Below are 50,516 nucleotides of genomic sequence, written 5' to 3' on the forward strand. Positions count from 1 at the left end.
CGACGGCCATCATTGGCGACAATTACACGTCATTCAACATGCTGGGCGACGGACATCATCGGGGACAATTACACGTAATTAAATATGCTGGGCGAGGGACATCATCGGGGACAATTACACGTCATTAAATATGCTGGGCGAGGGACATCGTCGGGGACAATTACACGTCATTAAACATGCTGGGCGAGGGACATCATCGGGGACAATTACACGTCATTAAATATGCTGGGCACGGGACATCATCGGGGACACTTACATGTCATTAAATATGCTGGGCGACGGACATCGTCGGGGACAATTTACACGTCATTAAACATGCTGGGCGACGGACATCATCCGGGACAATTTCACGTCATTAAATATGCTGGGCGAGGGACATCGTCGGGGACAATTACATGTCATTAAATATGCTGGGCGAGGGACATCGTCGGGGACAATTTCACGTCATTAAACATGCTGGGCGACGGACATCATCGGGGACAATTACACGTAATTAAACATGCTGGGCGAGGGACATCGTCAGGGACAATTACATGTCATTAAATATGCTGGGCGAGGGACATCGTCAGGGACAATTACATGTCATTAAATATGCTGGGCGACGGACATCATCGGGGACAATTTCACGTCATTAAATATGCTGGGCGAGGGACATCGTCGGGGACAATTACATATCATTAAATATGCTGGGCGACGGACATCATCAGGGACAATTACACGTCATTAAATATGCTGGGGCGACGGACATCATCGGGGACAATTATTCGTCATTAAACATGCTGGGCGAGGGACATCGTCGGGGACAATTACACGTAATTAAACATGCTGGGCGAGGGACATCGTCGGGGACAATTACACGTAATTAAACATGCTGGGCGAGGGACATCGTCGGGGACAATTACATGTCATTAAATATGCTGGGCGAGGGACATCGTCGGGGACAATTACACGTCATTAAACATGCTGGGCGAGGGACATCATCGGGGACAATTACACGTAATTAAACATGCTGGGGCGACGGACATCATCAGGGGACAATTTCACGTCATTAAATATGCTGGGGCGACGGACATCATCAGGGACAATTACACGTAATTAAACATGCTGGGGCGACGGACATCATCGGGGACAATTTCACGTCATCAAATATGCTGGGGCGACGGACATCATCAGGGACAATTACACGTAATTAAACATGCTGGGGCGACGGACATCATCAGGGGACAATTTCACGTCATTAAATATGCTGGGGCGACGGACATCATCAGGGACAATTATATGCCATTAAATATGCTGGGCGGGGGACATCATCGGGACAATTATACGTCATTAAACATGCTGGGGCGACAGACATCATCGGGGACAATTTCACGTCATTAAATATGCTGGGGCGACGGACATCGTCGGGCACTGCTTCACGTCATTAAACATGCTGGGCGACGGACATCATCGGGGACAATTACACGTCATTAAATATGCTGGGCGACGGACATCATCGGGGACAATTACACGTAATTAAATATGCTGGGCGACGGACTTCATCAGGGACAATTATACGTCATTAAATATGCTGGGGCGACGGACATCATCGGGGACAATTACACGTAATTAAACATGCTGGGCATGGGACATCATCGGGGACGGACAATTATACGTCATTAAACATGCTGGGCGACGGACATCATCAGGGACAATTTCACGTCATTAAATATACTGGGGCGACGGACATCATCAGGGACAATTACACGTCATGAAATATGCTGGGCGACGGACATCATCGGGCACTGCTTCACGTCATTAAACATGCTGGGGCGACAGACATCATCGGGGACAATTACACGTAATTAAACATGCTGGGGCGACGGACATCATCAGGGACAATTACACGTAATTAAATATGCTGGGGCGACGGACATCATCGGGGACAATTACACGTAATTAAATATGCTGGGGCGACGGACATCATCGGGCACTGCTTCACGTCATTAAACATGCTGGGGCGACGGACATCATCAGGGACAATTTCACGTCATTAAACATGCTGGGGCGACGGACATCATCGGGGACAATTACACGTCATTAAACATGCTGGGGCAACGGCCATCATTGGCGACAATTAAACGTAATTCAACATGCTGGGCGACGGACATCATCGGGGACAATTACACGTAATTAAATATGCTGGGCGAGGGACATCATCCGGGACACTTACATGTCATTAAATATGCTGGGCGAGGGACATCGTCGGGGACAATTTCACGTCATTAAACATGCTGGGCGACGGACATCATCGGGGACAATTTCACGTCATTAAATATGCTGGGCGAGGGACATCGTCGGGGACACTTACATGTCATTAAATATGCTGGGCGAGGGACATCGTCGGGGACAATTTCACGTCATTAAACATGCTGGGCGACGGACATCATCCGGGACAATTTCACGTCATTAAATATGCTGGGCGAGGGACATCGTCGGGGACAATTACATGTCATTAAATATGCTGGGCGAGGGACATCATCGGGCACTGCTTCACGTCATTAAACATGCTGGGGCGACGGACATCATCAGGGACAATTACACGTCATTAAATATGCTGGGGCGACGGACATCATCGGGGACAATTATTCGTCATTAAACATGCTGGGCGAGGGACATCGTCGGGGACAATTACACGTAATTAAATATGCTGGGTGAGGGACATCGTCGGGGACAATTACACGTAATTAAACATGCTGGGCGAGGGACATCGTCGGGGACAATTACATGTCATTAAATATGCTGGGCGAGGGACATCGTCGGGGACAATTTCACGTCATTAAACATGCTGGGCGACGGACATCATCCGGGACAATTTCACGTCATTAAACATGCTGGGCGAGGGACATCGTCGGGGACAATTACACGTAATTAAACATGCTGGGCGAGGGACATCGTCGGGGACAATTACATGTCATTAAATATGCTGGGCGAGGGACATCGTCAGGGGCAATTTCACGTCATTAAACATGCTGGGCGAGGGACATCGTCGGGGACAATTACATGTCATTAAATATGCTGGGCGAGGGACATCGTCGGGCACTGCTTCACGTCATATGCTGCGATCACGCAAGTCATTACCCATGACGAAGTTTTTGAGAACCCCGGACTAGATGTTAATAAACGATAAGGTGAAGTTAATGTTTCATTCCCAAAGAAGCGATATACAGTTAGTGTGGAACTCACAATCGTGTTGGTTTCTCTGGATAATGGGTCAGACATCTAGATTCTAGCGCGATAACAAACCAGGGAGGTTCATATTTCGAAATGCTGTCAACGACTAAAGGGAAGTAACTCGTTGTTCTTGCATTTGTCATGTTTTCACTGACATTGTCTGGTAACATTCGAACCAGTAGTAGTTTACTTTGACAAAAATAACATTTTATTATATTCTCTCTTAGAAACCGACCAAGCTACATCAATAAATATTAAAGCGAAGTCATTATTAAAAAAAAATGAATTCGAGGAACTTTGGATACTCGTCCATTCTTTGGGAGTTCCAAGTTGCAATACTTTATATATATATATTAATTGATTAATAATGATATCACTATTGATATTGTTATTGACACCATACCCTTTCATTTCTGAAACAAGCGTTTTTAGAACCGATGACTGATGTTAAGTGAGCCACGAAACTTGTACCGGGTCTCAAACACTTAAAGCTTCAGCGATAAAACCTAACACTGGGACACCGTCGGATCAGAGGATTTGATCAACTCAGGCGCGGATCCAGGATTTTCGAAAAGAAGGGGGGGGGGGGGGGGGGGGGGGGGGGAGGTCCAGTAATTTAGTGAAAATGCGAGCGACGTAGGCGCGAGCCGATTTTTTTTTTTTTTTTTTGCCGCCAAGGCCCCCAGCGGGTCCAGGGCAGCGCCCTGGTATGGGGTTCCAGGGGGCGAAGCCCCTGGCGGAAAATGAATATAGCACATTTGCAATCATTCGGGATCAGGCGCGGAACCAGGATTTTCGAAAGGGGGGTCCAGTAATATAGTGATAATGCGAGCGCCGTAGGCGCGAGTCGATTTTGTTTTTCCATTTTTATGGCTATAAAAAATGTTCCTCCTCCGAACCCCCCCCCCCTCCGCTAGTGCAACGTACATATTTAAAATTATAAATAACATTTATATGACAATCGTGTTGCGTCCAATATGTTTTAGGTGACCACATAGTCAGTTAGAGATACGATAACTTGTCCAGCTTCCGATTACATGTAATAGACAATTGGAATTATTTGCCGCGACATGGTATTGATGCAGCTGACGTAAAACAAGTTAAAATTTTATTGGATAATTCATGACATATCCGGCACACGTCAATTGAATCGTATTGCGACGCAACTTTCTCTACGGGTGTGTGCCATAACACTGTCGTAAATGATAAATTATTGTATACTATTATTTGATATGGACAAAGAAGCTTTTAGCCTGCGTTCATTAATTATGCATCGTATTAAATCGTAATGCGACGTAACTTTCTCTGCGGCGGGTGTGTGCAATACACACTGTCGTACTCTAACAGAAACCAAAGAGTAATTATGCATTAGACCTCAAAATAGCTGATCAGACTACCAGAGTCTAGTTATTCAAGTTTACTCTCAAATTACTAGGATTCAACAGCAGGGTAGCACTAAATAGCCCCAAATACAATACAATACAATTCTTTTAAGTAAGATTTTACAACGGGGAACTAGTATTAAGAGTATTAAGAGTGTGCTTGCCTTTGGAGTTCAGATACTGTGGCCAACCTGTACATGTATTTTATTTTTGCTTCTTTGTCTGTTTTTACTTTATTTACTTAGCAGCAGCATATTTTCCTAACCAAACTTTTAACAGTATGATTATAGCCATAGTAATTCTATTTCAACCGACTTCATTGTCTCTTATTTTAATTTACACTATATTAGTGTATATTATGTCAATTTTTACCCTTTGCTATATTAGCATTGTATGTACATTAGACTATCATAGTGCTTTAACCTGATCCGTTATTAATACTTGTGTGATATGCAGGCGTTCAATATTATTTCTATATTATGAAACTTATGAAATTTATATTAGAATCTTTTATAACACTATACTTATTCTGTGATAATCAACTACTTAATATGCTGCTTTGTTTGTTGTTTCTTGTATGCTTGCTTGTAACTCGTTTGTTCCTTTGCTTTTATATGCCTTCTGTGATTTGTGTATTGCTATATTCTTAATTTAGCTGTTTGTAATTCCGTATCGTTTCTTCTGCGATTCCTGTATGCTACATGTATATCTTAACTAGATAATATTGCATTTCCTAGTACTATGTTTATACTTGTTATTTTATCACATGTTTGTCGCAAGAATATCGCTACAGCGCTAATTTTTACTGTTTTAAATATGCGACGTTAGATAAAAAAAATCTTGTATCTTGTTGTATCTTTTATAAGACATATACTCATTATCATCTCTGGGCGTATCATGATATTGGCACCAGGTCGCCCAGGCATAACTGAGTCAAATAGTATAGTCGAGTTACGTCCCTTTAGCCATTAAACAACTGTCACACTGTCGGGGAAATATTACACTAATTAGCCAGGTGAACACAATGAAAATCGATTCAGATATTACAAAGACTAAGAAAAAAAAAACGTCATCGTGATACCGAGTGGCGACACACTAACTTACATTATAGTATCTCATGTGTCTCAACAAATAATTCATCGCGTGCACCCTAACTATTTCTTAAAAGGTTACCTCCCTTTATATCAAATGATAAAATAAAACCTGGTATAACTTCGGGATAATACTGCTGTTAATTAAATAATATAATTTTGATTAATAAAACATTTTCATTATATTGCCCACGATATAAACATTGTTTTTTTTTATATATCATTTTGTTACTTATAAAATGTCGGACATGCGCAATCCGAAACCGGCAAAATACACGAGGTTTTCAAGATGGCGGCTGAAAAAGGCGACCACGAGTCGCGAAGACATAGAAAATCTGACTCTCACAGTCATGATGGTTCCCGAAACGAAGAAGAAGAAGAGCCTGATTTCAGTGACCCAGAAGATTTTGTAGACGACTTAACTAGTGATGGTTAGAATCTTCTGAGATTACTAAATACAGTCAATATGGTTGTCGAGTAAAACCCGGCAGTAACCCCATTTCAGGCTGAACATCTTTTGTTTTAATATATTGTTCGTGCTGGTTTATGCTAGCATATAGAATATTGACATGTTAGCTTAAAATGCGATCATGATCGAAAAAGAGATTTCATTATACGAATCGATAGATAAGATGCGATATGTTAGAACTTTGGCAGCTGTCATCCACCTGTCCCACAATACCAGATGTTTTATTGCTAATTATGTGTCCAACTCGGGTCAGAAAAGGACATACAGCATTTATGATTAGGGACAATATGACATAAATAGAGGCCCAGTGTAAAAGACATGGCACCAGTATGCCTTTTTGACGTTGCACCGTAAACCAAGACATTTGGTGAAAATGACATTCAGGCCTTGCCTCAAATAAAGGCAAAGTGTGAATAGGAAATATCAACCAGAACATCACACTTGATCCTTCAGTAAATAGTGTATATAGTGATATGCTATGTGATTATGTTACTGGCCTTTTTTCTGAATATGTACCACAAATGTGTATTTGATAGCATGGTACTACCACAATTGTGAATTCCACACACTGGCTATTTTTAACATCTCATTTAGCATTAGTGATCCAGCTACTATTTAGAAATTTTCTGCTTATTGACAGAAAACCAGATGTTCTGACAGTACCTTTTGCTAGCCAAAGCATACATGCCATATTTTTGGGAGACCAATAAGGGAGATTGATGATTATTTTAAGGGAATTTTGCCTAAAATAAGGGAGATTTGTGCGCGACATAAATATCAACATTTTTACTCAATTTTTTAGCAATTAACTAATTTTGAAAGTGATAAAGAATATTTGTATTTATTTTAGATATTAATCATATTGTATATGCAAACAACAAAAAGTTGTATAAGGTAAAAAATGCAATAAGTATACATTCAGATTCTGATGATATGAATTTTTTTTCCGATTTTTTTTATGCAACACAAAAAGTTTCACAGCTTTATGCATATTGCATAACAGCATTTGAAAAGGGTATATTATAATTACATGTAGCTAAAGATTAAGACAAGCAAGTTATTCATTTATCAGTTTGGATTTTCTTAAAAATAGAAAGCTTGATCCACTCTGAGGGAACACATCAGTTGTAAAAATCACCATGAAATGTCCTGTGGGATACCTTATGTTGGACCATTTAGATATAAAAATATTCCAAGTGTGCAAGTGTATACATGAAATTATGAGAACGGAAGATGTTAATGTTAGGAGACTGCAGTAAATCTTATCACGTTCATTCTAGATTTTGTATATTGTCTCTGTCATGGACTGTACAGTCATTGTAAACACCATGATTGACCACTTTGTAACGACCAACAGATGTGCTAATTTTGATAGTTTTCTAAAAGAAAATATCGGATTTCATCTTGCTATCACTGATCAACGATACACATGGTAAATGAAAAACACGTGTGATTTTGCGTCTGACCAGACTGAGACTCTGTATCAATTATCATCATCAAAGTATGGTCCTAAAAGAAAACAAACCATGATTCAAGTCTGTTAGCTAAGGGGGTTAAAGTTGTTTGTAAACGACTTGCCTTTATTTCATGGTGATAGATATTCTAGCGCAAACATTACACTAGCCAGAGCTTCGTGTGAAAGCCGTGTCAAACAGGCGCCATTTTGATTGAGTGATCACGTGAACAGATGGATCACGTGATCGCTAAATTTAGCCAAATCTCTCGAGAAAAAGACTGAATTGTAAACAAAAATGGCGTCGGCAAAAATACCGGAGGGAATTACAAAATACGGGAATTTTGGCTCTCCTGCCGGGAGGAAATAAATGACTTGAAAATAAGGGAGATTTTGTCTCACGCCGGGAGGTATGGCATGTATGCCAAAGGCTCATAATTTCATATTTACCCTTGGCAGATTTAGCCTTGCTCTAAGCTTTCAATCAAATGATTGTGCCCTGAATTTTCCTGGCATCTAATTAAATGGCATCTTGCATACAGGTTGTAAACACAGGAACTTGCATTAATTGGCTTAAGTTTCTAATTCACAGTCCATATGTATCGTACATAATAAGTTATATTACACATATTATGGACCATAGGTTGGAACTTTGTGCCAAGTTCCTGTGAGTGTAGCAGTCTCTTTGTACATATCACTTCAACGCTAACATGGTTTCCACTCATTTATTCCATATATATAAAGTGGGGAGACTATATAGGTTTCTTCTCCGTCCACTGTCTTGTATGTATGTTTGTAACTCCAAAGTTTGTCAGCGCTCTAGCAGCTTCATTCCTTTTTGTTGTTAGGGAACATGTACATGCACACGGTGGACCCGCGATAATCCGGACGCCGATAGTCTGGAAAACTCGCAGTCCGGACGGAAATACATGGGACCGGATTTCCGTAATGTTATTTGTACTCACCAGTTCGGAAATTCGGATTCCGATTCCGGAACCCTATTTTGGGAATGGAACGTACTTTTCATTAGTAAATTTCCCACAATAATTCGGACGATTTTTTCACCACGTGAATGGTGAAAAAAATGTCGGGGCAAGTCCCCCGTATCGACAGCTGTACAGACTATCGCTTGACACTGTGCGTACTGTGTAGTCATAGCGACCCTGCCAGGTCATAGCCCCGGGTGTTTTCCTGTGTTGCAATGTAGCTCTTGTTTTTATAACGGTACATTGCTTTTCTTTACAACCTAAATGCTACAGTTTTAAAGGATTTTAAGCACAGTATAGACTGGTCTTGCTTTTACCAACTTGACGTACCATATCTATTATAGTTATTTTACATATGGCAACTTTAAAAGGAACACATATTGCTATTTCGTAGTTAGCAAGAATTCTTGCCCTAACATACAGTACGTGATACGATAATTAATCAATCTCAAATACATGTAATAAATTTATGATCGGTAATTAACATCTTTAACACTTTGAACACACTTTGAACACTTTAGCAATACCCAGCATGCTTATTTTTTTAGGCTAAGTTGAGTACTGTAAATTTCGTGTGGGATCTATTTTCGTGTTAATTCGCGAGGAGAGTGAAACACGAATTCAAATCCCTCGTGAGTATTTATATAAGAATGACAAGAATAAGTGGCGTCCATTTTGAATCTACCGTAATCTTTAGTTGGTGAACAGACATCGCCGTTAAAGTAATAGAATGATACATTATATACAGTCAAACCTGTCATATGTGACCTTCCAAGGGAGTCAATAAAAAAGGTCACATATGACAGGTGGTCTCTTAATCCAGGTTCAAAGAAAATGACCAGAAAAGGAAAGTTCATAATTATTCTGCCACATATGTAAAATTTATCAGCTACAATTAGTACATATATGAAAAGGAATTACCTCAGTCATCAATTAAGATTGTGAATATAATCAAATCTGTAAGAGATCTCTTGAGGGAAACGAAAGAAAAAAAGAAAAAAAAAAAAGAAAAATCACTATTCACTTAATGAAATAAAATGCTTATAATAATGGACAATATATAAAAATATCCCCATTTCTAGATATGTAGAACAATATTTTTTTTTTTTAATTTAATTCAGTTTCTTTTATTTTCATTAATATATTCTTTTAGCATGTTACAATAATTTTTTTTTTTTTTTTTAAATACAAAAAATAATCAAATCATTTGATTATTTCCAGTGCCGGATACATTTACAAAAAAAAAAAAAAAAAAATCCTGAATTCCTGGTCCGGACTTCCGTCCGGATTATTAGTCACGTAACTGCATTTCCCTCATAACGATGGGAGACGTTTTTAACTGGCAAATATCTGTCCTAATGTCTCAAAAAGAACATAAATTTCAGTTAAACAGTAAGTTGACTGTTTATTCACTCTTTTTCATACTTCCCAAGCAAATGTTTGTATTTTTATCTATCAAAATTTCGTGAAAATCGTCTGAATGGCGAGGACGTTTTTTCGCCATATCCCATCTCCTTCTTTCATTCTTTAGAAGTAAAGTACAGTTTCGTTCGTTTTTGGGTGTTATCAGGGCAAAGATAATAAATTCAATACATTTTTTGAGACAGAATAAGACATTTCATGCATTTCTGAAGTATTATTTAATCTTTAAAAGCAGACAAGTTCGTCCGGTTTCTTCTTGATTATGACTTCTGCTTCCGTTTTAAAACTTGGAAAGTCGCTGAAAAAAGTCGCTTTTCAGCATGTGGGACACGGAAATGATGGTCGTTAGTCGCGTCTGACAGGTAGTCACTTAATTCAGGTCACTAGTATAGTAAATAACGTTGGGAGGAAAAAATACGGTCGCATATGAAAGGAAGTCGTTTAATTCAGGTGGTCGCTAAGGCAGGTTTGACTGTACTTATATATCAGATTGTAATTTCATATCACAAAACATTACATAAGAACGGACGTGAAAGCTTTATTTACATTGAAAACAACTCACTTCACTCTCCACATGGAAATATTGCCGACGTTATTCGCGAATTTAAAGTCATTTTGAGATCAGAATTCGCGAAATTATGTATTCACGAATAAGTCGAATGAGGTGAGCTCGCGAAATTAAGTACTCGCGAAATATAAGCTATTTACAGTATTTTCAGAAAGTTTTCTGTAAACCAAATCACACTTACATATGGTAACTTATAATAACAGGGAGTTGTTGAATGGTTACATTGTAATTTGTAAAGGAGCACATTTTAGAGCCATTTAAGAACATTTTGTGCAGAAAACTAGAGACTTATGACACATATTTATTTTACATTAATAATTTTTACAGAGGTCCTGGTTGATCTGATGCGCTCAAAGCCAAAGGAGACTGACGGCATCGACAGTGTCATTGTTGTGGATAATGTCCCAGTGGTTGGAGTAGAGCGACAAGAAAAGCTGAAAAATGTCATCAGTAAACTATTCACAAAGTTTGGCAAAATTGTTATGGAGTATTATCCACTGGATAGTGATAAAACTAAAGGGTAAATAACCGAGAACATTTTTCTGTAATACAGTAGTTTGCATGCAATTTTCCATTTCTTAATGACACAAAATATAATTATGGGAGGAGGAGTAATTTATTTGATAAACAATTTGGCAAATGTGAATTAATATACTTTTTCATGTCTTTAATTTTTATTTCTTCACTGAGTAATAAAGTTTGCTAATACATTGTATGGCAGTATTTATCCTGAATTTGTCTACGTCTATTTATTAAAATTGATTATTTTGTTGCAGATATATTTTTCTGGAGTACACCTCTCCCATGCATGCTATGGAAGCTGTCAAAACTGCAAATGGTTATAAATTAGACAAGCAACACACCTTTTCTGTCAACTTGTTCTCAGACTTTGTGAAGTAAGTCATATGAATTTTGTTTATATTATTGTAATAAGATCTGTTGAAAGAAACAAATTTCAAAGAAAAATAGATGTCAATTTTCGCATTTCTTTAAATCTTGAAGTCTAATTACAAATAGATACAAATAGATATATGGGCAAGGATCAGATAAATGGAAAAGTTACGGGCGTCACACATGAGATATCACCAATTCATTAAAATGACATGTATACAATATCTGAAGAGTTGTTTTCTTTCATTTATAGTTATAGATACATCAGAAATAATATGCTGATTTAAAATGCTGATACATTGATAAAACATTCAGATTTGTTTAAAATGTCAACATAACTTGAGTGGATTGTAAGAGCAATCAGACCCAAGTGTGTCAAAGTTCCGTTTTACAATTTTGTCACTGAAGATATGGGGGAAATTTGTTCAAACAAATTGAAATAAGATATCAAATTAGATAAAAAGACAATATAGAACAAAGAATAGCGTGTTTAAAGGTATAAAAACGAAAGCCGAAATTTTATGTGACGGACGTCACACGCACGGTCAACAAATTGTCTTCACAAATCTGGTAAATTAAGTGTGGTATTCAACATAAGTAAAAGGTACATTAATGAAAAACACCACAACTAAAATAGTATTAAAAATAAAGTGTTGTTTTAAAATGATATCTAACTATGTTATGCAATAATTTAATACATTATAATTCCAACGTCAAGTTCGGTCAATTTCGTTACGGCCGTTCGTGATCAATATTTTAACGATCCCGGATATTTTTGTGAGACTCGTACTGCCGTTTCCTTCTTTAGATGCCTAATGTGTGTATTACGTCATCAGAAGTTGTAGGTGTTGGAAGATGGCTGCCGCATGGGTAAGTACACTTAATCGGTCCATGCTTTTCCTTTAGTTACGGGCGACACATAAATTTATAATGACGAAATCATGACAGCAGGATAATATTATAGTCCCATTTGCTATCCAATACGCTTTAAATGCATATTAAGCCAGACAACTTGGTTCATGCTGCAGATATCTCTCGAGTAAATGGATGATTTGTCGATTGCGCTGGTCGGTCGTAACATTTTGACAATTCCATAGCGAATGGACGTAATGGGTTGACAACCAATCTTGACACATGCAAGTCAATCGTTACAGGCGTTCAAAATACCATCGAAAAAAAGATATTTCCGTAAATGGAGAACTTTTTGTTTCGTGGATATTTCACTATTTACAAAACTGAAAAAAGTTAACAAACACAATTATTTTTATGTAGCCTCCGCGTATCAGAACTCGTAAAGAAATGAACGGACGTCACACCTTGACCACCTTATAGCCGTGCGGATGTAACATTTTGACTATACATTGTATGCACATTTTGACAATTGTTACAGACGAACTCTAAATAGTTGAAATACTTATTTTCATAGCATAACTGTCTTAACAATGCAGCTGAAATCAATTGAACAGTGTTGATAATAATAGCTTCAAATGGTAGGAGTTGTTAAACAACATTTTGTTTTGATAATATTACAATTTGTGTAATTTATGAACGCCTGTAACAGATTGACATTTTTAAGTGATGGACATAACATTATTGACAAAACAGAGGGATCATTATCAATGATGCAATGTAATGATTAATGAAACGTTCTGATATTTATTGCATTACCTTTTTTTAAATATGTAACCACCAATCTACATGTATGTAATTGTATGATTTTTGCATTAAGTCATAATTTTCAAATAATTAGATGATAACTTTATATAGTTAATAATACAAAATAAAAGTGTAATATTGCATGACACCCATCATCCTATGAATCCATATTCACCATGTTTTGCTGGAAATTCATATAGAACTATATAGAACTAACTTTAGGAAATTTTATAAATAATTTGAGTATCAAATAAAATGCAGAAAAAAAAATCAATATTTGTTTGAGCACTCTTTTCATTCAGAACTTCCGCACAAGACTCAAAGTTGTCGAGTCGAAAGATAATCATATTATAACAAAGACAACATTGACGGATGCAGAGAGGGCACGCAAGTATGTATAGTTGAAGTACTAGAAATGTTGTTTGAGTTTCCTAATTACTTCAAAGTTCAAATCAAGAAAAAAAAATCTAAGAATAAATACTTAAAATGGAGTTCATTTTATTTAAAAAAATGTCTAGCTTCCAAGTTAATTATATTTTGCTGTACACATGTATCTTGTTTTCTTTGAATTTTGCACAAAAGTGGTGCCCCTGTTTGCCCAAGACTATGCATTTGTCCCTTAGCTAGATTCTATGACAAAACACATTGAATATTGTTTGAATTTTTCACAGGTACAGAGAGAGAAAAAAGAATGATGATGGCTACAAAAAAAAAGAAAGGGAGAGGAAAAAAAAGGCACGTGATCTCAGAACGCCTAAGCAAATTGAAGAAGATAATGCCAAGTCAAAGGAGAGACAAAAGAGGTACATGTCAATGTCTGTTGTAAACAGAAAATTTGTGAAATAAATTAATGTGTTATTTATTTCAGTTCTAGAAGCTAACTGCAGACAGTCATGCTTATCACAATTGCTAAAAAATAAATAATCCAGCAAATTGTCGTCAATTGTTCAATATCTTTTTACATAAATATAAAGTTACGAAGTACTGCAAAGTAAATTAACTTGGAATAAATAGATATAACGAGTATGGGTGAACACTGCAGAAACAATATGACTTTTTAAGAATGTTTACTGCCTATTTCAGGTATAGAGAAAGATTAAAAGCCAGAGGAATGCAACCTAAGAAAGTGGACAGAGGTTCAAAAGTCCTTACCAGAAAGGAAAGAGAGAAAAAGAGGGAATATTGGCGCATAAAAAAACAAGAGTCTAGAAATAACCAATCTTCTCAAAAGAAAAGAAGAGTGAAAGAAAAAGATCGAAAGTACAGAAGACTGAGGATGGAGAAAATCAATGCAAAAATAGAAAGGAAGAAAGTATCTAAACTCCAAGAAGGTAACATCAATCCTGACCTTCTGAATAAATCATCAAGTTTGTTAAAACAGATCTTTCAGGACAAAAATGTGAAGAAACAATTTTTCCATAAATTTTCATTTTTAAAGAAGTATGGACTCAACAGACAGATATCAAAATACACAGGAATAAGTGAGTCATACATCAGTAAGAGATCAAAATGCACAGGGGATCTTCCAAGAAAGAAACGGAAAGATGCAATAGATACAGAAGTGCAGGAAACCATACAACATTTTTGCCATAGACCAGGTGTTTCGACCAATTTGCCAACAGCAAAAAGAGTCAAAAGGGACTTGATAGAAAGAAGGGTTTTGGACAAACCTATGAAAACATTGTTCAAAGACTTTCAAGAAAACCACCCAAACATCAAACTAAGGGTTTTAAATCGGGGATTAAAAAAGGGGGGAGCATGGGGGAAAATTTTGGGGGGGCCCCCGGGGGAAAAAGGGGTTTTGGCTTAAAAGGGGTTTTGGAAAAATGGGGTTTTTAAGGTTTAGAAAACAAAATAAAAGGGGCCCAAAAAGGGGAAAAAGGGAAAAAAGGGGGAAAAAAAAATTGGATTTTATCTTAAATAGAAAAAAGAAGGGGCAAAGAAAATTTTTGGGGGAAAAAAAAAAGGGGCCCCTTTTCCAAAAGGGTTCCCTTTTAAAAAAATTTGGGGGGGGTTTTCTTTTTTAAGCAAACCGGGGGGAAAAACACTTTTTTTTAAAAAGGGGGGGGAAAAAGGGTGGGCCATTAAAACCGTGTGTTTTAAAGTTTTTGGGAAAATTTTTGGGGTTTAAAACAACCCCAAAAAATTAAAAATTGGGTAAAAGTTTAAAATTTTAAAAAAAACCCAGGGGAAAAATTTTTTGGGGTTTTTCCCAAAAAAAAACATTGGCACTCGTAAGCTTCAATGTGTGAAGACTGTTGAACAAAAGAAAATAGCAACTAGAAATCTGAGCTGCTTTTGTGGAGGATGTGTGGTTGGCCAGTATGAGAAGTGCAGCAATTCAGAATATGTCCAGGAGTGGACTACTCAGGCGTTAGAGGCAACACAAGAAATGGGAAATGGCAGAGGAGTACGGATGCGTGGGGGAGAAAGAGGGAGACCCAGAGGTGGGAGAGGATTGCGGATGCGTGGGGGAGAAAGAGGGAGACCCAGAGGTGGCAGAGGATTGCGGATGCGTGGGGGAGATAGAGGGAGACCCAGAGGTGGCAGAGGATTGCGGATGCGTGGGGGAGATAGAGGGAGATCGAGACCCAGAGGTGGCAGAGGGGTGCAGATACATGGAGGCAGTAGACATAGGGACCAATATGGTGTGTATAATATACATGTACATGCATGTATAGGGATCATTTTGGGTTATCAATATACAATTTGAAGGGGTCATATATATCTTTAACTTAAGAACTTTTCTGAAACAGTTCATTCAGGAAAAGGGCCAATGACCCCTTCAAAATGAACCCTGCATATTGAGTATTTAAAAACAAACAATATCAAAATATATTATATAAACAAGAACAAAAGTGGGACATTCTCTCATTTTATTACAAGAACAATGTAAAATTCTACGTAAACACGTTCAAACAAAGTTTAATAGCAAGCAAATCAAAACAGATTATTTGATCAAATGCATTTTTAAAAAATTAAAAGTTTTGAAAACAAAATAATTCAATTATATGTTTTATCCCTTTTTTCACAGAAGGCAGCAGTGATGAGAGTTCAGACCATGACTGGAATACTAGCTCTTCAGAGTTGAGTTCAGATGTTGAAGAGGACCAGTCTGATGATGCCTCGGTAATTATATATATATCTATAAGCATTACAGAAAGACTCGCAAGACTTGTTAGTTAACAACTTAATATTCAAATTTCTGTTTACACAATTATGAATGTTATATGTGTTCTATTCTATACTCTTTGCTAATTGATATCTATCTACATTGTAAATGTTGGTTTGCTTTTATATCCCAGGTAATGCAGGACCAGCTTCACACACTTCAGCATCTCCAGGAACTATCTTCTATCATCCAAGAAAAGCATTTGACTGATGAAAATCATATTTCATCCAGGTATAATAATTATTTAATTTATTCACAAGAAAAAACATTAACAAAATTAATGTAGTATATATAATGCCATTGAATCCATACATCAATGATGTCCCTCAATTTCAATTGAATGTGAGAGATTATTTATGATCAACCATAGCAATATTCAAATGTACAACACAGTATAATATATATATATATATATATATGTATATATGTATGTATTGAACGAACATCAAACTAAAAAGTGATTTATTATGTTTCAGCTCTGAAGAGTCTTTGGAGATATCTGGAATGTCTGGGATTATGGATTTCCTTGCATTAGAGGTATTAAAAGTTTGAAAATATAATTATATATAAATATGAGAATGTCTACTGTAATTGAAAATTTTATGAATTTAATTTTTGTTGACAGTCAGTTTACACTTCTAGATGGAGAGGATATTAAATATTTCCTTTATTTTACCTTAGGAAGCAGATGATGAGCTCTCGGTATCACCGATATTTCCGTACTTATTTGATACGCTCACACAAGATCAGCCTGAGGTCCCTCTCACACAGGACCAGCCAGATGTCCTTCTCACACAGGACCAGCCAGATGTCCTTCTCACAAAGGACCAGCCTGAGGTTCCTCTCACACAGGACCAGCCAGATGTCCTTCTCACAAAGGATGAGCCTGAGGTTCCTCTCACACAGGACCAACGTGATGTTCCTCTCACACAGGACCAGCCAGATGTCCTCACAAAGGACCAGCCAGATGTCCTCACAAAGGACCAGCCTGAGGTTCCTCTCACACATGACCAGCCAGATGTCCTCACAAAGGACCAGCCTGAGGTTCCTCTCACACAGGACCAACGTGATGTTCCTCTCACACAGGACCAGCCAGATGTCCTCACAAAGGACCAGCCAGATGTCCTCACAAAGGACCAGCCTGAGATTCCTCTCACACATGACCAGCCAGATGTCCTCACAAAGGACCAGCCTGAGGTTCCTCTCACACAGGACCAACGTGAGGTTCCTCTCGCACAGGACCAGCCAGATGTCCTCACAAAGGACCAGCCTGAGGTTCCTCTCACACATGACCAGCCAGATGTCCTTCTCATACAGGACCAGCCTGAGGTTCCTCTCACACAGGACCAGCCTGAGGTTCCTCTCACACAGGACCACCCTGAGGTCCTCACACAGGACCAACCTGAGGTCCTTCTCACACAGGACCAGCCTGAGGTTCCTCTCACACAGGACCAGCCAGATGTCCTTCTCACACAGGACCAGCCTGAGGTTCCTCTCACACAGGACCAGCCTGAGGTTCCTCTCACACAGGACCAGCCAGATATCCCTCTCACAAAGGACCAGCTTGAGGTACCAGAGCAGTCTCCAGGGGTCAAAGCTGCAGTCAGGTAATGTCAATTTCCAGATTATTTCTGCTGCACTCTTGATCAATTAATGCATGTGCATGCCACTGAATGCTGGTGAAAGATTGTCAGTTTATAGCGGATGCACTGAGTGACAGTATAACATTACAAGTACAATTTCTTGTATTCATGAATCAACTGTCTCTGTATAATATCATTCCTGTTCCAAGTTATCCATATCCCTGCATTCTATTCATAATAGCTTTACCCCAGGGATTTATGTCTCTATCAAGCATGGCACTTCCATGTATCCTGCTGTTGTAAGTGAAGTATTGGTAAACTTTTGTTTATGTTTTGATGGCTTGTGTTTTTTCATATCATATAGCAGCGTGTTAAAAGTATAAACACTTTAAATCTTTCAAAATTATTTTTCCCTATATTTTTACCAAAGGACTGATGGGTATGATATCAATTTCTTAATCTTACTAGCAGGTTTTTGACAAAATACCAATAATATAGATCTACATATTAAATTTTTAATTATGTCAAGACAAGAACTGTTAAGTGTTTAATTTTCGCTATATTCCCGATCTTTATGAAGTGCGCGAATATAAATCCCCAAGCAAAATGTTTAGTACTTACATGTTGTACAATGGACACTGTACACTTAATAACAATGAATCGCAAATTCAAAACACCGGAAATATATTTGGATCTTAAAAACCACGAAATTTAAGCACTTCACAGTAACCAATTAGAAAAAGGTCTTAACGGTTTTTTCTTGAGGCACGCTTCTATATTTTGTTATGTTACAAAGTTCCTTTGTTATCTTTTAAATAGCAATATTTCCTGAAATCTTAAGTATCAGAAGGAAGTATTGCTAAGAGAAAGTTGTACATTAGATTTAAAGGAGTGGTTGATGAGATGGTCCATCGATCTGCTGTGTTCATTTCATTCAAATTGTAATGTTTGATCTCCATACATACATGTACAAAAATATATGAACTTAGAATGGCAATCTGAATTTTTTTTTCAAAGTTCTAAAAAATATCAATGATTTTTTTTACTGTCCACATGCACATATCAAGGAATGTATTGAAGCTTGTTTTGTTCTCTAAAATATGTCTATGTATGGTACTATAAGACTGTTTAATAAGAGTATGTATTGTCTGAATAATCAATAATTAAAACAAATTAACTCAATAGAGATCAGTAATTAATGAACATAATTATTATTAAATGTTATACGTGTATGTAGGAATGATATATATGTTTGTCAATGTTCTCTGATTTCAGGTTGAGAATTGGCCCCTTGTCCATTTCTTTACGGAGAAAATGGGGAAAGAAAAACTATGGGTGCAGAACACTATATCAAACAGTGTTCTGCCATCTGATGTTGAAAAAACCCTTTCAGCACCTTCACTGGAGATGGTTGGGTCAAGGTTCTATTATAAGTTTGAAGGTAGGTACATGTACTTTAAGCCAAAACTGTTTGTGAGAGATTCTGTAATGAATATATATTTCATTATACAATATTTGCAATGCAACTTAATTAATGTAAAATATTTCTTCTTTTTCAGACCTTTGTTTCCAATGCTGCAACAGCTGATGATGTCTATGTCTTTAGTCATTATTAAAGTTGAAAATTTACACTTAACTTACGTTTTTGTTATTTTTCTGTTTCTTGAATTAAAACAAACTTTCATCCAAACCTTAAATTCATTAAATGTAATGTAAATTATCAAAAAACAAGGTCTGTATATATTGAAAAACAAATTGTCTAAGATTGGTCTTCATTTTGAATGCAGTGTTGTCAAACTGTTACGTCCAACCAAAGTGTCAGTTTATCAACATGTCAATCCGTCAAAAGTTACATCCATACATAGAAACAATAAATAAATCAATACATATTTGATTATATATTATTGAAACAATAGAGATTCTTCTTTCAAGTAACAAGTTTTCAAATTTTTAGAATTAACTACAAGGTATGCTTATTATTTTTTCTAACATTCAAACCAATTATTAAAAATAGCCGTTGATATCGTTACATCCATCACGCTGACAAAAAAGGGTTATAATGTTTTAATAAAAGATAGAAATCCTGCAGGAATTAATGGCTAGATAAAATTTGGTATGCTTCTTCAGATAAAGTGAAAATATTTGTTTAAAAATGCCATAACTAGCAAAAAATCTCGATCTTAATTGTCAATGTTACATCCATCACTTTTTCCCTTTTCAACTTTGAAGCATTTTCTTTTCAAAATGATACAGTAAGCTATCTTTTACTGGTGACAAACAAAAAGAAGAGGTTTTAAGCTTTAACCAAAGCCTAAAATGGCAGAGTTTTGATAACTTTTAAAAAGTTGTGCGTGATGCCCGTAACTTTTCCATTTATCTGATCCTTGCCCATATGGATTTCACAGAGGACTGTTTCTAAAGGTAGTTTTTTAATTTAAGAATGAATATTTGATAAATATTAACATGAAAACTGCTGTATTTTAGATATGGAGATATAGCGGAGGAATGGTTAGCCCCCAAAAGACAGCCTTTCAAAGATGTGGTAGGTATTATCTAGTATTATTGCTCACTAGCCTACATCTACATAGAAAGTTTTCAGTATTTTAGAAATATTTCCCCTCATTATGTATATAACATAATAATATGTATATAACACAGGGGTGTACAATTCTGAAAATTTTCCACTAGCCCAAGGGCTAGTAGCTTATTTTTTCCACTAGCCCTGATGAAAATTCTACTAGCCCTGCACTTTTGAAATTTTTCAATACATGTATTCTATTTAAATACTGTTTTCCAAAATTTACCTTTTCCTCAACAAAAAATTCATCAGAATCTTGCCAAATTTAACAAAAAATTCAACAATTTTAATATTGTTCAGAATGTTATATGGTCTCTGTGTGAAGATAGTCGTAACTATTGCGAATTAAATTAACTGTACAGTAAAAGAAGTTTACACACTTCAAAATAATTAAGAGTATACAAAATATGGATTTTATTTTACTGGTTGTAGATAACAGAGTTACATACATGTACCTATACAATGACATGTCAATATTGTATTTTGAATAGTTAAACTGAAATATACTTCAATCTTAATTATATGAGAGGGAATAATTAATTTCAAAAATTTAAAGCTGCTAGTTTAAATAAACCAACACATTACCAACTCAATCACTACTATAAAATAGTTCTGGTTTCATGTCATAGTGAACTTGAAGTGTAATTCACTCTAATCCAATACTTTCTAGATATTTTTGTTCTCCATCTCATTTCCTGAGGGAAAAACTTATAGCTAGCAAATTGTATTGGATTGGAACTAAAGGTGCCAATATCAATGAAATCAATATCATTTTAGCTTTTAATTATAATCGTAGGAAATTATTACCATGACAATTCAAGTAAAGTCCAAATTTTAATTTATAACAATGTTAAGTCGAGTTTTTCAGGTGAAAATGTTGTGAACATTTATCAATCTGTCAAATATATTTATATCTACAAGATTCCCCTACTTTATAGAAAACCAACAGCTTAACAAATTTGGTATGATCACGCCTGGTTTCTGAATAACATCTATCAAAACAGACCTGTACATATAGCAGCACCAACGATCTTGTTTTAATTTCAACAGCAAGATTAACTCAGCTGATAATAAGATCCATGTATCCTAATAATAAATGTGATATGATCACTAACTGTCACTTCATAATTAAATTCCCTATCTTAATTATCTCTGCAACTATGCGGACATGTCGGCAAACCGTGTTTGCATCTGGATCACTCGTGCGCTTGAATGCTATCAATGGCATACCTAAGCATTTGATAGACCTAGATAAAGATATTATTTACGTTGGAGAAATGTGTTGAACTGATGTCAACCACCTGTGGTTGAAAAGTCTTGTTAACTTGACCAGTTACCATGTTTACAACTGTCAGAACTGTATACAGAAACAAACTGGCTTTTTATGTAGATTTATTAACGAAAATTTATGACAAGAAATTTTCACTAGCCCACGGGTTAGTCAGTGCCATTGAGCAGCTAGCCCTGACCTGAAAACTACTAGCCCCGGGCGTCGGGCTAGTGGAATTGTATACCCCTGTAACATAATAACTTTTTGCAAAACCAACTATTTCAGTATTTAAAGAATTAGACACTTAACCATGCATCTATACAATATATGGTAGATACTGTTCCTCGCTATCCAGTATCTAAGTAATATTTGGTCATGGCCTTACAAAGATGTGGTAGATACTGTTCCTCGCTATCCAGTATCTAAGTAATATTTGGTTATGGCCTGACAAAGATGTGGTAGATACTGTTGCTTACTATCCAGTATCTAAGTAATATTTGGTTATGGCCTTACAAAGATGTGGTAGATACTGTTGCTTACTATCCAGAGTAATATTTGGTTATGGCCTGACAAAGATGTGGTAGATACTGTTGTACGTGAAGTGCTGACATAGATTACTGCTGAAATATGTACATTTCCAGTATACAAATTGAGAAAATTATTACAGTGTAATTGGTGTTTGAAGGTAATTGCCCAGTAATTAAAAACCACGAAAGGTAGAAGACTGATGATTAGAAGATTCCACTTTTACCAGATTTGTAAACAGACACTTCCCTGCTTATTCTCCTAAACATGTACACTTGTGAAGGTTTTGGTATTACCCGAGACTTGTGTGTTACAGGGTAACTTGCGATACTTTCTCCAAGAGCCAGACTGTGTTGACCAATACAGTGTGATTTACGAGGGTGGAGAACGAACAGCTATATTTAAAAACTCGTCCAGGGAGCCAACAGTTATAGAAGAGCGAGCGGTAAGTGATAACTTATACATGGTTCAGACATTTATACCTTTGATAAATTGTAAGAGACAATGGCACTATTTGGAATGGAGTTGCAAACAAAGTCAGTGTTTCTTTATATTGGCTTTGCTATCGAAGTTTAATCTTGAAATATTGTTTGATGGACAGCATGCATCCTTAAGTTCTTGTAGCTGTATTTTTTAACCCTCCAACAATATAGTGCTATTACAAAATAGGCTCTGCCTAGCAAATAGCTTTCAGTTTTCTAAACTCTTTGTATTTCCTGTGTTTAACATCAAAGTGTACGACTGGGAATGTCCTGTTATAATACATTCTAGACAGGCAGATTGATTGTTGTTTCCATCTTTGCTCTTGACATTCCTTTGTTGCAAGCATTCAATATTCATTCTTAAAGTTTGGTGTACTTGTATTTAAATCTTTTAGAAGTGTTTGCCTTACCCATGATTCTTCAATTTTTGTGCTATAGAGATGGACAGAAACTTATGTTCGCTGGTCTCCTCAAGGAAACTTCTTGGCCACCTTCCACGGCAAAGGAAATGCTCTGTGGGGAGGTGAAAAATTTGATCAGATCATGAGGTTTAGTCACACTGGTGTTCAGCTCATTGATTTCTCTCCATGTGAAAGGTGAGTCAGCATTGCTCTCAAATGAATAGTGTAGAGGAAATATAAGATAATATTAGTTCTTAGTTTATGGTATTGTCAGTGATGAAAATTTCAACTTTCCTCTTATCGTGTTGTCATATTTGAATCCAAGTTGAACAGATGTTGGTACAGGGGAAGTTGCATGCAGAACCCAATTTCTTTTCAATACATTCCACAGGAATGAAATTTAAGAAATGAAATGGAAATTTGAATAGTTAGTGATAATTATACGACTAGATAGATACTAAAGGGAATACTGTATACAAGGAAATTTTCGCCCCAGGAAACTTTGGCCAATGAAAAAAGCAGTTTTTGACACATTTAGGATTTTCCTTGTCTTTATGCAATGTGTTTACATGCAGAAAGTAATGAAACATTCTCTACATTGTTAAGTTTGGCCCCTCTGTATATTTTGATAAACATCAATAAATTTTATTTGTTTGGCTTGGCAAAATATTCTACTCCGTTGAGAGTATTTGCAAGTGATTGATAGTTTTTGTAATAAACACTTATAATTAACATCTATTTTACTAGTAGATATGTGTTGATTTTGCTGTAGAATGTGGTACTTTCCTGCTTTTGACTTTGCATGCATAAGATTGATATTGCTTGGCATGTAGAGGCACCTGGTCAGCATTCTAAAAAGTATTTCATCATGCACAGTTGACAAACATATTTTGTGTGGATAACGGGTCACATATGATATTTGGTTGTATATAGTGTTAAAGGATTTTTGTTTAGTTCAATTCTTCAAAACCATTTTGTTGATATCTGTAAAAATGTCTATTATCTGTTTGTTGTGTAGGTATTTAGTCACCTTCAGTCCAGTACCAAGTAACCCAGAGGATCCGACAGCCATTATCATCTGGGACATCCGTACAGGGCAGAAGAAACGAGGATTTAACTGCGAGACACAGTCCACCTGGCCCATTTTCAAGTAAGTAGTAAAATTCAAATTCTACCTGTCAAAATTGATGAGGGTACTGAATACTGACTATTATAGTATGGCATTGAACAAAATAAACTTTTGTTATTTCAGAAATGTACTCTCCTGTTTTTCAACTGATCTCTTTTGAAATTGAACAGACTTAATGATAATCACAATACGGAGTAATCACAATACAGAGTAATCACAATACTGAGTAATCACAATACGGAGTATTGTTTGCTGATACACATTTTGAATCAACATCTCAAAGATATTGTCAGAGCTTTGTTACAATGTTTTTGTTCTGTTTGTAGGACAGGTTTTCAAATGCTCAAAACGAATAATTAAGAGATTTTATTTTAGTTAGTGATGGATTTATGTTAGTGATGGAAATTCTTTGTGATTTCAACAGTGATATCAGATATAATTGCTTAGTGTCAATGATCGATTTTCCATTATTAATCGTTTAGCCTACCGTTACATAATCCTATAAAAGTATTACCTTTTTTTCACTCCGAGATTGAATATGCCTATATTCCTTCGAAGCAGAGTTTGTGGCCATTTTGATTTTATACTAGCTTTACTAAGTAAAGAGAGTAATTTTGTGTCTCTATTTTTTATCATACCACTTCACGTGATCTTTATTGATAAGCAGTTATCATATATATTTCTTTTTGCAAGTAATTATGTTTAAATAGCATGATTGGGAGGAAGATACAGTTAAGAGTAAAAGAGTAAAATGACATTGAACTTCCGTTCTCTGAAAATGAAAGTAGAATTTGCACTTCCTGTTTTGAAAACAATCATCAATGTTGACATCTCATAATCAATCACTGGGAATTAGTTGCCTTTCCGGTTAGATATTGATTATAGCCGATATTCGGGAAAACACTAATTTTAGTCAAAAACATTTTCAGATGGAGTCATGATGGAAGCTATTTTGCCAGAATCAGCCGAGATACCTTAAGTGTATATGAGACACCAGTAAGTATGCATTTGATGAAGCAGTTTACGTTCTTTGACCATCAGAATTGTTCACTATAATACAACCACAGTTTTATGATATGCATATCACCTATATACAATTTATCAAGAAATATTGACAAATGAATTTAAGGCAGTTGTATTTACGGTTTCGAAAAACATTATTAAATACAGGTTCCATTCCTCTGTCTGTCAACAATTCAAAACAATTCAAGTTTACAGACATCTGATTAAAATATTGACTCATATCTCTGCCTGTCAACAGCTTTAAACAATTCCATGTTTTAGGACAAGTTTCATCAAAGGGTCTGCAGTACAGTCAAAATCAGTATTAATAATGATTGTTTGTGTGAATGTTCTTGTAGAATTTAACCAGCAAGCTGTGAATAAAGTTTGTTTAGAAGGGTCTGTTTGGGCTATCACTGAAACTTTTGGCCTATCATGCAACTATCTATGGTTAGTGTATTTTGAAAAATATCTAAACTGAGAACTTTTCCATTTTGTAGTCCTTTGGTCTATTGGAGAAGAAAAGTCTAAAGATCTGCGGAATTCGGTGAGCAAAAAATCTGAATATCTTGGAAACAAGCTAGTAGTTATTGCTAGAAAAACTGATAGATGGATGTCCACGGGAAGAGAACATTTTTATTGACAATTAACCTATCATTCCTTTTGTAATTGAATACAGGAAACTTCCTATTTAATAATAGATGACATTATGACAAAAAATCTTAATAACTAGAAATATCAGTTTAGCATATTATTTGCTCAAACAATAGGAGACAATTAGGTCAAATTTTACACAATTTTACTGAACATCACAATATTATATGGTATTGTCTAACTTGACAGTGATTTTACCTGGTCACCAACTGACAATATAATTGCCTACTGGGTGCCAGAGGAACAGAATGTTCCGGCCCGTGTGACACTTATCCAGATACCAAACAGGAAGGAGCTCTGTGTGAAAAACTTATTCAATGTAGCCGACTGTAAAATGCACTGGCAGAAAAATGGTGACTATCTCTGTGTGAAGGTAGACCGTTACTCCAAGGCCAAGAAAGTAGATGAGAAAGATCAGTACAAGTACAGCGTAAGTATTGTCTGTAAAATTGTCTTGTTGAATCTTGTTTATGACCATATCAGATTCACATTGCTTGTAGATTTAAATCTTCCCTGCTTGCCTTGATAGTAATGGGCATATCAGTTACAGCTCATGGTCACTATTTCTAGGTCATGATCTAACCCAAAAGATAAGATATTCAAACGTTGTATGTTGTGATTAAAAACAGGGGAAGCAGACATATTAAATATCTTGTGGCATATAGCTCTAGTTCATTAAAATTGGCTCTTTTGTCTGGAACAGTTTTTAGCCCACCATCATCAGATGGTGGGCTATTCAAATCGCCCTGCGTCCGTGGTCCGTCGTCCCTCCGTCCCTCCGTCCGTCCGTAAACAATTCTTGTTATTGCTATTTCTCAGAAAGAATTGAAGGGATCTTTCTCAAATTTCATATGTAGGTTTCCCTTGGTGCCTAGTTATGCATATCGCATTTTGAGACCTATTGGAAAACAACATGGCCGACAGGCAGCCATCTTGGATTTTGACAATTGAAGTTTGTTATCGCTATTTCTGAGAAAGCAATGAAGGGATCTTTCTCAAATTTCATATGTAGGTTCCCCTCGATGCCTAGTTATGCATATCGCATTTTGAGACCAATCGGAAAACAACATGGGCGACAGGCAGCCATCTTGGATTTTGACAATTGAAGTTTGTTATCGCTATTTCTGAGAAAGCAATGAAGGGATCTTTCTCAAATTTCATATGTAGGTTCCCCTCGATGCCTAGTTATGCATATTGCATTTTGAGACCAATCGGAAAACAACATGGCCGACAGGCAGCCACCTTGGATTTTGACAATGGAAGTTTGTTATAGCTATTTATCAGAAATTGCTGAAGGGATCTTTCTGAAATTTCATTTGTAGGTTGCCCTCTGTGCCTAGTTATGCATATTGCATTTTGAGACCAGTCAGAAAACAACCTGGCTGACAGGCAGCCATCTTGGATTTTGACAATTGAAGTTTGTTATCGCTATTTTACAGAAGGTACTGAAGGGATCTTTCTCAAATTTCATATATAGGTTCCCCTTGATCCCTGGTGTTGCATTTTGGGACCAATCCGAAAACAACATGGCCGACAGACAGCCATTATCGCTAAATCTTAAATTTTATATATAGGTTCCCCTTGTTTGAAAAGTACCTGAGGGCTGTTTCTGAATTTACACAGATTAGTAAGACTTAGAGGAAGGGAAAAGTAGGGAAAAGATCCATCTGACATGGAACCTATAAAGATCATTCAATGGTGGGCGCCAAGATCCCTCTGGGATCTCTTGTTCTTGTTGAGGCTCATCATCCTTTTATCAGAATCTTTAGGAATTGCATCTTGACAGTAAAATAAATATCAGCTGTCAACGAAAGATATTTTTGCCTGAAGTTAAGTTTTCTTCGATGACAACTTGTTCACGGTTTATGTATACGTGCATTAAGGAACTCATTATTATCTTACACAGGGTATGTATTACAACTTTGAATTGTTCCGAATCCGAGAAAAACAGATTCCAGTGGACAAAATAGAAGTGAAAGGTAGGTCTCATTCAATTTTTTTCAATTCTCATGTAATACTGGCCTGGAAAACAGAATTATATCAAAGCTTATGTCTTACCATTATACAAAAAGATCAGTCAAAGCCCTCTTGTCATTGTGAAAACAGAACCTGTGACTAGGACTATGTATTTACACTGTATTTCTTCTAATTTGTGTTGTTGAAACAGGCATGAAACAGATTCAAAGTTTCCAATTTTATAGATAGCTACTGTGATTTCAAAGTCAGTTCCTATCTATTTCTTCTATGACTTCTATTCAGGTACTTGTATAGGAATACTGTGTTGTAATACATGAAAACATCAGTTCTAATGTCGCTGTTATACAATGGATTGGCAGGAGTAGTGTAAATGTATCTTATCCAGTTGGGGTTGTGTTTTAACATGCAGTAATATTGTTAGAATATATAATATTGATGCATAACTTTTTTACAGAAAATGTGATGGCTTTTGCTTGGGAGCCTACTGGAAATAAATTTGCATTCATCCACGGTGAAAGTTCCAGGATATCTGTGTCATTCTATGTGATACGTACACATGGGAAGGTGGAACTATTGAGTAAGTAGAACAAATTGTCAGTGTAGGGTACATTGCCCTAGTTAAGCTTGATCATAACCTGTGATGACATATTAGACACGACATATTTTCTGTAGTAACATAACTGATGTTGATGCAGTACATTTCAGTATTTTCATTCAGATGTATTTCTTCATAGTATTCAGTATATGATGGCTGTTCCAAAATAATTCATGATGTAGGAATGGAAGGCACTTCTTCTTCAGAGACCCCACCAACACATTAAATATCAAAGCATATTAAGTATAAGGCCAAACAAAATTAATGTCTTGTTTCTCAGGCACATTTTTCCAAAAAAGGATGAGGGAGGGAGGCTTTTTTTTTTTTTTTTACTACCTAAAAATGTGATGAGGGAGGGACTTTTTTTTAATTTTTTTCTCTCAGTCACATAATGATACATATACATAAATCATGTGATTTGAAATTGTGTCAAATGTTAAATGCATAAAATGAATAAAGAAATCTTAATTTTAAACTATTGTCTTTATTTTCTGGTATTAAACTTGCAATTTAAATTGAAAAACAATTGAAATACAATTTTATGTTCAATGTTCACCAGATGTACACAAGTGATCAGGAACTCCCTATGTTTTAAGATTTGGTTCTTACATAATGTCCAAACAGTTTTGTTGCTTCGTTTACCTTCAAAGACATCGATCATTACTTTATCAAAAACATCAGCTTTCCGTTTGCCGATCGCGGCTGACACATCATGATCCGTGAATTTTGGCGGAAACGACCAGTCGTCGGGACCAAGCGATCCATCGCGCAGACCCTTGTAAAGTTCGCCAAACGAACAAGTGTCGCTATAATTCGATATGATTGTCCAGGGTAAAATAACACTGCCAGAAAAAGATATTTGAATGGAAATCATTGCTACCATGTGCAATCGAAAAATCAAGCTTCTAAAAGATAAACAAACGTTTCAATGATCTGATTTAGGAGATTCTAAAACACGGATCGGGCAAGTTCCGGATATTGCGGCAACCAACGTCGGGATTTTTTTCCGGAATTTATTTTTCGCCGCGGACGTTTTTATTTTTTTGATTTCAATAAAAAGTGAGTGGTGCGGGGGGTTCATATTGGATGCGGGCGGCCTGAGAAACAAGAAATTAATTTTATTTGGCCTAAGGAATGCTAGACAAGGAGGGAGTTACCCCACCACCCATTAAATTCTAATATAAGTGCCTTCATCCCTCCCACACAGATAATTCTGGAATGGCTTGAAGTTATACCTATGTGCTGTGCTGTCCTGTCTATCGACTATCAATTGAGAATGGTTGATTCTAGAGAATAGACTGTGGAATGTGCACGTTATAATATTTACACTGAGAACACTGAACTGTGAATTTGAATTGATCAAATCATGTTTAAATGATACTATAAGATTTGTACACCAAGGAATTTTTCCTGAAGAATGTCTATGTCTATGTATTCTACTGTAGAAACCTTGGAGAGACGAACAGCCAACCACTTGTTCTGGAGTCCATCAGGCCAGTTCATAGTCTTAGCTGGTTTGCGCAAGTAAGTACACTTGTTAGGTCACTGGTATTATTCTTGGGCTAAGATATTTTACTTTTTGTTACCAAATTTTCATGTAGATCTCAAGTAATTGAATTCTTGCACGTTTGTTCTGTGGAATCCTGAAATTATCATGGCATGCAGATCTCAAATATTAAAGTTAATCCTTTCACATTAAAATTGTTTCAGTCCTTAATAGTGGCTGAAAAAGATATCTGCAGAAAATAACCTCAAAAACCAGTATATTTTTTAATCATCATAACAGAACTCTGGTAAACCCCCTATAGTGTATGTGACTTTCACATTTGTCTCTGCCAGGTCAGAATTGTAGGAATTGTAGTTTATATGATGTTTAAATTTTGAAAACCTACTCACGGCACCGAGTATTGAACCCCAAAAGATTTACATGCACCAGGGTAGATCTTTACATTGATTTCTTCTTCTGCTTGACAGTATGAATGGAGTGTTGGAGTTTGTGGATGCATCTGATGTGACCGTAATGGCTCAGACGGAACACTTTATGGCAACAGACGTGGAGTGGGACCCCACAGGTCGATATGTAGTGTCTGCTGTCAGCTGGTGGGGACACAAGGTATACCACCAGCAAGTTTTTTTCTCGCACTTATGAGTTGAAGACTAGGTTGTTAATGTTCTAACAGCACTCTGGACAAAAATATTGGTTCAGAGTAGATTTAATAGTAAAGCAATATAGTTTGCATGTAACTGGTATGCAGCATATTTGTCGAATTGACAGTAGATAACATTTACATCTTACACAATGAATCCATTTTAAAATGAACAATTTTGTGGAGTTGGTAAATGATTGGTGTACAAGTTGTAGTGTAGTTTTGTCAGTTATGTTGCTACTTAAATCAGTTGCAGAATTACAAAAAAATATGATTTCCCAATTTACACTTTTCTTTGCAAAAAGGTTTTAACTAAGAAATGTTGCTGTGCTGAAATTGTTTCTGCTTGCTGCTCAGTAATGTTATTTTTGTTACCTTTGGAAATTTTGTTGTCAAAACATTTAAATTTTCTGTTTTGCAGGTTGACAATGCTTTTTGGATCTGGTCGTTCCAAGGCCGTTTGTTACAGAAGCAGCCATTAGACAGGTTCTGTCAATTGCTATGGAGACCTAGGCCTTCTTCACTTTTATCCAGTGATTCTGTAAAGGTGGGATGTTGTTTTAATGTTCTCATTTGATATACAGTAAAACTCGGATAAGTCGAAGTCGACGGGACCAAGCAAAATATTCGACTTATCCGATGGTTCGACTTATCCGTGTTTGTATACGGAGACAAAACCCGACTATCATCGGTTGTATGCAGAACAAGTGCTTGCATGATAACATAGTCGAAAATAAGCAATACATAATAACAAAGAAATTAATTAATTGTACATGATAACAATTATTCCTTTATCTAATAAACAATATTGTGCACAGTTACAGATAAAAACAAAGTTCATGCGTAAAATAGTCTTTGACATAGACACACGATTTACACACGGGAGTCGCAAATGACAGCATAATATTCTATGAAAACGTTGCATATATTATAAGAATATAAATGTATATATTGTACTCATATTATTTATCTTTAAATCCGTTTATATTGTTCTCCAATTTAACAATATTAAACAATAAACAGTCCGGGAAAATTGATCGACCGTACGCGTGCTGATTTTGTATCAAAGGTGAAGGCCGCGGTCAGTGTTTTATCGGCTGCATAATCATGCATTGCCACAATCTTTTGAACAGAGTAAAAACATCCCGCATATCATTGTTACTATTGCATCGTCGTATTCAGAATTTAGGCATATATAGATAAATCAATGACAGACAGGTATTTTTCTTTGCATTTTTCGATGGAAGATATGTAATTTATCGTTTATTTTTTCCTTATTTTTTTCGGCGGCCTTGTGCATCAAAACAGTAAACAGAACACATATTGGTTTGTAGACTAAAACGTGCACATTTTATTCTTAGTTATGTATACCTGAACGTTTTACTTCACCTGAGCACCTGTATAAACAATGGGATGATGCGTAACCGACAGCCGGAAACTAATAATAGGCTCTGTTTACACCGTTACGGGTGATCGGTCACACTCGGTCAATCAGACGAGGCCAGCAAATTTTACCTGAGACAGCATGACACCTCGATGTTCGACACAAAAATGGAAATTTTGGTATAGTTTAGAAGGGAGGGACCACAAAATATATTCGACACAACCGCAGTATTCGATTCAACAGTGTTCGAGTCATCCGTGCTTAATTTACTAAGATAAAGAAGGGAAAAAATCGGGACCGAACGAAACGTTCGACTCATCCGATGTATTCGATTCAACCGTGTTCGACACAAGTGAGTTTTACTGTAGCTTATTTTAGTGTTCTTGGCGGTCAGATCATGTACTATTTGTGATACTTTTCAAAATATTTTCTTCAGCTTATGATGTGGAAATTGAGTCTGTCTCATGTGCGTACCTGTCCAAACTCAAGCTCCTGAAGTCTAACTGTGTTGCATATTCACTGTGTAATTACTTTTCCTTCAGGCCATCAAGAAAAACATGAAGAAGTACACCGAGCAGTTTGAGATGATTGACAGACTTCGACAATCCAACGTTTCAACTGTAAGTTATTCATTGTCTTTTTGTCATTGTATTTTGATTGACTCCACTGATGATGATAGCTGTTGGTTTTCTTGTGATTTGAATAAATATCCAACAGATATAAAATACTATTGCAATAAAATACATTGAAAGAATGATTTCAGAGCCACATTTTATCTTGTGCCCACTATGCATACAATTTCTGTAATTCTGGATTCCTCTACTGGGATAGATATTTTACTGAAATAACTAATACATTTCCTCATCTGTTGTATTTCTGAAAGTAAAAAAGTGCAATTGCTGCATTGTTCATATAAGAAGTGTAAAAAGTAACTTTTGATCTGTAGGGAGGGGAATTGACAGATTTATTAATCTGAACTATCGATGGGAGTTTTAAAAGGAATATATATTTTTTTGCTCACCTGTCTGAAGGGTGAGTGAGGTTATGCTGTTGTGCAGCAAACATCAAATTGTCTGTCAAGTGTCAACTTTTCCCTTTCAATAAATTCTTCTCAATAACCACGTGATCTAGAGATATTGGGCCAGAAGTATGCTGGGATGAAGGACTACAAAATTCATTTCAATGAATAAACCTATGGTCCCTCGGTAGCCATGATCACTAATGTGCTGACAGTCGTCAGTGCAGTCATTTGTGAGCTTAAGACCACTCTCCCCTAGAAAGTGGGTTCGAGCCGTGCTGGCGGCAGGCAGGGGATGATGTCTGTTGGGTTTGTTGTTTCCCCCCTGGTGGCACGTTAGCTTCCCCCTGTGTGGGTTTTCCTCTAACAGTCAAAATAATATTCGTTCCCTCAGCGGCACCGTAAGAAAAGCTCCCTTGTTTATTATGTTAACGACGATGCATAAATGTTATTTTCAGTTCTTTTTTTTTTGGGGGGGGGGGGGGGGTATTGTTATTTTTTTCCTTTTTTTTTTTTCTAGCTTTCCTTTATATTTGAAGTAGTATTAAATCAGTATTGCATCCAAATGACCTAGATCAACTTCAAGTTACATTACATTACATTATAGAGCGATACTGGCCAATTGGGCTTATTGTTTGGGGGATGTTTGTAAAAGAAGAAAAAAGAAAACTGCTAGCGAATGAAAGTGGGAAAATTGTAATTTACATTGTAGGAACTGCTAGAGAAACGCCGTGCATTGATGGCAGAATATGAGAGATTCCGTGACAATAAAACAGAGGAGTATGAAGAGATGAGAGACAGGAGGATAGAGCTGCGTAACGGTAAAGAGAACTTTTCTGAAACTTGCTATCCTATAATAAAATTGTGTAAGATATTATTAAGATGCTAATGATGTTAATTCCATAATAATACTTTCACACTAATTAAAGTACATCTTACCAGAAATACATTGCTTGCTTTTTAGACATCAATTGACTTTTCCATGCTGCAGTTACTTGAGTCAATGCATGAATATTAAAACTTCTTAATTAAAAGCAGTGAATTTTTGGAAACAAATGCCAATAATACTTCAATGGACTGATGTTTCAATTTTGTGCACCATTTTCATTTCAGGCATTGATTCAGATGAGTGCTATGGTGAGGAATACGATGAAGAGACAGTTGAATTTTTGTTATCTGTCGAGGAGACCATCATTGACGAGTAGACAGTTGGCTGTATCCACTAGCCACCAGCATACATCACCGAAGGGCGTGACTCTAGACAGACTCAGTCTCATATATTTACCACCAGCAGCCATCTTGAAAACTGATTCTGACTAGAGGGCAAGCTTGCAATTTCATGCATTACTGTTAACTACAGTGGACAATAAATATCTCCTGTTACAATGAACTACCAATTCATAGTTGGAGAGATTAACTCTGAGGAAGACAACAGTAATTTTCCCTCAAAAAGTAGCTATATAAATACCATGAATGAATTATTAAGTTATTGCATGACCTGTCAGCAGGTTCATTGTGTCATAGTGCTGCTGTGTTACATAGTCCTTCAACCATTGTGTAGCTACAGCTTCTTATCTCTGTCTGTACTATTTGGCCATTATTCAGGACAGTTCCCTGTTGCTTACAGGATAGCGCTATACTTTGTTAGTCTGTTTTGTTTTTCACGGGTGTGCATTCATGTGCACCAGTCTATCCAGGGGAAACCAAGGGGAATTTGTAAATCAAATAAAATTTTCTTTGTGATATTTAAAAAGTGCTTTGATCTTTTATTTAGATACGTCCATCTTTGACCGATCTGCATATTTGCTTATTACACATTAGCTGTGCTGCAGGCCTCATATTTGTTAAAACTAAAATAAATAAATTGGTTCCAGATTTTATGTTTACGGATTTTCCGACAGTGTGTTTACAGACTTAATATGTAGGTTCCCCATGTTATCAAATGATTCAGAGGAAGAGGGAAAAAAAGTGAAGAAAAGATCAGTCTTTAATAGGACTGAAAGATCATTATACCCCCCGCAACGAAGTTAGGGGGGGGGGGGGGGGGGGGGGGGTATACTGGAATCAGGTTGTCTGTCCGTCCGTAGACACAACGATGTACCGGCTACTCCTCCTAAACTACTGATCCGATTTCAACGAAACTTCATGACAATAATCCTTATACATTGTAGATGTGCGTAATCTATATCACGTCGTAATTTTTTGGTTACCATGGTAACCAGGGCACAAAACTTAGTTTTTTGGGCGAGTTTGTAGATGCAACGATGTACCGGCTACTCCTCCTAAACTACTTATCCGATTTCAACGAAACTTCATGACAATAACCCTTATACATTGTAGGTGTGCGTTATCTATATCATGTCGTAATTTTTTGGTTAACATGGTAACCAGGGCACAAAACTTAGTTTTTTGGGCAAGTGTGACGCAACGATGTACCGGCTACTTCTCCTAAACTACTTATCTGATTTCAACGAAACTTCATGACAATAATCCTTATACATTGCAGATGTGCGTAATATAAATCACGTCGTAATTTTTTGGTAATAATGGTAACCAGGGCACAAAACTTATTTTTTTGGGCGAGTTTGTAGACGCAACGATGTACCAGTACTCATCCTAAACTACTGCTTCGATTTCAAAAAACCTTAATGACAATTACCCTTATATATTCTTAGATGTGCAAAACCTATACCACATTAAAGTTTTGTAGTTACCATGGACGATTTCGAAAGACTTAAATGGTCATTATGCATTATGATGCAAGGCTGATTACGTAAGTTAACGTATTATTATTAATTGTCAGCTGTTTATTACATTTATATGATGTCAAAGCTTGTGTATAAGGACCCGGTTAGCTAGTTTTGTCCAGTTATGCATTTCCTCAGTTTTCACAAAATTTGTGTATAGTTTAAAGACCATATGGTGTTGTGATTTCCCCAAGTAGTCCTTTTAAACAAATTATGCCACTTTAACCCTTTTTAACAGAGTTATGCCCCTTTTTCATACAAAATGTGTCATAATTTTGTCCGGCTATGCATTCACTTAGTTTTTGATGGATTTTCTTGAAACTTTATACAGAGTTGAAGAATAGCATAAAAGTTGTGTCTCCAGTAACAGCTTCTTCCGAAAAAATCCTTTTTACAGAGTTAGCCCCCTTTATGTAAAAAATGGTTACTAGCTTGTCCGACTGCATTTGCTTTGTTTTCAATGGATTTTACTAAAATTTGGTATGTAGTTAGAGGACCCTATGAGGTTTAGCTCTATGCAAAGATTTTGCCGAATTACCAGTTCTAATAGGGTTATGGCCCTTTTTCTTTAAAAACGAGCAAAATTTTGTTCGGCTATGCATTCACTTAGTTCTTACCCAAACAGAACATGTTTGATTTGGTTTTAGTACCATAAATAGGCAGCTTCATAAAGTATCCAAACCAATCATGTAAAAGCGGGGGGTATACTTGTCACCCCCTCGGTGACAGCTCTAGTTTGATATGGGGTATGACGATATCCTTTAATGGCATTTTGTTTCCGCCACGATAATATTTGGACGAGTTTGATGGAACCGATTCAACCGTAACAAAGTTATTGTTCTTTACAGTTTTGTTATCATTTGATCTTCTGAGCATAACTTGAGTGAATATGAATGGATATTAATGAAATTTGGTATGCTGTGAGCTTCATATTAAGACCAATCTATTGGGCCAGTAACATGCTGGGATGAAGGTCACAGGTATGTTAAATCTTATTAGGAGTGGATATCTGGCATAATATCTGACTTTTATTTAATTTTCTAACAGTCCAAGGAAAACAGGTACTCAAGTATTCAACAGCAGAAATTGACAGCAATTACTTTTGAAAAAATAGTAGAATAAGATTTTTTTGAAGGAAACAATACTTTATATTATGACTAATGCTTTCTAAATTTCAAAGTCCAAAAATATAGGAAGAAATCTCCCGACAAAAGTCCAATACTAAATGGACAAACGGCAGTAACTGTTTGAAAATCATTGAATCAATTTTTTTTTTCGAGGAAACACCAACATATGCTTATAAAGCCTACCAAGTTCCAAAACATTGGCTAGAAAATTTAAAGAGATCACTGGACAAGTAGAATACTGATATAAAGGGCAATTACTTTTGTAAAAACTGTCGAATCAGAATTCTTCTTTAAAGGAGACAACTTATTATCAGGGTCATAATATCTTCCAAATTTCAAAGAGATCAGTCAAAAAATGAAAGGTAAAGTTTGATGGACTTACAACACTCTACCATAATACTCCTGTCAAATTTGACAGGCGTATAAAACTAAAACAAGAGGCCCAGAGGACCTGTATTGCTCACCTGGTTTCATGAGATATGAAACAAGAACTATGCTTAAGTATATTTGTCACTGGTATTGCTATGTCAATATATCATAAGCATTTTATATGGGTACATGAACATTGGTTTTATCGTAATCTAAAAATGTCAATTTAGCCAAATTGATTCCTTTTGGCTCAGCCCCACCAATTGTACAATTTTTAATCTCTACCCCAAGGGGATGCTACCAGGCAAATATGAGCGATATCCATTACTTAGTTTCAGAGAAGAAGCTGTTTATATCAATTTAGGCAAATTGACCCCTTCTGGCCCACCCCTCAACCCCCAGGTTGTTCAAATAAATTATCTCGACCATCATTCAAGCCACCAGACTCAAATATGGTAGAATCTTTTAAATGTTTTTTCAAGAACCAACACACTTAGCTTTGTTTGGCCTGTAGCATGCTGGGGTGAACTCTTTGACCTCAAATTCAAGGTCACAGGAATCCGATCTGCCAAAACTCCGGTGACCGTTAAAGCCCATTTTTTTCAGATAAATAACCTTGACCCTCTTTCAAGGTCAAATGTAAGTTCTGAATATCCTAAAGACCCATGGTTCTATTGGATTTGTGCTCCACATCAATTGACTTAATTCAACTTAGAAATTTACTTGAATTAATTCATTCAAGTCTTCACTTCTTAAGCTCCAGTCTAGGTGAACGAGTGTTTTGAAATTTGCTGTTCAAGCTAGTGCCAAACATCACATTTTTCAGGACATCCCATCTAACAGTTGGCAATATCATTATGTTCAATTTCGCACAGCTAGGAAAGAGTCCTAGTTAGCCAGGCTTCAAAAATAAAGTTTAGTTTACAATATGCCTACTGTATATCAATTGTGCAATTCAAAATTTACCCTTTTGTTTACACCACATAAAAGATAATGATAATAATAATAAAAGATAGATAAAAACTAAAAATTCATCATTAGCAACAAATTGTAAAGAATCAATAGTTTAAAAAGGACAAGGTAGTTACAGATTTATTATTCTGGGTTTTTGATTCATCGGATTATATACTCAGCCAACTGTTCAAATTGCCTATAAATGCTTCAATTGGATATGAATGAAACTTGCTGCAAATAAACATCTTTAATATGTATGTTGGCGTTTCTGGAACAGCTAATCTCCTTGAAGTGAATGGATATGTGGATACTGGGATAGGTCACTGTTACTATAAATAATTTGATATCCTCACTGCATGACTTCATTACACGATTACCGTCTCGAAACTTTATACACTTACTCAACCTCATGTCTTTTGTGCAAGTTTGTGTTTAAACCACCTGAGGTCGCAACTAACTGAGGTCACTATTGACTTATTGTAGTGATTGTCTGTGCGAGGGAATTTGTATTGCCAATCATTTTCCACTAGAAATATGTAAAGGTTCATGGCAAGTGGGTAGGGCAAAGTTGTATTCCTTAATTCAACACTTTTTTTGATTATTTGTAACAGCCATGTATTTTGCATGGTTTTCTTCAATGTTATATATTTTGAAATACAAAAATATTACCAAAGCTTAACTTTTCCTTTGGTTAACATCGTGCTGATATCTGGAGTAAAACGAAAATATGTGAATGAAGATGAATTTCTTTTAATTCAAACTCTGTTTTTATAATGTACATTTCAAAGCATTTATTGCAGAAAATCAGCTAAATTCAATAACAGGGCTCCTCACAAAGTCAAGTGAAACACTTTGTAATAAACGGAAATGTTGGATTTGATTTATGATGATTTAATACTCATGCAAGTCAACAATAGAATTTTTATATTTCAATTGAAGCAAGATCTCTTGAAAAGCAATGGCATGCAGATTAAAATGAAAAAAATAATAATAAATGGGTTCAAGTTATCAACTGTCTGTAAGTGGTTCAGTCAAATCAACCGATTTCATACAATGAAGTCCAAAATTGTCTTTACAAGTGGAAGAATTTCAAATCGTATAACTCAGAAGCACTTCCTATGTACAACACTAGGACCGTTCTCATCATATTCTGCCTTGCTGATCCACATCTGCTGGAAAGTGGACAGTGAAGACAGGATTGATCCACCAATCCATACAGAGTATTTCCGTTCAGGTGGAGCTATGATCTTAACCTTCATGGTGCTGGGAGCAAGAGCAGTGATTTCTTTCTGCATCCTGTCTGCGATTCCAGGATACATTGTTGATCCTCCAGACAAAACTGTATTGGCATACAGATCTTTTCTGATGTCCACATCACACTTCATAATTGCATTGTAAGTGGTCTCATGGATACCACATGCTTCCATTCCAAGGAATGATGGTTGATACATGGATTCAGGACAGCGGAAACGTTCATTGCCTATTGTTATGACTTGCCCATCTGGTAACTCGTAACTTTTCTCCAGAGAAGAGGAGGAGGCAGCTGTGGCCATTTCCTGTTCAAAATCCAAGGCAACATAACAGAGTTTCTCCTTGATGTCTCTTACAATTTCTCTTTCTGCAGAAGTTGTGAAGGAATACCCTCTCTCTGTGAGAATTTTCATGAGATAATCTGTAAGGTCTCGTCCAGCCAAATCAAGTCGTAGAATAGCATGAGGAAGTGCATAACCCTCGTAAATGGGGACCGTGTGGGACACTCCATCGCCAGAATCCAGCACGATACCTGTTGTACGACCAGAGGCATACAGCGAGAGTACAGCTTGGATACCAACATACATGGCAGGTGCATTGAAGGTTTCAAACATTATCTGAGTCATCTTCTCTCTGTTGGCCTTGGGATTAAGCGGTGCCTCTGTGAGAAGAGAGGGGTGTTCCTCGGGAGCCACGCGCAGTTCATTGTAGTAGGTGTTGTGCCAGATCTTCTCCATGTCATCCCAGTTTGTGACAATTCCATGCTCAATAGGATATTTAAGAGTGAGAATACCCCTTTTGCTCTGGGCCTCATCACCGACATAGCTGTCTTTCTGTCCCATACCAACCATGACACCCTGAAAGACAAAAGTAATAATTATTTTAGATATTTTTGTTTTATAATAGGTACTGACACCAGACCAAACAAAAAAATTTTCGTGACAACTACCAAGCTGATTTTCAGAACAAGTCGCGCATGTTCGTGACAACTACCAAGCTGATTTTCAGAACAAGTCACGCATTTAACAATTGCTCATTGATTGATAACAATTAAAACTGATGAACTAAAAAACAATTGGTAGATTTTTTTATGAAGACCAAATACAATTTTACTGGACATGTCTGGTAATTTTGTAACTGCGGTGTACTGCACTAATATTCCACATATTATTGGTATATATAAATCATGTGCAGTGTTCTATGGCAATAATATTGGGGAACTTCCACACAAAATCCTGCATTGTAGAGGGGCCAAACAGAAATTATCTAATCATTCATCCTTACCATTGTAGAATTTGAAGGTGAAATAACTTCAAGTCAAAAGTCATTTCATCTGCCAAGGTGAGTTGACTTTATGATGGATAATGGTATCATTTCACTATTGATTAATTCTATCTAAAGGCTCATAATCCAGAACAGCTGAACTGGTCTTGACAAACAAGTTATACTTGACGATGACAATGGTTGAATATTTGAATTCTTTAGTCAGTATCATTTGTTAAAATTCTTAGTACTCCTACCAATTTTTTTTTTTTTTTACTTTAGTTGCTTGGAACTATATTTTGTTCTTGGGTTGTATCGATAGTGTGTGCCAAACTGTGTGACATCATGTCTGGTAAAAATGTCTTCAGTCATTTCAGTGTAGTAAAAATATCTTTATACTAAACTATTGTATTGTATGAAAAAGAAGTAAACTATACATATATAATCTAAGAAATGTCAGTTTTGGTTAGTCTCTAGACCTCTCCAACAACCCAAAACCCATCATAAAATAACCAGCCAATTGAACTACCTAAAAGGACCATCACCAACAAGTACTGGTTAACAAATTTTCTTGATATGGCCAAATGCCTAATCATTTTTGAATTTTTGAAAAGGGCATGATAGATAATGTGCATTAAAAAAGATGTCTGCTACATGGTATTGATTTTAAAATTTTTTGATCTGTATGAGGTTAATGGAAAATAAAAATGTAATTTCCAAGGACACCATGCATGTGTTTGAATATGATGGGCCAGATTGCCTTGTTGGGATTTTTTAGTTGTTTGCTAGAAAGTGAAAACGGGATCCTTAAATATTTATTTTCATATCTGTTTTTTAGTGATTTCACCAAAACAAACCCCCTCCCCCTCCTAACTGAAAATCCTGTATCAAACACTGCAACTTTCCATGGGCCTACTTTTAAAAAACTAATTTCAACTTGGTTGTCCAGGATGAGGTTATCATCTGACAACTCATTCGTTAAAATCCTGATCCTGTGATATATATTGGGATTTCAACCAAATTTTGGTCTAAGAGATGATATGAATACCTGGATCGCAACTGTACACATACATGTATAAACGGGGAGGATTTTATGTTTAACAGATTTGGGGTGGAGGCCAAGGGCCGGTTGTTCGAACGTTCATTAAATTAAACCATCATTAAGCATCATCAAGCCTTAATGATTCATTAAATATCTAATGATAGATTAGTTAATGAATCATTAAATATCTAATGATAGATTAGTTAATGAATCATTAAAAATGTGTTGTTGGAAAGGTCATTTAAGGGATCATTAACAAATTGAGGTTTAATGAAGACTTAATGACGGATCAACAATAAAACCATCATTAACTTGGGATTCGCTCTTCCCATAATGCAACCCTCGTAAACATCATGGAGACAAGTAAACATCCACGATTGCAAAGATGGCAATTGGAAAAAAATGACTAAGACATCTTGCGACCATGTTCGTGAATTTTTTTGTAAATCAATGATGATATGTTCGTGTAATGTTTTAATGATACAAGCTTTAATGGACATAGGAAAATTAGGTTATTTAAGCTTTAGTTATTTTACAACTATAGCGAAACAGATTTAACCACTCTTGTTGGCCCAGATGGAATCACGGTGGTGTTTTATGTGGGAGGAGACTGGAGCATACAGGGGGAAAGTACCTGGTCGGGAAGGGCAGGTAGCCCTATTTACCTTTTCATGTCCGATCGGGGAATCAAACTCCGGTTGGCCTTGTAGAAAAACGAATGCGATATCCACTATGCCACCCGACCACCCTAGATTAAGATTATTCTGTTTAGATATCATTTAATTTCTTAATGATTTCCAATTTTACAAAATAATATTGTCAGCTAGCCTCATTGACAAGAAAATATTTTTAAAAACATAATTTCATTCAGTGTTACAAGAGATTATGTTTGGTCTGTAAACCTACATCTTCACATATTGCCTTATGTAACTGATGGAATGGTATCCATGTCGATTGAAAAAAGTCGGCTCATTCTGAGTTGGACCAGTGTTCCAGAAAGAAAAAAAACACAGATAGCTGATACTAGCTAGTGGTTGTACTTTCCAAATGTCATACTATTATGTTGCTACATTTTGTAAATGTATCTTTCTGTTTTGGAGAATACTATCGCGGATCCCAGATATAAATTCACATAATTATAATTTTTAGAAATGTACCTTATTTGACCTAATAAGGGCGCAGGGCGCGGGTAATTGACAGTGGTGGTGCCCTTATTAAGATCAGTTATTCTGAAGTTTTATGAAACAGACTATACCTTATAGCAGAATACCCAAGGCTGTGGAAACGGTAAAATATTCAGTCATAAAAATATTCCAGATGAAGATATCTATTCATTATCATATAATAAGCTTAAACATCACTTGAATATTCCTGTAAACTTGTAAACCATGCTAGCTGATCTTTAGACCAGAGAACGTGTGTTCCACCATTTATGTTCAAATGGAACTCTTTTGTGTTCTATTTATAGACACAGGTGATTTTCCAGATCATATCAGACATCGTTTTCTTTGACCTAATAATTGATTTACAATGTCTTTTACTAGCTTTCTGTTCTGAACAAAAGTTATTTATCAACAAGAATTAAGTCTTTTACTTTATCTTCAAATAAAGATGGTAAGTTATTATTTGCATGTGTGTTTAGTTTTGGGTGCTCTTTGCACTGACATTTCATCTGTAGGAATAGACAAAATGTGGCGAAAACTTGTGTTCCAGTTACTTAATTTGCTGAAGAAAAATGAACACATAAAGTAGCAAAACATTTCACACGAATTATTACTTTTGAACACCATTTTGACACTCAGTCAAAGATTAATTTCCTTGAAAAAAGGTAGGGGTGCCCTTATTAGGTCAAATACGGTATGTGAATTGTGAAATGAAGCTATGTGCAAAATACCGTCATGTGCTTGATAGTGACGTTTTCCACGACACGTTACAAATCAGAATGTACATCATGGTCTTAATCAATGTCTGGATAAACGTCTTGAATGTTTTATCCGGAGAGAGAATGACATTCCACATATTCATACAGGTTACCTGCCTTTCCACTATAACTCAGGCTGGTCTTTGCGTTTTCATGTTTACATGACAGAGGGTTATAATGACTTAGAATAAATTCTACGTTTTTATCAGGAGGTGTCTATACCACGTGCAATTTTAAACATAATTCCATGCGTCACAAAATCATAAATGTATCATATTTTAAAACATGTATACAACATTCCATGTATGCACATAACAATTTATTTGTTTTAATTTCTAATGGAAATTTTTACGTGGGACAAATAACCATTACAACTAAGCAATTACGAAATAGAGGCAGTTTTGCACTTTGAAATATGCGGGGCCTAATTGTTGAAACGGTACCCATCATGTTTTGATGGTCCATCCCTGTCCTATCATGACTCAAACCGAATAACACTGGAAACAATATTCATTCCGTTATATCTATTTACCATACTGAAGTACCGATTGTAATTTATATTCGTGTCTCTTGCATTGATCTGCACTAATGTCACATCATAACTATTTTTCAGTACATAGAAGTAATGAAAGGAAACACACATATATTCCCTTACTGAATATACAAGTAAAGCAGATTTACCACTTTAGTGTTATTCCTATATTTTATTCCTTTTCATAGGTCTCTCCAGTTTATCTCTTACTAAATCTACTGTAAAAAACGATCTTTTCTCGGTAAAACTGGTATCTGGCTCGGACTTGGTTTTCAGTATAACACGGAAAAGTCTCGATGGGATAGCTAACTGCGCCGTCTTCTAAGTACATCAAACATGATATTCATTTTCAGTAATGATGGTTTAATGATGCCCCCAACTATCTTTAAATATCGGTGATTTAATTAAGCTTTAATGAGCCGCTAGTCATTGATTAGCGTTAATGAACGTTTGTGCAACGTCATAATTTTGCCAATGACGTCATGACATTTAATAAAGGTTTAATGAAGGTTTAATTCATCATTATCTTTTATTATCTTTTAATGAACGTTCGAACAACCGGCCCCAGGTCTTTGATGTAGCCTATAAATTCCTTAGTTGCTAGCTACTAAACTGGAGTAGTGTTTTTAATGACCACTTGGAACTGTCAAGTGAATGGTAAGGAATTACCTAATAAGGCAAAATAAAAATATATATGTGCTTAGGGTTACAAATTGAGAATTTGGTAGGGTCAGTAGGTAGGAAAATTATTTTATTTAACCGATTTTTGTGAATGTGATCTAGCATTTGGAATCACTCCATTAGAACTCAATACATTTTTAGCAAAATGCCATCGAGAGCTAAACCATGGGCTATTCTTAAGTTGTACTGTAAAACATCTAACGTTATCTCAACCTAGGACCCCAGATTTTGTTTACTGGTAGTGGTGGCATCCATATCATTAACCTTATGGGGAATTCCTGGGTTTGAGTAGAAGACTTCAAGTTTCAAGTTAAAGAAGAAATTAAATTTTGATTTTGAAATAATAATTGAAGTCTTCTGTAGCCTAGAGATCGGTAGTAGGATTATGTAGTCTAGGTAGGTTGAGATTTTGTACGGAAAAAAGCAAGTTTGAAAAAAATAGGTAAGAATTTCAATGGCGATCGGATACTTCCCTTGTCTTTATAGGTATTTCTGGCTATTTTTTAATATGAGACTAGACATGCCCCTGTGATCATACAGAGTAAAAATGGTTGAATTTAATAGGCCTACTGTCGAGTCTAGTGTTATTTTCCAATATCCATCATATGATCGACGTTGTTCAGCATGGACCATTGCATCTGGGACCATTGGTGGGGCGAACGGTTTGTTACGTTAAAAATGTCAATCACTTCACTTGCTCTGACACCACAATATACAAATACTTTGTAACACATTAAGCATTGCATTAGAAACGTTACTTTTTTTAACATGCCCTTTCCTTCAGGCCAAAGCATACCTGATGTCTTGGTCGCCCAACTATAGAGGGAAATACAGCCCTTGGAGCATCGTCACCAGCAAAACCCGCCTTGCACATTCCCGAACCATTATCAATGACAACTGCTGCAACGTCGTCATCCATTATGCTTTTAAGTCGTTGATGTTCAAAGATTCCTTTTATCAATCGTTAAATGTCTGGCGGGCGTCAATTTCCGCTTGTCAGTGCATGTCCCGGATGTTACCATATTTGGTAGTCGCGCGCTCTCGATCAATAACTGTGACCAAATATGGCAATTCACTAAGGCCTAACACATGTTGAAGATTTTAAAACACTAAAAACGAGAAAATAACACTACCTATGTAGAGGACTTACTGATATTTGCCAATAATCATATCGAATCATTTAGAGAAAACTTATTATAATGATCACTACACTTAAAACACTAAAACGCATTGGCAAATACCTAAACAGACTAGGCAAACTCACAATATATCACTCTTTTATCCTTTCAAACTTCAACTTCTGTTCACTCACATGGCACTTCTGCGGAGCAACCAACACACACAAATTCAAGAAAGGACACTCAGATTCATATACGACACACAGGAAGATACTTACGACAATTTACTAGCTCGTTCAAAATTACCATCACTCAGAATAAGGAGACTCAGGAATTTTGCAATAGAAGTCTACAAAATCACAAACAAGCAAACACCAACATACCTACATGACTTAATCAATATCACAGAAAAAGCATACACATTCAGATAACACAACGCTGCAGATATACCACATGTTAGGACAACAAAATATGGCAAGCACTCTATTCGGTCAGAAGTACCTAAAATCTTAAATGTCCTAACTTCAGAACAACAACTTCACTCACACAATTCAAATCACTGACAAACAGCTGGTATGGACCACAATGCAAATGCTCCACATAGAGACAAAACACATAGACATACCCACACACAATACATCAGATTTGTTTTGTAAGAGTCTAAATAAACTTAACCTTAATATCCATATTATAAAGTGCTACTGCTATATCTAAAGTGTTATCTCCAAGAATATATTTCCAAACAATCTTTTTCTGAAATTATCTGTTTTTACGATTTTACAATAAGTCTAAATAAACTTAATGCTTAATGTTTTAATATTTTATTATCCCTATTGTCAAGTGGTACTGCTATATCAAAGAGATAACTCCAAGAAATAAATAAATATAAATAAAAATAAAGAAACATATTTCCAAACAATCATTTTTTTTTAATCAAGTAAATACATTTGTATGCTTTTATGTTTTATTTATTAAAGATTATTTTTATTTTGTATTTGTGCATGTCTTTTAGTGTTGGAGTCGATTTTAATAGCTCATTAGAGCTAATGTTGGCTTGTTATAATATGTACCGACTATAAATAAAGTTTGAATTTAATTTAATTTAATTACACAACCCAATTCCCAGGAAAGGGAAAGGAGGCCAACTGAGCGAAGCACTGCGACCGTCTCAGTATTTTATTTCTAGTTCCATTGCCGAAACAAAACCTATTTATCAACTTATAATTGCATAGTTTCATGGGGAAGACCAGAACAAAATTTCTACAGATACAACAAAACACAAATAAATATCAGGACAAGTGTCTAAATAGTTAACAGTTTACATAAATAATATAAAAAAAACCATAGTGAAGAAATGCAAGAAGATGGAGTCTGAACTTAGCAAACTTCAGCTGTATTTGGACAGAAGCCTGTGTAAATCTTATCCTAAGTCGTTAGTAGAAATCTTAAAGTAGTTTTGAACGTCACCATCACAAACAACAACATATCTTGAGTACCCCAAGCAATCCTGTAAAAGGTACAGAAAAAAATAAACTAAGGGACATAACTGTGTGAGACTTAACTTTCGGAATCCAGTTACCTTTGTTAATGGATGTTGTATTTTCTATGACAAAGACTTGGAGGTTTGTCATGTAGACATTTCCACACTCCCGGTCATGTAGATATTTCCATACTCCCGGTCATGTAGACATTTCCACACTCCCGGTCATGTAGACATTTCCACACTCCCGGGGCGTGTAGTCATATTTCCACAATCCCGGACGGGTAGGCATATTTCCACAATCCCGTACGGATAGGCATTTCCACAATCCCGGACGGGTAGACATATTTCCACAATCCCGGACGGATAGGCATTTCCACAATCCCGAACGGGTAGACATATTTCCACAATCCTGGGAGTGCGGACATATTTCCACATTCCCCGGGGTGTGTATATATATTTCCAAAACCCCGTACGAGTAGGCATTTCCACTATCCCAGCCTCCCAGGCAGGTAGAAATTGCTATTACGGATGTATAAACAAAATGTTTGGATATACTTGTATATGGCGTATACATTCAGGAGTTACGTTCATTTTATGCAGGTATGATTGCTTTTGTTAGTCACGAGATATGAATGTTTAAATACTGTAATTTTTTGTAGGCTTTACATTTTAAGCAGAAAGGACATATCTTATGGGAATCCATATCTCCATTGGTTTTATTTTCGTCCTTTCATTCTATTTTCGAAAGAAGCAGCGAAAACTAACCTTTTGGGAACTTACACCCTTTCCACTACTTTAAACATTTTAGAGGTCATGTTATTTTAGAAGATTTTGTATATCGCTTTCTGCAACATGGGTGCCCCATGGCAGGATCGAAGCAATCTGTTATAATTTGCTACTGCGGTACAATCGGCAGTAATAAAAAGGAGGATGTTCTTATAATATTTGACTAAATACCTGTACCATCTCGTGTTTACGGGTGTCACCCTGCCTTACTATTTTTGTAAACACGTTTAGTTAACTCTGTATCTGGGCCATTAGGTTATCATAATAACGACAGTGTCCTATCTGAACACCATCACAGATAACATCTTGTCGATATATAGCTGGACATAGCATTCTTTGTGTGTTTCAGAGCAGGTATGAAAATGACGGAAGCCATTAAGAGCCATACGAAGTCGCGATCAGAACACATTTCGTAATAAAGACAAGACTGTCGCATAATTACGACGGTGTTGTCTCATAATTACGACGGTGTTGTGTCGTTATTACGACGGTGTTGTGTCGTTATTACGACGGTGTTGTGTCGTAATTACGACGGTGTTGTGTCGTTATTACGACGGTGTTTTGTCGTTATTACGACGGTGTTGTGTCGTAATTACGACGGTGTCGACGGTGTTGTGTCGTAATTACGACGGTGTTGTGTCGTTATTACGACGGTGTTGTGTCGTTATTACGACGGTGTCGACGGTGTTGTGTCGTTATTACGACGGTGTTGTGTCGTAATTACGACGGTGTTGTCTCATAATAACGACGGTGTTGTCTCATAATTACGACGGTGTTGTCTCATAATTACGACGGTGTTGTGTCGTAATTACGACGGTGTTGTGTCGTTATTACGACGGTGTTTTGTCGTTATTACGACGGTGTTGTGTCGTTATTACGACGGTGTCGACGGTGTTGTGTCGTAATTACGACGGTGTTGTGTCGTTATTACGACGGTGTTGTGTCGTTATTACGACGGTGTCGACGGTGTTGTGTCGTTATTACGACGGTGTTGTGTCGTAATTACGACGGTGTTGTCTCATAATAACGACGGTGTTGTCTCATAATTACGACGGTGTTGTGTCGTAATTACGACGGTGTTGTGTCGTAATTACGACGGTGTTGTGTCGTTATTACGACGGTGTCGACGGTGTTGTATCGTTATTACGACGGTGTTGTCTCATAATTACGACGGTGTTGTGTCGTTATTACGACGGTGTTGTGTCGTAATTACGACGGTGTTGTCTCATAATTACGACGGTGTTGTGTCGTTATTACGACGGTGTCGACGGTGTTGTGTCGTTATTACGACGGTGTTGTGTCGTAATTACGACATAGCAATGTTGAATCCACCATATAGCTCAATTTCCGAGAGCCCCATTGACAATGGTGGCTTCTAGGTTCCATTGACGTCAGAGTTTTTAAAACTTGTACTATTTAATTTGAACAACACGTTAGCTATTTCCACGGGGTATGACAATTGCTAAACGATACTGGATCTTAGATATACATACTAAGTGATTAAATACGAGATAACTATATCGTAATTACGAGATCACCAAGTAGTAATTGTGAGACAACGAAATCGTGCGAACCAACAACAGGTATATACCTGGTAGTAATTATGATATAACTATGTCGTACTACAGAACAAAATTTGATGTAGCACTAACCGGATTCCTTACAAAACCATGCAGATCCAAACAAAGTGTATTCGTATCACAATGAATGTCCCTATATAGTTAGTTCAGTGACGATATTGAGATGCCCTGACAAGGTTTACACATCATCGATGTGCCTGCTTTATTTTACAATAAAATCGTAGGTCATTGGAGTTGACGTTATTTTCATAATATGAAAAAATAACATTCAGTAAAGCAACAATAGCAGCTTCGGAATAGTTCTTCCACAATTATAGGGAAATGCTAGATGTTTATTATAAATGTACAATATTTGTGTATTTGTTAGGCCACCTGATCAAGAACCAAGGTGAGTTTATGGCACACCGTCCGTCCGTACGTCAATGATTTCTACAAACGACTTCTTAGCTTCTCTATGTTTTTGTTTATAGATATAAAACTCATCAATCTAAACTTCATAATCCTTTATGGATTTTCCTTGAAATATGCTCAGTTACGGCAACAATGCATAGTAAAATATGTAATAAACTTCTAAAAATAGAACGTGAAACAACCCTGCGCGCGCCGAGTTACAT

General features: G+C 36.4%; 2 protein-coding genes across 2 annotated transcripts; one reads left to right on the top strand and one right to left on the bottom strand.

The window, feature by feature from the left end:
• The first annotated feature begins 5,957 nt into the window (after window positions 1-5,957).
• LOC117326087 (eukaryotic translation initiation factor 3 subunit B-like) lies at window positions 5,958-34,801 on the top strand. Its single transcript, XM_033882697.1, has 18 exons — window positions 5,958-6,117; window positions 10,912-11,104; window positions 11,361-11,480; window positions 20,371-20,428; window positions 22,576-22,704; window positions 23,180-23,337; window positions 24,161-24,292; window positions 25,201-25,267; window positions 25,774-25,820; window positions 26,117-26,357; window positions 27,834-27,906; window positions 28,359-28,481; window positions 29,945-30,023; window positions 30,474-30,612; window positions 31,068-31,193; window positions 32,573-32,650; window positions 33,761-33,869; window positions 34,162-34,801. The coding sequence occupies exons 1-18, from the start codon at window positions 5,976-5,978 to the stop codon at window positions 34,251-34,253; spliced, it is 2,106 nt and encodes a 701-aa protein (XP_033738588.1). The 5' UTR covers window positions 5,958-5,975; the 3' UTR covers window positions 34,254-34,801.
• A 3,484-nt stretch (window positions 34,802-38,285) lies between these two features.
• On the bottom strand, window positions 38,286-45,985 carry LOC117326092 (actin, cytoplasmic 1-like). The gene is made up of 2 exons (XM_033882711.1): window positions 45,732-45,985; window positions 38,286-40,353 (listed from the first exon to the last, which is right to left on the bottom strand). The coding sequence occupies exons 1-2, from the start codon at window positions 45,852-45,854 to the stop codon at window positions 39,349-39,351; spliced, it is 1,128 nt and encodes a 375-aa protein (XP_033738602.1). The 5' UTR covers window positions 45,855-45,985; the 3' UTR covers window positions 38,286-39,348.
• Window positions 45,986-50,516: the final 4,531 nt, after the last annotated feature.

The sequence above is a fragment of the Pecten maximus genome, chromosome 1, assembly GCF_902652985.1.
Source record: "Pecten maximus chromosome 1, xPecMax1.1, whole genome shotgun sequence".
NCBI classification, from domain to species: Eukaryota; Metazoa; Mollusca; class Bivalvia; order Pectinida; family Pectinidae; genus Pecten; species Pecten maximus.

Bases quoted from the DNA above. Each gene is read 5' to 3' on its own strand.
- LOC117326087 (XM_033882697.1), top strand. From the start codon at position 5,976: ATGGCGGCTGAAAAAGGCGACCACGAGTCGCGAAGACATAGAAAATCT. The intron at 6,118-10,911 runs GTTAGAATCTTC...TAATTTTTACAG, and splicing joins AGACGACTTAACTAGTGATG to AGGTCCTGGTTGATCTGATG. The intron at 11,481-20,370 runs GTAAGTCATATG...GCTGTATTTTAG, and splicing joins TTGTTCTCAGACTTTGTGAA to ATATGGAGATATAGCGGAGG.
- LOC117326092 (XM_033882711.1), bottom strand. From the start codon at position 45,854: ATGGATGACGACGTTGCAGCAGTTGTCATTGATAATGGTTCGGGAATG. The intron at 40,354-45,731 runs GTATGCTTTGGC...TTTGTCTTTCAG, and splicing joins TTGGGCGACCAAGACATCAG to GGTGTCATGGTTGGTATGGG.